Raw genomic sequence first — 72,089 nt, forward strand, 5'->3', positions numbered from 1 at the left:
ATATTACAAAATACAGAATCAGATTTACAAAAAAATATATATATATATATATATATATATATATATATATATATATATATATCTCAAATGTGTTTTTTTTTATGTTTGGTTGTGTATGTATATATGCATTTGTAGAAATCACTAATATTATATTTATATCTAGATCTATCTAGATAGATACATGTGTGTGTGTGTGTGTGTGAGTGTTTCATATATGGTTTGGATATATCATTATATAATTTGTATGTGTGTGTGTGTGTCTGTATAGCAACATAAATAGAAAAATATGTTTGTGTGTTTTTTTATGTATAATTTAGATATATCATAATACAATGTATGTGTGTGTGTCTATATAGCAACATAAAAAAAAAAAAAAAACATGTGTGTCTTTGTTTTATGTATAGTTTGGATATAATGTATAAATAAATACACACACACACCTACACACACATCATTTTCCAGCATTGCCTATTTTTTTCTCATTTTACTGTCTCCCCAGCAATAAAAAAGCCAACCAACCATCTATCTTCCCTGCCTGGTTCACACTGTATTTTAACAGGTGCCAAACAGCTGAATTATTTAGCACAAAATGTGACATAGGATTTTTCTTTCCCTTTAGATTCTTTTGCTAGCAGCAAGCCTTCATTTGCAATTCAAAGAACATATACAATGTAATGATTTCCAGATGACAGAGCAGTTTTGAAGGCATCAGAAAATGTAACTTTTGTAAACCGAGGATGTAAAAATGGACGTTCAAGTTGGAGGGTCAGAAAAAGATCAACTTGTATTATTTTACCAGGTCAGAAAAGAAAACTTCAGTGATGGCTGGGGCTTTTAAAAAAAAAAAAAAAATTGGGCTGAAAGGAAAAATGATGGATAGGCACTGCCATGGGTTTATGAAGGGCTTTAAAGATGGCAGTTGATGTTGTTTTAGGATGAGTAGATGGAGGCATTCCAGAAAAAGGAGAAGGGGGCTAGGGTTACACTAGACCGGAATGGGTGAGATGGACTGGGAAGGAATCTCTGCCTAGTTTAGGATGACGGGAACCAATGAGATGTCCCCAGTAGCTCCTCCAGCCTGACCACCAAGATTGACGTGGAGGACACGTCAAAGAGATCTGAGCAAACTGCAGTCAGATATCTGCGCTAATTCCCCCTAATCTGGGGAAGATCACCTTTTGCTTTTGTTCCCCACACTTGTGAAGTTGCTGTGCAAACAGTGAAGAGTTTGCAGCTTGGGAAGGAAGTTCCTCTCTGCTAGCAGAACCCTCCTCCTCCTCCTCCAGCCCATTGGAGAAGACTGGGCTCTCTCTCCCTTCCATGTATCTCTGGGTTACATCTGTTTGAGCTTCCTGATCTCTCTGCAAGTTTTCCTTCGTTCTCTCCTGGAGGGATGGGTAAGCAACCTTTGATATCCCCTATGTGTTATAGCAGCACCCTATACTGTAGAGCCTGCACATTACAGACCTCGCAGAGCTATAGAATCTGTGATAGACTGGATTCAGCAGCAATGGCTGTATGTTCTATGGCTATGCTATTGCACAACTACACACTATGTATACAGCTTACTGAATTATACGTATATCGTTCCAAGAGAGACTGCTTGCATGCAGCAAAATGATCATTTATTACTTTTTTTTAGTAATAACATCCTTCATTAGGACATCTCCTTCATCAAATTGCTAGTGCACAGCTATACTTTACTTTTTTTTTACATTGAGGGCTCCAGGGGCAATTGTTTGCATGCTCCAGAGGAAACACTGAACATATAATTTATTGTTTACATTAATTAATACATATTCTTCGTCAGATTAATATTCCATAAATAAACTTTTACAGTTACATAAAATGTTTTTACATTGAAGGCTCAAGGAGCGATTGCTTGCATGCTCCAAAGGAAGCAGTAAAAGGATCATTTATTGACTGTATTATTAAATACACCATATTCATCAAATAATTATTGGACAACTATACTTTAGAATTACTAATGATTTTTTAATGTGAGTTTTTCAGGAGCGTGCAATCAGAAAAAGTCATTTTGTCCTTCAACAAATTACTATTTCACAAATTACATTGTGGATTCCAGCAGAGGCTGTACATGGTCTAGAGGAAGCAGTAAAGTGATTATTTTATTGCTTACAAATTACAATTTATAAATACATTTCCATTCATCAGATTACTATTGCACAAGTATATTAAATATCTTGTACACATTGTCGTTATGGTGATTTTACAGCAAACATATTACAAAGTAATTATTTCAAGATACAACCATAGAGTATTGCTCACATTTGTTTTAATTACTTAGAATTGTGATTTCATATATTATATTCACTGGACATTATCACTATAAAGGAACATTATGATATGGTGGTTGGCATAAAAGTGTTAGAAGCCCTTTAGGTGATATATTATCATTTACTTACTTTTAAATTCTCATTGAATTTTACAGAGAATAATGAGAAAAGAATCTATTCTGTATAATTTTGTGTGCATTTACAGAAATATTAGTGGCAGGGATTTTCACCGATTTTGTATACAATACTTGTCATTATAGTACACATTGGAGTTCATTTACTAAAGGAATATAGAATGTTTTGCTGCATAAAAGTAAAATTGTCTTCACTTCCATCATCAAATGATGTGCCAGTATTCTAATTTCCCCTTAAAACCTGGCATTTTATCCCCCCCCCCCCCCCCCAACACTATACTATTATTATTGTTGTTGTTATTGTTATTATTATTATTATTATTATTCAGTTTGCTCTGCGCTTTGCATAATGGGAGTCAGTACATTTGCAATACAATTCAATACAGAGGGTCAGGAAGGCCCTGTTCCTGCGATCTTACAATCTAACACAACCTGGAGAGTGCAAAATCTGGTACAGTTCTTCATAATAACCAACCAGCTTCCATTTTTGTATTTTGTCAAAGCTTAACTGAACAAGATGAAGTTAGAAGATGATTGGCTACCATGCACAGCTGCACCAGATTTTGCACTTTGCAGTTTTAGTAAATTAACCCCATTATCGGTTATATAACACAGCTTTGTCTTATTCACTGCACTTTTTGGACATACACTTTCCAATGGGAATGTTCCCATTGCTAAAGTCATCAGTTTCTAAGGTTGTAGAGAGTTTTGTTGTGCCAGTTGTCTCCATGGTAGGTGCAGGATTGTGTGAAGCAATAGGATTATAATCTCCTTCTATAGACTCACATGCTGTCTGTCTGTCTGTCTGTGCCATGCAGAGCAAGCCTATGGAGAAGTGAACCAGCTGGGCGGCGTGTTTGTGAACGGGAGACCTCTGCCCAATGCCATCCGGCTGAGGATAGTGGAGTTGGCCCAGCTGGGCATCAGACCTTGTGACATCAGCCGGCAGCTGCGAGTGTCCCATGGATGTGTCAGTAAGATTCTGGCCAGATACAACGAGACGGGCTCCATCCTCCCCGGGGCCATCGGGGGCAGCAAGCCCAGAGTGACCACCCCCAACGTGGTGAAGCATATCAGGGAATACAAACAAGGGGACCCGGGCATCTTCGCCTGGGAGATCAGAGACAGGCTGCTGGCTGACAATGTGTGTGACAAATACAATGTGCCCTCTGTCAGCTCTATTAGCCGGATTCTGAGGAATAAAATCGGAAACTTGTCTCAGCCCAGCCAGTATGACAATGCCAAACAGCAATCATCACAGCCAACTATACCATACAATCACCTATACCAATACCCCTACCCCAACCCCATATCTCCGGGCTCCACCAAGATGAGCAGCCATCACCCAGGAGTGCATATGCCAACCGGACATGTCAGCATAGCCAGGTCCTGGCCATCAGCTCACTCTGTCAACAACATCCTGGGGATCCGCACCTTTATGGAACAAACAGGTGAGAGTGGAAAATACCAACCGACTGGCTGATAACAGGCTCTATGTCAGGCGTGACTCCTACATGACTCGGCAAAAACCAAACCCTCCATGTGTCTGAGTATACGTGTGTACAGCTATCCATTTATTCTATCTATCTATCTATCTATCTATCTATCTATCTATCTATCTATCTATCTATCTATCTCTCTATCTATCTATATATCTTCCCATTTATGGTCTATTTATGTATGTATCTATCTACGTATTATCGAATCATTTATTTATTATCTATCTATGTATCTATCCACTATCTATCAATTATCTATCTATCTATCTATCTATCTATCTATCTATCTATCTATCTATCTATCTATCTATCTATCTATCTATCTATCTATCTATCTATCTATCTATCTATCTATCTATCTATCTATCTATAATTCTAACTATTTATCTATCTATCTATCTATCTATCTATCTATCTATCTATCTATCTATCTATCTATCTATCTGTCTATCTCCATTCTATCTATCTATCTATTTCTATATCTATCATCTATTTTTCTATCTGTCTATTTAGCTATCTATCTATCTATCTATCTATCTATCTATCTATCTATCTATCTATCTTCATATCATCTATCTATCTATCTATCTATCTATCTATCTATCTATCTATCTATCTATCTATCTATCATTTATCTATCAATCTTTATATCTATCTACTATCTATATATCTACCATCTATATTTCTATCTGTCTATTTAGCTACCAATCTATCTTCATATTATCTATCTATCTATCTATCTATCTATCTATCTATCTATCTATCTATCATTTATCTATAAATCTTTCTATCTATCCATCTATCTACTATCTATATATCTAGCATCTATATTTCTATCTGTCTATTTAGCTATCTATCTTCATATCATCTATCTATCTATCTATCTATCTATCTATCTATCTATCTATCTATCTATCTTTCCATTTATTATCTATTTATGTATGTATGTATTATCTATCTATGTATCTATGTATCTATGTATGCATCTATCTATCTATCTATCTATCTATCTATCTATCTATCTATCTATCTATCTATCTATCTATCTATCTATCTATCTATCTATCTTGTCTATCTTTCAATTTATGATCTATATGTGTATGTGTGTAAGTATATATCTATCTATGTATCCATCATTAATTTATCGATCTTTCTGTCTATCCTATAAACACACATCGATGAGTTGAATTACTATAAAAATAGACTGCCAGCTTTACAGAATAAATTGACTTAGGTTAGAGAATAAGGTGAAGTTGCATTTATTTCAATTTTCCATTGGCATGCAAATATTTTTTATTTTATTGAACATAGCTTTATGTTTTAAGTGAAAATTCACTTTGCTACGTGAACAGCCTCTACCACCTAATAAATCAACCCCAGTGAGAGAGTATGTTTTCCTTCCTACACAAAAAAGTATATACTATAGGTTTAATTTAATAAAGGAGTAGAACATGATCTGTTGGCATGGTAAAAAGATGAAGTTTCTGTTTACTACAGTTATTCAATTATGTGCAAGTTACAATTCTGTTTTGTTACATTTCCTAATCCCTACTAAAAGGATAAGGCATTGCTAGTAACCCCAGCCTCACTTTTTTTATTCCTTAAGGAAATATTTTATACTTCTTTACTAAGTTAACCCTATAGTGTATTATTTCCTGCAAACACACACACACACACACACACACACACACACACACACACACACACACACACACACACACACACACACACACACACACACACACATATGTATTAAAAAATAATGACAATTTAAAAAAAGAAAAAAAAATGCTTAAAACGGATTTCATATATATATATATACATATATATATTGCAGCACTGTATATAAAGTAATGAATGGGGTTCTTTGTGAAATATTTATATTTTCCCTTTTTATTCCAAGCATGTTGGCATTTTAGGTATTATAGGGAAGGTGGAACACAACAGTTCCTTGTCAAATATTTGCATAAGGATGAGAGACAAGATACCATAGTGTCGCTCTTTTAGTGGCATCTAGATGTTTTTTGTCCTAGCTGAGAACAAATACTTTAAGCTGTTGGGTACTTAAAGAAGACGTTCAATAAAATAGCTATGAAATTACGACCGTTGCAAGAAAGTAACAACATTATTAGTAAAAAAAAAAAAAGTCCTCGTTAAGGGGAAGTTTGGGATATGGAAATTACTCATCAAAGCAAATTGAATGTTTTTATTCATATACAAAAATGTGAAAAAAGTTCCAATCTCTTTATATAATACCAACACAATTTAAAGTTGGAATTAGTGATAGTATAACACTTTTGGAAAAATGTTGCTTTTTTTTTCTCCAGTATTACATTGTAGTAAACATTTAAATGACTTGCATATCAAGTATTTAATATGATATAATAAAATGGTGCCCATGTCATTTAAGTCATAATATATATCTATATAGAAAAAGATCTATATCTATATAGATATAAAGATATATAGGTATATATATATATATATTTGTATATATATATATATATATATATATATATATATATAGAGAGAGAGAGAGAGAGAGAGAGAGAGAGAGAGAGAGAGAGACAGAGAGACAGAGAGACAGAGAGAGAGGGTATATCTCTCTCTCTCTAGATATCTATCTATCTATCTATCTATCTATCTATCTATCTATCTATATATATGTGTGTGTGTGTGTGTGTGTGTGTGTGTGTGTGTGTATTTTTAAATATATTTTTATTTAACCCTCTTTCAATCGTAATCATAAGATGTTAATTTAAAATGTTACATGCATGAATCACTCATAATTACATTATGGATTTATAATTGGGCTCCCCGATGGGTATTTACAATATTCTCCGCAGTTATGCAAATGGAAGTTGCCAACTATGACCTCTTGCAAAGGAATATTAGTAACTGAGTGTGTATTGATTCAGGTGCTATAGCTGGAGCAGATGGGTCTGTCTATTCCCCCAAGATGGAAGAGTGGGCGAGCGTTAACAGAACAGCCTTTCCCAGTAGCCAGAACCTGAATGGAATAGAGAAGAGTGTTGTAGATTCTGACATCAAGTACCCTCAGGTAAGCAACTACAGATTTTAATTTACTGCCATGTACTGCAATCCAAACCATATTATAAATGGCTCTATAATATACTGTAATACATTGCACTGAACTTTACTACACCTCCTCTTTACGATATTTTAGTACTATAGCCTATTAAAATACATGTTTATACTTATACTGCTATACTGCATTATTCACTGTGTATATGTACCTATACCATGCTATACTGTATAATGTACTACACAGTACCAAACTGCACTATTTTAAATGTTGGTATAATATACGTATAATATAATAAATATAATAATAATAATTATATATATATATATATATATATATATATATATATATATATATATATATATATATATATATATATATTATTTAATATGAACGGCAGTGATTTATTCGCATTCACAAATTGTATCATGGACTATCGCACTGCACGACATTGGGATGTTAACTAGATACATATTGTATTTGAAGATGCAGTGAATTTAATATTTTGCATTGTATTACACTCATCAACAAAGTAGTATACAATGCTATAAACTATACAATACAATTGTCACTTTGTTCAATTCATGTATTATATTATACTAGTCACTGTGTACTACATATCATATATTATACTAGTGGGGTTGATTTACTAAAACTGGAGAGTGCAAAATCTGGTGTAGCTTTCCTAACTTCAGCTTGTTCAATTAAGATTTAACAAAACAAAACAAAAAGCTGGAAGCTGGTTGGTTTCTATGCAGACCTACACCAGATTTTGCACTCTTCCATTTTAGTAAATCCAACCAATCCCTCAGTGTACTACAATTCGTATATTATACTATACTGCACTAGTCACAGTCATTACAATGTATTACAATTCGTATAGTATATTATACTATACAATGTGATAAAACGCTGTACTTTGCCTTGTTGTACTACAATGCATATATTATACAACTATACTATATTATACCTTAAAATTCTATGTCAATATGTACCAAACTGCATAGATTATATTTAGCTGTCTCATTATTTATCACACTTCATATCGTATAGTATACTATAATCGTTTAACTATGTCATAATGTACTATGCGCATACTATACTATATTAGATTATACTATATTCTACTCTACTACATTTTACTATACAGGCATACCCTACGTTTAAGTACACAATGAGGTTTATTTACTAAAACTGAATCAGGCTCACTTCTGCATAGGAACCAATGAGCTTCCAGGTTTTATTACCAAAGCTTAATTGAACAAGCTGGGGTTAGAAGCTCATTGGTTTCTATGCAGAAGTGAGTCTAATTTTGCACTTTCCAGCAGTAAATAAACCCCATTGTGTACTTAAAAGTGGGGTATGCCTGTAATCTACTATACTATACCATACTATACTATATTATATTATTTTTATTGTACTATACTATACACCATACTATATTATACTATATTATTCTATACTATACATACTATACTATAGTGTAATACACTACCTTGTACTACTATGCCATGATATATCGCACACTTGTATTATACTATCCAATAATGTATTGCTTGTTGCTATACTCTTACTCACTATTAATACACTATACTATTTCGATACTATGTCATTTTATATACTATATGTCATTATGTATTACATTTTGCTATATTTCTGCATAGTAAATTTTAATAAGCTATGTCATTATGTATCACGCTGCATATATTTCTTCTATTTTAGTATGACTACACGACCTTTTTATGCTACCATGTACTATACTCTATTCTCCATACTATAGAGTGTGTTCTATAGAATGTGCAAGTCTTGTTCTATGTGATCTACCTGGATGTCAGGTGAGATTTATGGCAGGAGCACTATAGGAGTACTAATGTCCTTTACATATTGTGTCTATGCACAGGCCGCCTCCAGCCTCTCCACCGTGGGCAGCTTCGTCCAAGCCTGCGCCTACCCCTCCAGCCAGCAGTACGGGGTGTACGGGGGCCCCGGGGCCGGCTATGTCACCCCGGGACACCACTGGCAAGCACAAGGCAGCCCCCTGGCTCATCACGGCGCAGGCGTGACAGTCCATGGAGGAGACCTCGCAGCCCCTATGACATTCAAGCACCCAGTCAGGGAAGGTATGCAAACAGCATGACAAATGAAAGCTGTGTGTCAGCTCCGGGGGGAGATCGGCGGAATGGGGGGCTGGGGGGGGGGGGGGGTGCAGAGAGAGGAAATAAATAGAACGACGACTTTCTACATGGGGAGCGACACCGAGATCTGCTCCCTGGATGGCCCTCTTTATGACCTGAGACATTTATTTTTTGATGTATGCGGGTCTTCCTTTCAGAGCAAAGATTTCTAGATTACACTTTTCACTGACATTACCAAAACAAATTCCCGGTTTTATGTTCTCCTGGCCGAGCTTTCCTTCTTGGAAATTCCACGTAATGTGTACAACACATCATAGGCGAGAGCTGGAGCACAGCTACAACCCTGAGCAGAGAGTGCTGAGAGAGGGGGGTGAGAGGAGAGAGTGGAGAGGGGGAGAGAGAGGGGGAGAGGGAGAGGTGAGAGAGAGGGGGGGAGAGAGAGGGCAGAGGGGGGAGAGAGAGAGGGGTGAGGGGGGAGAGAGAGAGAGGGGTGAGGGGGGAGAGAGAGAGGGGATGGGGCTGAGAGGGGGGAGAGAGGAGAGAGAAGGGAAAGGATGAGAGAGAGGGGGGAAAAGAGGGGGAGAGAGAGGGGAAAGGGGGAGAGAGAGAGGGTGGAGCAAGAGAGGAGGAGAGGGAAGAGAGGGGGTGAAAGGGAGCGAGAGAGGGAGGGAGAGGGGGAGAGGGAGGGGGAGAGAGGGGGAGAGAGAGGGGGAGAGAGGGCGAAAGAGTGAAAAAAGGGGTGAGAGAGGGGAAGGGAGAGAGGGGGAGAGAGAGAGGGAGAGAGGGGAGAGAGAGGGGGGGGAGGGGTGAGATAGGGGGAGAGAGGGAAGAGAGGGGCAAGTGAGGGGGAAAGAGAGGGGCAAGGGGAGAGAGAGAGATGGGGGAGCAGAGAGGGGAGAGAAAGAGAGGGGAGAGAGAAGGGAGCGAGAGGGGTTGAGAGAGCTAGAGGGGGCAGCGAGAGGGGAAAGAAAGGGGGAGAGAGGGAGGGGGAGAGGTAGAAGGGGGAGATGAGAAGGGAACCTGGAAACTAGGGGGGGGGGTGGATGAACCGAGAGAGAGGGGATGATGAGAAGGGGACCTGGAAACTGGGGGGGGGGGGGAGAGAGAGTGATGAAAAGGGGACTTGGAGATTGGGGTTTGGGGGAGAGAGACTAGAAGAAGGGAGAGACTAAAGAGGGAGGGAGAGAGGCTAAAGAGGGAACTAAAGAGAGAGGAGAAAGAGACTAAAGAAAAAGAGGGAGAAAGAGAGGGAGGACAGAACAAAGTGAAGGGGGAGTTACAAAAAAAAAGAAACAAAGAAAAATCAGATAGAGAGAGAGAGAGATGAGGGAAAGTTAGACAGGCTGAAGAAAAAGATTTGAGAGCTAGGGAAAGAGAGTGTGTGAGAGGGAAAGAGAGAAATAAAGAAATAATGGAGGAAGGAAAGAAAGAAAGAAGACAATTATGTATTATATCATTCATATATTGTTTACCCTTTCCCAAACTGAATATTGAAGGCAATATATAATATTTGCTTTAAATTCCTAGAATGAGGAACTGTAGAGAAAATAAGTCTCTGAGAAACAACCAGCTCCAATAATAACTTTATAATAGGGCCATAAATACTGCAGCAATGACATGGCCTAATAACATTTCCATTCTGTATTAAGGTCGCAATAAAAATAATAAACATTATAAATATTTCCTAAAAAGTTGCCTTAAGAGATTAATTACACACGTTCTTTAAAAATATAACAATAGAGTTTCCGATCAGATGTATTTTGGATGGCATTTTGATGGAAATGATCTTGTGTTAATGGCACGAAAATTAAACTTCTGATCAGAGCTTACTGGCAGAAAAAAATGTAAAACTCTTCTAAACTTGTCTAGACTTTGTACCTATAGGAGCGTTTTTTACGCCCAAGAGAACAGACTTTTTGAAGCCCAGTGGGCATGGAGCCCAAAAACATTTTGTATAGAGATTAGGCAAGTTTAGAAGATATTTTTTTTCTGCCAGAAAGCTTATCAAAAACGCAAATGCCTCTAAACGCTGAGCTTAAAATCTAACTGTAATCGTTCCAATGTGCATGGAACACATAATATTGTGCATGAAAACATAATAATGTGCATGGAACACATAATAATGTGCATGGAACACATAATAATGTGCATGGAAACATAATAATGTGCATGGACACATAATAAGATTACATTGCGCTGCTTGGTGTGCATGGAGGGTGTTTTGAGATACAAGGGCGTTTATTCAGAATCATCCCCTTTCTGTAGTTTTGGATGAATTCATTTGTGTTCAAGGTTTATCTATTGGCTGCTCCCATAATAAAGCAGAATTTAATTACATGTGAGCATTGCTAGGATTTTTCAAAAACACAGTTAAGAGAAATGTGGTGAACAGACAAAACAAACATGGATTATAAATATATTTATTGGCTGGCGGTCTGTCCCCGGGGTGCTATTCTGCACGGAGAGCCGGACAGCCCAGCCTCCTCCCTGCATGCAATGACAGGGCCTCTTCCCCACAATACAAACTCTATATTCTGTCTATGCACCAAATAGTACTATTAGAAGAAGTATCTACTAAAGCTACTTTTAAGCTACGTCCTTTTAGAATAGCACAGGGTTCATTTTGACTGATGGAATTAATTCGATAGGATTTCCCAACATTTCTTTCCAAGCAATTTTTTTTTTATTATTTCATTTATTTACCGGATTTTTCGATTGAAATGAGCAGAAATATTATGTTTTTGTTTACAAAAATATTGTATAAGATGCTTGAGGAACTTGCAATTTGTGTTGCCGCATTAGTTTAATATATGTTATTGTTTTCTCATTAAAATATTAGGAAATACTGGGGGGAGGGGGGGGGGGGATAAAGAAAGAAAGAATCAATAATATTACCTAATTGTCCTAAGTTGAATATTGAGAACAAGATAATATTTGGAAGAGAGAGAGAGATGTCTAAGGACATACTAATGGAGGGGAGAGAGAAAGAAATAAAGAAAAAAGAAAGAAAGAAAGAAAGAAAGAAAGAAAGAAAGAAAGAAAGAAAGAAAGAAAGAAAGAAAGAAAGAAACCATAATATTAACTAATTGTCCTAAATTGAATATTGAGAGAGATATAACAAGTAAGAGAGAGCAATAACTAAGAAGAGACAGCTTTAACAAGCAAGAGAGAGAAATGTCTAAAGAAATATTAATGGATGTCCATTTATGAAGCAGTGAAATCTATTCACTGCTTCATTCTCTGGCATTCACAAAAGAGATCTTTCTTCTCTGTGTGCCTGTTTATGAAGCAGAGTAGATCGCTTTACCTTTGGAGGAGTGAAGTGATCTACAAACACTTCCAACACTGGAGAACGGCCCCTAATACTGGAATCTCATGAGACCTTATGAGATTACAGTACTAGAAAATCACAGAAACACAGAGATGTCAGTTTATTAAGCAGTGATAAATTATCACTGCTCAATACACTGACAGACGTTGTGGTTAATGCTAGTAAAATAAAGAGTCCCTCTACATTATATATATATGTATACACACACAGTATACACATATGTATATACACACACTATATATATATATATATATATATATATATATACACACATTATATATATATATATATATATATATATATATATATATATATATATATACACATTATATATATATATATATCTATATACACATAAATATGATAGGGGGATATGGTTACAGTGTTGTGGGGTCTGAACCAGGTATAAGGAAATTAATAATCTTCCTCTTTCCTCTTAAGATGCCCCCAGATTCTCTCTTCACTGCCCGATTCACCACCTCTGAGTTGGTGAATCAGGGAGTGTGAATTCTGACACAGATCGCCAGTGAAGCACTCAGATCGCAGCTTCATAAACTGGCCTACTGTGTCAGTCTATGAGAATTCTCCATATGCAGAGATAATCGGCAGGAGAACATGTTCAAACACTTCTCCCCATTATCTCTGGTTCATAAACTGTTTATGGGCTATGAGAGGATCACCGCTGATCATTGCTTCATAAACGGACAAGAGAGGGAGAGAAAGAAAGAAAGAAAGAAAGAAAGAAAGAAAGAAAGAAAGAAAGAAAGAAAGAAAGAAAGAAAGAAAGAAAGAAAGAAAGAAAGAAAGAAAGAAAGAAAGAAAGAAAGAAAGAAAGAAAGAAACCATCCATAATATTACCTAATTTTCCTAAGTTGAATATTGAGAGAGATATGACAATGAAGAGAGAGAGAGAGAGAGACCTCTAAGGAAATAATAATGGAGGGCATAAAGAGAGAGAGAGAGAGAGAGAGAGAGAGAGAACAAGGAAGAGAGAGAAAGATACCAAAGAAGAGAGAGAGAGATGTCTAAGGAAATATTAATGGTGGCGATAAAGACAGAGAGAAAGAAAGAAAGAAAGAAAGAAAGCATCAATAATATTACCTAATTGTCCTACGTTGAATATTAAGAGAGGGATAACTAGGAAGAGAGAGAGAGAGGGAGAGATGTCTAAGGAAATACTACTAATGGAGGGGAGAGAGCGGACGAGAGAGAGAAAGGAAGAGAGAGGGCGAGAAGACAGAAAGAGAGAGAGAGAAAGAAAGAAACCATAATATTACCTAATTGTCCTAAGTTGAATATTGAGAGAGAGATAACAAGTAAGAGAGAGAGAGATGTCTAAGGGAATAATAATGTAGGGCATAAAGACAGAGAGAGAGAGAGAGAGAGAGAGAGAGAGAGAGAAAGAAAAAGAAAGAAAGCAAGCATCCATAATATTACCTAATTGTCCTAAGTTGAATATTGAGAGTGAGATAACAAGGACAAGAGAGAGAAAAAGAAAGAAAGAAAGAAATAGGTGTTATAGCATCCATTATATTATTTACCATGTCCAAAGCTGAATATTACAATTGCTTTAATTCCAAGAATGGGATGTAAAAATAATAAGTAGCACATGACAATGAATTAGGTATTATAACATTCATATATTACTTACCTTGTACCAAGTTGAATATTTAAAAAAAAAATATATATAATACTTGCTTCCATATGGTGAATGAGGCATTGTAGAGTAAATAAATCTTACACGAAATATGCTGAGACAATAAAGAAACAGGGTTCAAGAGAAGAAAGAAAGAAAGAAAAAAAGAAATAAATAAAGAAAGAAAACAATTAGGTATTAAATCATCCATATATTATTGACCTTGCCCCAAACTGAATATTAAAGGAAATATATAATATATGAAAAATAAATGAATATATATTTGCGTTAAACTTTATATTTTAAAGATCATATATTATTCATTCAGATTGTGATGGAATAAGATGAATTAAACGTTGTTTATTTGAACGATTTCCCCCTAATTACCATATTTCCATTTGCGGAAAGTCTATGAGAGGAGCTCTCTAATAAACAAATACAAAGTCAATAGTAAAGTGTTACAGAACTGTAAAGTCTAGAAATAAACTTCAGACAAGCCCAACTGGCTAATACGTAAACAACTCAGGACATACACACGCAGTGCTGTGTATTGGATGCTGTATGTATAGTATATGTGATTGGCATGCTGGGATGTGTAGTTCCTCCGCTGACGGCACGCTGCAGCAGAGCAGAGACAATACACGCCAAGTACAGAGCGGACTGTTCCTTTAATTGTAAACTGCTCATCTCAGGAAGCAGGATTTACTGAGCTCATTAGTGGATTTTTATGGACGACAATGCTAATATACAATAGGGACGGTGAACGATCTGGTCTATAAAAGTGTTGTGAAAGACCCGATTGTACCAGATACGTGAAATAAATGTCTTCTCCCTTTTTTACGATTTTCAGACATTTTATAAGAATCAGATGCTTTGATTCAAACCAGAATGTCTTTGGTTTGGACGGTGTTATCGGTTTACAAGAGCTGAGTCTACAATCTGGGAATGGAGACTGTAGAATAGGGATCGGGGAGGATCGCGCTGGCGAGGCGTCACTACACCTAGGAAATGTCCCGTGTGTAGGAGCAGCGCTGAGATGCCAGGTGGAGGAGGGGCAGGCTGCTGGCTGGGGTTGGCAGCATGTCCTGTATAGATTGGACTTTTTTTGGTTGTATTTACATTTTTGTTTTGTTTTATGCAGAATAAAATGAAACTACACAATTTTAGTCATGGCAAATATATATAGAACTTTAAGAAAAGGTGCTGTGTTTCAGGGGCTATAGGTTTGATGCCATTAAAGGGTTTGAAAACCCTCTTGTTTTTTCACCTTAATGTATCCTATGCATTAAGGTGAAAAAACTTCTGTCACTGAGCAACCCCCCAGCCCCCGTTTTACTCACCTGAGCCCGTTTGTTCCCCCGCCAGAGATGTGCTCTACCTCTCTGACCGGGGTTCTCAGCTTCCGATTGGATAGATTGATAGCAGTGCAGCCATTGGCTCCCGCTGCTGTCAATCAAATCCAATGACGAGGGCGCCGGGGGGCGGGGCCAAGTCCGGCATTCGTGTCTGTGGACGCAAATGCTGGAGTTGGGAGCATGCCCGTACAGTAACCCTCAGGGAGGACGCTTCTCCTAGGAGGTTTACCGGTACCGGAGAAAGCCGCTAGCACCATTGAGGGACCCCAGAAGACGATGATCAGGGCCACTCTGTGCAAAACGTACTGCATAGCGGAGGTAAGTATGATATGTTTGTTATTTAAAAAAAAAAAAAAATGAGGGTTTACAACTCCTTTAAATATTTCCCCACAGAATAAAGCTATAAGATCCAATAGATGAAATGATCACACCTCTGAATGAACTTGAGCCCCAGTGTAAGACTGGCACTTAATCTGGTGCAGCTGTGTATAGTAACCAATCAGCATCCAGGTTTTATTGTTCAGTTGTACTAAACCCAGGATCATGCATTCACTATATCTGTTCTCCCACAGAACATGGAAATTTAATTATTTTAGTAAATATAAACTGCTAAATATCTTTTCTCATCAGCAGTCTTGTGATTTCTATAAGTGTCTGGTTAAAGCTTCTAGGAGGAGTTTTCATTCTGCACTGACTTCCCTATCAGGATGCAGGGCCCCTGACCCTCTATCTGGACAGTGTTGATTGGTCCTGTGCTGATCACATGCACCCTCCCAAAAAACAAACAAAAAAACAACAACTCTAGCAATACATGTCAAACCGAGCATGTGCAGCTTGTCCCTAGCTCTGTAAATATCAGGATTTTTTTTGGGGGGGGGGGGGGGGGGTGGGCAGTAGAAGAAGGGGAGGATCAGAGAAGACAGGATCAAACAGTTTTTTTTACACAATGCAGATAATTAACTCTTTAGGTTCCACAGTGAATATCATAAGCATGCTTTGTTGTATATACAGACTGATTTTACTGATGCAGCTTTAGTAACACGTTAATTGAAATAGCTGACGTTAGAAGCTGATTGGTTACTATGCACAGCCACACCATATTCTGCGTGCACCAGTTTTAGTGAATGTCCCCCATTGATTTTTTGTTCAGCCTGCAAAAAATCTAACAGACTCCTCCAGGTATACTACACAGCTCACATGAACAAATCTGCTGCATCTATTTTTTTGCATCTGATTGGATGAATTCACTGTTCAGCCTTCAGCTTTCTACCTGGTTCCTTCATGTTTTCAGTTATAGGGGGGCCAACAGGGTTCACCCATAAAGCAAATTTTGCCAGGTTTCTCAGAAGCCGACCGAATGACGATCAGTGAATGGCCAGCTTTGCTGTAGAGGACCACTACAGTGGAAAATATTGTATTCTGGTCAATCTATGGGATTAATACCTGGAATGACAGCATTTAGTATATGTTTTTTTTTACTTTATTACATGCCTTTATATTTTTCTCCACATTTACATACAGACCAAACTGCCAGCAAAAAAGATGCATTATTTAACATTGCATGAAGTTACCTACAATGGTCAGCCATATTCATATGGTTTAAACCTTTTTTTCCTATGAAAAACTGTTAATGTAACTGATTAAGGCTTCATGTACTGTATACTTAAATTATGGGGCCGTCGGTCAAAACGTTCCTATCCCGAACGTGATTCTTTCGCGTTCAGGAGAGGGTGGCTGATGGAGGCTGAACCTCACCTAACCGCAGCAGCTTCTAAATGATTCTAAAAGCTTATGTGTACATGGACAGGCTTTTATGGAGTTGTTTTTTGGAGCTTTGGTGAAAAAACTCCAAAAGCTCCTGAAGTCAAGTTTAGGAGCTGTAGTGTACATGAAGCCTTAACCTCCCTGTCGGTTTTCCCGAGTGTGGCTCGGGGGTTAAATTTCAGTGCCATTAGCGGTAACCCCGAGCCACACTCGGGATTGCATTGAAGGATCCTGGTGCTGTATATTGTCCCCGGGATCCTGCAATTTCCCCCCCCCCCCGCTGTGTCTGCGGGTTCCGTGCTCAGCTCGATGCCTCTGTGTGCCAGGATCCGTTTTCTGCGAGCGGCGTGACGCAGGGGGGAAAAAAATTCAAAAAATTCAAAATTCAAAAAATTTGTAAAATACATAACACATACAGTACACTGTAATCTTACAGATTACATTACTGTATGGAATCATTTCACAACCCTTTTGTCCCTAGTGCTTTGTCCCAATGCCCTGCATGTAGTTTTATATTATATATACTGTTCTTTCTGCCTGGAAACTTGAGATTGTCCATAGCAACCAAAAAGTGTCCCTTTACGTCAAAAGTGGTTTGAGATCAGCTAGAAAACAGCGATAGTAAATGAAAACATTTGCAGAATTGAGCGATAGTGAATCGTGGGGAAATTAATTTTATTATTATTATATTATCATTTTTTATAATTATGTATAGCTATTTATTATATTATAATTTATAATTTCATGTTTCAAACTTTATCATACCCGAAATGTCTACTAGACTTTTGTTTGGACAGATTTAAGTGTGTTATTGCTAAGAATTACACGCCTACAATATAAAACTCCAGATTTCTATGTAAAACAATTGTACTGCTTTTAGACACACAAATCAGACATAATCATTTCGAGATCCATGCTGAACTGGATGAATTTTGATCTATGTATGAGCACCATGGTTGTACAGAAGTCAATCTACTGATCAGCGATTTCCCCTGCTGTGCTATTGTGTTCTGACAGGGGAATCCCCACCAGAACACTCGCGCTGATCGAGAGCCAGTTGTTTAACCTTTTTCGGTCATGCCCCTTCATCAGAAGCTGGCCGAACAGCCGCCTTCTGTTGGACCGGTGTTCTGACATATAGCGTCTGGCCATCGGGTACTGTCCGCCCTGTACTGCGCAGGTGCAGCGCTTGCGCAGTACGGAGCAGAAGGAGCTTCGGAAAATCTCTGAAGATGAACGGCGTCTGAGCTGTGAGTTGAGGTGGTAGCCCCACCATCCAAGTGGACATAGGGCTGCCGATATTAGAGGGCCCCTCGTGGGCTTGCTTCGCTCGCCACTCTTCGGGCATGGCCTCGCTGCGCTTGGCTCTTTTTATTTTAACTCTATGTCCACTTGGATGGTGGGGCTAGAACCTGGACTCACGGCGCAGGCGCCGTTCATCTTTGGCTATTTTCGGAATCTGTATGTGCTGTTTACTGCTCATGCGCAGTACACAGCGGACTCTATCGATGGGGGACACAATATGATAGGACACCGGCAGTAGTACACACGGGCCAAATGTCAGCTGGTTTCTATTGAACTGGTCGATGTTGCCCTACATTCGGCCTGCATGTACTAGGCCTTAGACAGCCTTTCTCAACCAGAGTTTCAAGGCTCCCAGAGCTTCTCCAGAAGTTGCTAGTTCCTTGAGGAGAGAGCAGCGGCACATTGATCAGTTGCCTACACTGACCACTAATCAGTGCATGTTTTTTTCTGGAAGTGTTTGTTTCATTTCATATTATCACCGAGGATAATTTAGGGTTTGCATACACCCCATTCTTTATTTAAAACTCTATAAAACCTACTGATCACCATAAGCTATAGATATCGTTTTTAGTGGGGGTTCCTGGAGACCTGTGTGGTAAAAATGTGTAGAAAGTCTGATCTAGGACTACCCTGTCCATGGGTTGGCAATGCTGCTGCATGATTTAAGTGCAGGATGAACAATGTTGTCTACTGGCATTATTATTAGATAATACAACTATGTTATGGGGGCACTCTGTAACAAAAGCTGATGTGTTAGAACTAGTGATAGACTGCATCATATATGAGATTTTGCCCATAGCTCCACCCTAAATTAACCCAAGTCACCATCCTTAAGATCATCTTTACTCTCAAATCTAACCCTTAGGCAGGCAATACATTAAGTCATTTTCTTTCTCTCAACCAGGAGTTGTAAATTAACCCAAGTCCTTGATCAACACAGTTGGTGTTGATCGGGGAATCCCTCCAGCAGCGCTATTGTGTTCTGCCAGCAGGAAGCTCAGGGAGCTTTCCCCATTGGCAGAATACAATGATCGCTGCCAGCAGTGCTCGTATGAAAAAATCAAACAGGCTGGTTGTACTGAATTTGATCAATGGATTGACTTCAGTACACCCAGCCTGCCCCTTCTTCTCCTTTTAATAAATCAACCCCATTAACGTCGTGTCAAGCAGTCTGTCTGAAACTTCTATGTAGGGTTATAAATAAATGAGTATTTATTCAAAGTATTTCTGTGATAAGAGGAGGATCGGCGAGCTACAGTCTATCTACACTTGATATGTTATGGGGGAGGGGTTATTATGGATGATTTATTAAAGTAGTAAAAATATTTCACTTAGCTTAATAAAGATGATCGAGCTGTGCTCCCCATATCTATTCATGTGTAAGGGAAGTGAAAAAATATGTAGTTGTTTCTTCTATAAGAATAAATTGTTATTGATAACACAGCTTTACCTCATTTACTAAGCTAAGTGAACACTGATTTTGTTAAATGGACAGTCCCCACACTAGTGAACAGGCTATACCCACGTTGTTTACGTTTGTTGTGGTTGCCAGTGGTGAAATGTTTTCTCTTCCTATTCCGAAATTGTCATATATAAATAAATAAATAAATATATATATATATATATATATATATATATATATATATATATATATATATTCCTTTTGTAAAAGCTTAAGGCAAATGTAAGTATTAAACAATTGCTGACTGCTGCACGCCGATATACATCGGCACAATGGCAGTGGTGGGCAAATGGGCGTACCTGTACATACCCTTTAAGAGACGGGGATAGCACGCACCCGCTGTATACAGCATGACTGTGCCTGAGTCCACCGGTCTCCTGGCGATCATGTCACGGAGCCGCAGAACGGGGAAGTGCCTATGTAAACAAGGCATTTCCCCGTTCTGGCTTGTGTCATGACAGAGATCACTGCTCCCTGTCATCAGGAGCAGTGATCGCTGTCATGGGACTTGAAGCCCATCCCCCACACAGTTAGAATCACTCCCTAGGACACACTTAACCCCTTCATCGCCCCCTAGTGGTTAACCCCTTCACTGTCAATGTCATTTACACAATAATCAGTGCTTTTTTGTAGCACTGATCACTGCATAAATGACAGTGGTTCTAAAATAGTGTCAAAAGTGTCTGATGTGTCTGCCATATGTCACAGCCCTGATAAAAATCGCCATACTAATAACAAAAAAAAATTTAAATAAAAATGCCATAAAACTATAACTTATTTTCTAGATGCTATAACTTTTGTGCAAACCAATCAATATATGCTCATTGTGATTTTTTTTACCAAAAATATGTAGAAGAATACGTATCGGCCCAAACTGAGGAAAATATATATTTTTTTATATATTTTTGGGGGATATTTATTATAGCAAAAAGTAAAAAAAAAATGTTTTTTTTTTTCAAAAAACACTCTTTTTTTGTTTATAGCGCAAAAAATAAAAACCGTAGAGGGGATCAAATACCACCAAAAGAAAGCTGTATTTGTGGGAAAAAAAGGACATCAATTTTGTTTGGGTGCAACGTCGCACGACCGCGCAATTGTCAGTTAAATTGACACAGTGCCCAATCGCAAAAAGTGCTCTGGTCAGGAAAGGGGTAAAATATTCCAGGCTTAAGCGGTTAAAGAAGTAAAAGTCACTGATTTTCCATTGCTAAATATTTGGCAAGGAAATCATAAGCAAAGCAAAAGTGAATAATGACGTTCCTCAGCTCACAGCCTGCTCTACAACACAGTAATTATCTTGTTTCTAAGGGCAGTAACACATACCTATCAATCAGTTCTCATCTTGTTACTAGTCTAAATTCAGACAAGTGAATTTGGATTTGCTGCTTTGAGTTAGTGCACTTTGAATCTCACTTTCATATGGAATAAGGTTGTCTGTCTCACATATGATAGAATCTCTTTAGAGCTATTTAATATTAAATCATTTTGCAATCATTTGGCTTGCCTGTATTTCTGGACAAGAAGATATTTTATTATTTTTTTACTTAACACATAAAAATGTGAGGGGCTGATTATATCAACTTAAAGGCAGTGTTCATCTTTTCCAGAAAATAGCCTATGCAGCCAAGATGCCTCAGTAGAAATAAAAAAAAAGCCGTGCAGCTTTGGAAAGTATCCATTAACCACTTACCCACTGGGCATTTAAACCCCCTCCCTAACCAGACCAATTTTCAGCTTTCGGTGCTCTCACACTTTGAATGACAATTACTCAGTCATGCAACACTGTACCCATATAAAATTTGTCCTTTTGTTTCACACAAATAGAGCTTTCTTTTGATGGTATTTGATCCCCTCTACGGTTTTTATTTTTTGCGCTATAAACAAAAAAAGAGCGACAATTTTGAAAAAAACTCATTTTTTTTAACTTTTTGATATAATAATAATATAGTATTTAATCGCCACAGTTTTTTTTATTTTTTGCGCTATAAATCAAAAAAGACGTAAAATTCGGTAAAAAACCCCCCAAAAATTATTTGTTTCTGTTAAAATTTATTGCAGATTATTGGTATAGTATTAGCAGAGTATTGGCGAGTATTGCAGAGTATTGGCAGAGCATTGCAGAGTATTGGCGAGTATTGCAGAGTATTGGCAGAAAATTGCATAGTATTGGCACGTATTGCAGAGTATTGGCAGAGTATTGGCATAGCATTGCAAATTATTGCTGATTATTGCAGATTATTGCAGAGTCTGGGCAGAGTACTGCAGAGTATTGGCACTGAGCAGCCCTGTGGGCACTACAGATCCAGCCCACAGCACTGCTACAAACAATCTCTCCCCCTCTCTCCTCGCACTGTACAGATTGGTACAGAGAGGGGAGGGAGGAACCAGCGTCATAACATGACGCTGGTTTGTGTACAAATGATCATTCCGTCATTTGACAGAGCGATCACATGGTAAACGGCCACTACCAGCGGCCATTTAACATGAACTGTGATGTCATGGATATTTCTGGGAGAACGCCCCAGGGTGCACGCGAGAGCCACATTCTGGGAGGATGTCCATGGACGCCCTCCCAGAATAAGCTGACACGCTGTAGCCATATTTCGGCTATGGACTGGTCGGCAATCGGTTAATTGTACTGCCCTACCGGTAGGCCATTTGGGTTCCCCTGCAAAAGCCTGTTCAAAAAAACTTCCAATTAGCAACTCCCATATCCCGCCTTGTTGCCAGGACATGAAAGTCATGGGGTGGTCACTCCTAGCATTAGAAGTGAAAACCAATGGGTTAGCAACCTGAGAAACAAGGCAGAATGTAGGGTTGCTACTTTGAACTGGCTTCTTTGCGTGTTGGGGGGGGGGGGGGGGGCGTTGGCCTACAGATAAGATAATAAAATTAATGAACTTTTTACAAAGCTGTACAGTTCTTTGATACCTATTAGAGCCCTTTGATTGCATAGGTTATTTTATGGAAATGGTGAACTTAGCCTTTAAGAAAACACTCATACAGTTTGTGGCTCTCCAGAGTACATTGTGAATTCTGTTTTGTGTGTTGTTTGACTCTACAAAATGGTGATTTAAAGTGAAAATGTCAGATACTGTATATTACATGATCACATTGATTTAGAGCTGAATGAAACACTGCAGAAATCATTTTTAATGTTTCAATAGTAAATAAATCTTAGACAATTTCATGGAAACATTGTAAACTTTCAACCTTGCTTGGTAAACTGCTGCACATACAAGTGTTTTTTTTCCTGGTGTTGGACTTCCTTTATGACTTACAAAATATTTGGTATCAGCTCGGAGAATTTTTTTTCTTATGGCTGATCAGAATAAAGAAAGCAAAAGTATGTTTCTCTACTTTCTTGCGTAGGCAGTATATTAATTATAGTGGTCGGATTTGTCTTAACAATCTGTCTTTAGCATTGTTGCTGATAAATAGGGTTGATTAAATCAGGAAAAATCAAAGACATATTACTTTTTCACTCTCTTAAATATCCACCTCTGAATTAACAGTGTGTTGTCTAAAATATTCCAATCAAGTCAATACAGTAGACTTTTTCCTTGCAAACTGTCTGTAAAGGATATATGTTAATGTCATCAACAGCCACAACTGACGTGATGGTTATTCTATTTCTGAGCATGTTCAGCATTGTGGGTAGTTTGCTAAAGGAATGTCTGCCTCTGAATGTTTCAAACATTTATTTAGGTAGAACAAAAATTCCCTTTGAATCTGATGGGATGGTTAGGGTACAGTTTCTGGTCCTGTGTCCTATGCTCAATATAGATAGGTTAAGTTTGTCCTATTGGTTTCTTCTGCAAAGGAAAATCTGTAGAGCAGTGATTCTCATCCAGGGTTCCGTGGAACCCTAGGGTTCCTCCAGAGGTTGCTAGGGGTTCCTTCAGCATTGGGCCATTTCTACCTCTCAGATAATTTCCCACCGACACCATTGATCTTTTTAGCTCTCTGTAAGGAGATAATTCTTCCCAATGACCACAATTGTAAGGACCATTCTTCCCACTGACCATCAGACTAATGTATCATGAGTTGTAGATTTCTGATGGTTATGAAAGGCTGCTGTAGAGGTTTGACATCACATATAGCCAAAATTAGAATGATTGGGTGACAACCGCTGTAATTATGGCATGTTAATATAATTATTTTAGTAATATAATAAATGAACACCAACCATGTAATCAATCACGTGAATGGACTCTACTGATTCATCAGACTTTGTGTTATTATTATTATACAGGATTTATATAGCGCCAACAGATTGCGCAACACTTTACAATGTTAGGGCAGTTGAGTTACAATACAATTCAATACAGGAGGGATCATGATGTAAGGAGTCTGTTTGAGCCAAACAACACCAAATGGTATTTAGATAAATATTTATGAAGATCGATTTTATGGCATTACTGCAGTTTTCATGAACTAGTAAGAAAAAAAAAAAAAACAATCCTGCATCACATTTGCATATTTTGGCATGTACATTTAATGTTCATAAGATAACTGCACAATAAATTCAAAGTGACCTATTTGTCAAAACATTTCATGGGGATGTGGATGGAGAGGTTGTTGTTTATTCATTTTTTTAAATCCTTTTTAAATTTTTGCTTGTAGTGTTGTATTTTTAATGGTGATTTTTTTTTTTTTTGTGGTTGTAGTCCCTCTATGTGACTAGGCAGTAACAAATTATTTATTTGTAGAAAGATAATTAATTAAGTAATTAAACTGTAAGGAAAGCATTGCAAGCTCTTCCGCTCTATAGGAAATTTAAAACCAAGAGAGAAACATTAATAAGATTCCTCCTGCAATCACAAATCAGAAACATTGGGGGTTATTTACAAAAGGCAAATCCACTTTGCACTACAAGTGCAAGCTACAAGTGCAAAGTGCACTTGAAATTGCACTGAAAGTGCACTTGGAAGTGCAGTCGCTGTAGATGCGAGGGGGACATGCAAGGAAAAAAAAAAAAACAACAGCATTTTAGCTTGCCCATGATTGGATGATAAAATCAGCAGAGCTTCCCCTCATTTCAGATCTTCCCCTCAGATTTACAGCGACTGCACTTCCAAGTGCACTTACAGTGCAATTTCAAGTGCACTTTGTACTTGTAGTTTGCACTTGTAGTGCAAAGTGGATTTGCTTTTCGTAAATAATCCCCTAAGTGTGTGATTAACTAGAGTAGAGTATGTTCAATCACCTAAGTGAAAATATTTAAACGAAGGGGGTTATTTACGAAAAGGCAAATCCAATTTGCACTACAAGTGCACTGCTGTAAATCTGAGGGGTAGATCTGAAATGAGGGGAAGCTCTGTTGATTTTATCATCCAATCATGTGCAAGCTAAAATGCAGTTTTTTTATTTTCCTTGCATGTCCCCCTCAGATCTATAGTGAGTGTACTTTCATTTGCAGTGCACTTGTAGTGCAAAGTGGATTTGCCTTTCATAAATAACCCCCATTATTTCATTTAAATACTCAGTTATATGTAGGGAGATTTATTAAAACTCGAAGTTAACCTTCACTGCTCCTTTAACGAATCAACCCAATTTTCAGTATGCAAAAGCGGTAGTAAACTGCAACCAGCCCCCCCCCCCCCAAAAAAAAATCTTCTCCCTGAAAATGAATGTCATAATATGCTAGTACGCATGCATCGCATATTAGCACATTATGTGAAACTTACCTTAGAATGAAGCCCTTCAGCAGCGTGCTGTCACAGCTAAAGACGCTTCCATCTTCACCCGGTCTTCCGGATGCCCACAGGAGTTGTTGTTTACGGCATGGTATGCCGTTCCTTCAGAATGCATGTGCCGGTGACATCACCGGCTGCATGTAAAGTAATATCTCCTGAACGGTGTACGTTTAGGAGATAATTACTGTACCCATAGGTAAGCCTTATTATAGGCTTACCTATAGGTAAAAGTCATACATGGGAGTTCACAGCCCCTTTAAGCACATGACATACATAATTTAACTTTTGGGCAGTATGGAAGTCTACCACTGATAACCGGAGGCGCCAGCTTCTGCAACTACTGAACTCACTGCAGCTGCACAAGTACTCTCTAAGGATAGGTTCACACTATTTGATCAAATGTTCAGTGCAATTATGTAGTGCGATTTAGTTGTGTTTTTGGCGTGTTTGTTTATGTGATATTACATGCATCTGTGTATTTAGTTTTAGTCAATGATAAGAATATCTGATTTGACCGCAGAAAAAAACACTGAAATCACATCAAAATGCATTAAATTACATGCATTTTAGTGTGTTTCCATTGAAGTCTATAGGAGTCAAAATCACGGTGCAATCACACCAAAGTGGTAAAGGACTGTTTTCCAAAATCACACCATACTGTGTTGCATTGATGTGAATGGGCATCAATGTCATTTCCATTGTCTTGCGATTCTGTGTGACTATTTAAGTTGCATCTGAAACCAGGCCTTAAAATGGTCCTGTAGTTGTAAGGAACTTCTGTATTGTTATTTTAAGGTGAAAGCTGAATTCAAGTAATTATTATTATTTTTTTTTTTTAATGTTACATTGGTTCAGCTTGGTTACATGTAATTCTTCATATCTCACATATGGGATTGCAAAAATTCAGTGTAGTAGCCGGTGCTAAATACAATAATCGCTGGTCTTTTCCAGGTGCTGATCAAGTGACTTGCCATCTGTATTGGCTTGGGGCTCATTGGCTTGGCACCGCCACTGTTTAGAAAATGTATTTTTTTTCAATATGATCAAGATGTTTTCTGACTGGATTAGGTGAAGTTCATGACATCGTCTGCCCCTCCTCTCCATCTCATCCAATCAGAGAACACGTTGGGGGTTATTTACTAAAACTACATGATGCAAAACCTGGTGCAGCTCTGCATAGTAACCAATCAGCTTTCAGATTTTATTGTCTAAGTTTAATTGAACAAACTGAATTTAGAAGCTGATTGGCTATCATGCACAGCTGCACCAGATTCGAAGTGCACCAGTCTTAGTAAATCTCCTCCACTGTATTTATGAACCAAAAAATACAAGAGGTTCTCTGAATGGCAGAGGTGCCAAGCCCTGTGTTCAGTGTACAGATGGCTAGCACCTGGGGAAGACTAGCACTGAAAGAATAAAGCACAGACTACTACATTAAATTTCTGCACCCCCCCCCCCCAAATGTGAGCTATGAAAAATTAAACCCAACCAAGCCTGACTAATGTAAATTTAATGTAAAATGATTCCTAGCTTCTAGCTTTAAGAAAAAGGCAGTTTTAAGGTCTTTAGTTACACCCAACACACAAATGCATAGTGTACCAACCTTCCCATAATGATGACAAAGGTAGATATTTCTCAGAATAGGAATCAGGAAATTTGACTGTATTTCACTTTAGTTTCCTCGTCTCCTTTCCTGCTTTGCAAACAAATTTCAACACAAGGGTTGGTCATTTACGTTTGCAGATATTATGCTGGAAAAGATGCAAGGCAAACTATCTATTATACATTGGGGAAATTTACTAAAATTGTAAAGTACAAAATCTGGAGGGTTATTTACTAAAGGAAAATCCACTTTGCACTGCAAGTAAACTTGGAAGTAAAGTCGCTGTAGATCCGAAGTGGACATGCAAGGAAAATAAAAAACAGCATTTTAGCTTGCACATGATTGGATGATAAAATCAGCAGAGCTTCCACTCATTTCAAATCTACCCCTTAGATTTAGAGCGACTGCACTTCCAAGTGCACTTTTAGTGCAAAGTGGATTTGCCTTTTGTAAATAACCCCCTAGTGCAGCTTTGTAAAGAAACCAATCAGCTTCTAGGTTTTATTGCTTTTGCTGTTTACCAACAGCTTTTCCATAGCTATGCAGATTTTTTTTTACGTGAAAATAATTAGAAATTGATTAGGGAAAAGTATTTCTGATTGTCGTCACTTTAGAGAAAAATAATAAAATGCCTAAACATGCTTTTTTCCCTTGAGAGAATTTCACTTTAAATTTATTGCCCCATTGTTGCGTATCTCTCAATTTTCTTAGATGTAATAGATGGACACTTCTTAGCACAAGATACACAGGCAGATGACAAACCCTTGCCTTGCGCTCAGTTACACAGACTACGAAGAATAATGAGCAAAAAAGATTGGTTGAACCCACAAGTGCGTTTTTGACCACTACTTTAGTAGGTAAATTGTATATTTTTTTATAGAGATCTATACATCAGGATCAAAAAGTGAACTGAGGATGAATAACTGATATAAGGATCGGGTTCCAAAAGAGCAACAGTCCCTACTATTGATATACAGCTGGGAGCTATGATGTTGCCAGTTGTATATATCTTTGTGTATTAGTACTCTAATTATACCTGTTCCTATATTACTTTAAAGAAGTTATAAGTCAGAAGGTTTTTTTTATCTTAATGCATTCTATGCATTAACATATAAAAGCCTTCTGTGTGCAGCAGCCGCCCCAGCACCCCCTAGTACTTACCCGAGCCCCATCTCTCTACAGCGATGTCCACAAGTGTCTCAGCCACCCGAGACTCTTCCTCCTGATTGGCTGTGACTCGACTCGGTTGCCCCTACAGCAAGTTACTTGCTGTGAGGGCACTTGACAGAAGGGAGGAGCCAGGAGCAACGAAGATGGATCCAAGAAGAGGTGGATCGGGGCTGCTCTGTGCAAATCCACTACAACAGAGCTAGAGCTAGAGCTAGAGTTAGAACTGGCCTAACATAACCCATCCTCCCCCTTCACCGATGCATACTTACCTTGATCAGAAGGCCACAGTTCCACTGTTTATTTACATCCAGCACTAGAAGTCTTCAATGTCCAGGCCACACTTATGCATTACAGCACCACAGACTTTTATAAGGATGTGTCCCAAGGCCAGAGATGATCAGAAACTGTCCCAAAGTCCATGGGGCTGTAATGTACAGGCATGACTTGAACAGTGAAGAACTGTGTGACTATGAAGTGCCACAAAGGGGTTGATTTACTAAAACTCAAGAGTACAAAATGTGGCGCAGCTCTGCATAGAAACCAATCAGCTTTAATTTTTATTTTTTTTGTCAAAGCTTAACCACTTCTGCCCTGGAAGGATTTACCCCCTTCCCGACCAGAGCGCTTTTTGCGATTCGGCACTGCATCATTTTAACTGACAATTGCGCGGTCTTGAGACATGGCTCCCAAACAATTGACATCCTTTTTTTCCCCACAAATAGAGCTTTCTTTTGGTGGTATTTGGTCACCCCTGCGGTTTTTATTTTTTGCGCTATAAACAAAAAAAGAGCAACAATTTTGCAAAAAAAAAACTATTTTTTTTTACTTTATGCTATAATAAATATCCCCCAAAAATTTATAAAAAAACATTTTTTTTCCTTAGCTTAGGCCGATACGTATTCTTCTACATATTTTTGGTTAAAAAAATAATCGCAATAAGCGTTTATTGATTGGTTTGCGCAAAAGTTATAGCGTCTACAAAATAGGGGATAGTTTTATGGCATTTTTAGTAATATTTTTTTTTTACTAGTAATGGCCACGATCAGCTATTTTTATCATGACTGCGATATTATTGCGGACACATCGGACAATTTTGATAGATTTTTGGGACTATTGGCATTAATACAGCGAACAATGCTATAAAATTGCATTGATTACTGTAAAAAAAATTCACTAGCAGTGAAGGGGTTAACCACTAGGGGGCGGGGAGGGGTTAAGTGTGTCCTGGACAGTGATTCTAACTGTCTGGGGGATGGGCTAGCAGCGACACGACACTGATGGCTGCTTCCGATGACAGGCAGCAAACGATCAGTGTCCTGTCAGTAGGCAGAACGGGGAGATGCTGTTTACATCGGCATCTCCCCATTCTTCCTCTCCGTGACACGATTGCAGGGAATCCCAGCCACGATCCAGTCCACGGGTCCCCGCGGGCACGGTCACGAAACTCGTGTCAGGTACGTTACTTTGCCCAGCCGCGCCATTCTGCTGACGTATATGTGCTGACAGCGGTCGGCAAGTGGTTAATTGAACAAGCTGATGCTGATTGGCTACCATTCACAGCTGCACTCTCCAGTTTTAGTAAATCAACCCCACTGTTTATATATTAAGTAGAAATTTGTTCTTCACTGATGAAGGACAATAATATATCAAGACTTCATATAATATATATATGCAGTCTATATATATATATATATATATATATATATATATATATATATATATATATATATATATATATATATATATATATATACAAAAATAATGAATATTGTAAAAAAAAAAAAAACACAGCTGAAGCCGGATTTCCACCGAAAAGTGGAACCTCCGCTTATTTGCTCCCCCACCCTTCGGTGTCACATTTGGCAACTTTTAGGGGGGACGGGGGAGCGGGGACCTGTTTTTGACAGATCCCCACTGGATAAAGAAGGAGTAGGGGTATGCTTTGCCACCCTAGGCTATGTGGCTTTATGTTTCTATTTATGAACACAGTGTAGAGGCACAGTTCTAGTCCCTGCATGCAAGGATGGCTCCATAGGGTGCTGCAAGAGATAGGAGCCACTCTGAAATAGGAAACCTGGGGCAGTGATCATGGCATCAGCTTATACAGGAACACAGGCAAGGAATAAGAGTTAGGCCCCTTTCACACTGAGGCGGTGCGGGCGTCGGCGGTAAAGCACCACAATTATTAGCGGTGCTTTACCGTCGTTTTAGCGGCGGTCTGCAGCCACTAGCAGGGTGGTTTTAACCCCCGCTAGCGACCAAAAAAGGGTTAAAACTGCTCGCAATGCGCCGCTGCAGTGGCGCTTTGCCGGCGGTATAGCCGCGCTGTCCCATTGATTTCAATGGGTAGGAGCAGTTTAGGAGCGGTGAATACACCGCTCCTTTCACCGCTCCAAAGATGCGGCTAGCAGGACTTTTTTCATTGTCCTACTAGCGCACCGCTCCAGTGTGAAAGCCCCTCGGGCTTTCACATTGGAGTGAAAGGGGCTGCTTTTTTCAGGCGCTACACAGGCGCTATTTTTAGCGCTGTAGCGCCTGAAAACCGCCCCAGTGTGAAAGGGGCCTTAAAGCTCCTGTATACTCAGTAAATGATTAAATCAGCTGGCAAAAAAAACTGAGGGTTTAATATCACTTTTACTATATTCATAAGCTCAGTAAACATACACTCTGCACACTGAATATAAACTTTATTGGACAATGAAAAGTCTGTATTTACTCCCTTTGTCATATACACACGCACACATGCGTACACACACATACACTGGTATGTTAATCAGTGGCGTAACTAGAACCTTCAGGGCCCCGATGCAAGAAACCATGAAGGGCCCCCCTGAACCCCAGCCAGGGCCCTTCCCTCTGAGTCCGGCGTTAGAACTCCAGGTACCCCTAGCTGCTTATGCTGCTGCCGGCCATATGTAGAGGGGGCTGCATGGGCCCCCTGCAGCACAGGGCCCAGTTGCGGTCGCGACTGCTGCACCCCCTATAGTTACGCCCCTGATGGTAATATAATTTAGGCATCTCTGAAAACACCAGATCCTAGTCATTCTGAATAATAAATTCTATACCTGTTTTATTACATTTTTTTTAAGTATTTATACCCGTAAAACAACTTGACTTAATATTTATATTTTTAAACAATTAACATATATTTAATTAATTGCTATCGAATTACAAGAGCTGTAAAATGTCACATCACATTACATGTCATACCAGTATGTGTATTATAAACTTTATCTGCCCTTTTAACAAATTATACCAAAAGACATGTTAGCATTTATACATGCCATTTTTTAGTTACTAACCGCAAGTGTTATTTAATTGCCTAAAAATTCTGTATTTCATTGCAGTGGTAAACCGAAAACCAACTAGTCCTATCATTAAACATCAGGATGCCTTGAGCAGTGTACATTGACTTACCATTCCTGCTTCATCATCTTAACAAACTGTTGACAAGTAATTGGAAACATTGTTAATATCTTCATGGACACAGAAAAACGGATTCATTCCTATACTTTCAAGCTAAATTTGGTTCCTGCGGTGGCAAAAAGGTTGAATGTGGGACAAGTCTACACAGTCACAGGCGTAGGCTTCATCACAGAGGACTCACAAAAGTGAGACAAGGTGAAGAACGATCTGAACGTTGGATGAGAAATGAGGCTAATGATGAAAGGTCTTCTTCTCTCTTTCCCAGTTATTTACTGTCGTTTATTCCCTTCCTCTGCATTTTTATTTTATTCCCATCTTGTTAATACCATTTCCTCACAATTACAGTTTACAGTTTGCATTAACAAGAGGATCATTTTTGACTGGTTTAGACACTAATTTAATTTTTACTGTGGGGGATATTTCAAACTTTTTCCAAATGGTTGGACATTGTATGATGTGAAAATAAAGCCTTTGTGAGTGTATTGTATATCATAGATTGTAAATGTAATAAATAACAACAATTTATTTTATATTTTTATAAACTTAAATATCTTAAATAAATGGAGGAAGACATGAACGCCTGATTTATCACATGCCATTTTGCTTTGTCGTTGTGTAAGACAGCAAAAAAAAAAGAAACCTATCACCATGAAAAGTACTCTTTCAGGTTTAAGGTAATATGATTTGGTGGGGTCTTGCTATGACCATATTAATGTTACAGTGTAGTCACTTAAGAGAAAGGCCATCTTGAATAATTATCTTCAGTTTCCAGACTTAGAGCAGTGTCAGTAACTCCTGACTTGTACGACTTTTTGCTATAGATTTATTTGAGTTGATTTACTCAGTGAGTAGCGGTAGTTCCCTTAGCAAAATACATTTTATTTAATTACAATTTTTTTTAGATTAAAAGCATACTGTACAGTCATATAATATCATTCAAGTCACATGTTATTCAACATGTTTCGCCTATTCAGTCTTCTTCAGGAAAATGGGCGGTGATACTACTGGCAAAATAAGCAGAAATAAATCAAAACAATATCATAAAACATTGTTATATACACATAATTTGTTTACTATACAAAAAGAGAATCCCTACCTCCAAATGATGAAGAGGCAAGAAGTCATTGTAACGAATGTAAATATGACATGTGTCTGTCCAGGAGTGGCAACGTGTATCCATCGGCTGTTGGGATTTTGCCACTACCTGGTAGATACATTTTGGCACTCCTGGACAGACACATCTCATATTTACGTTCGTTACAGTAACTCCTTGCCTCTTCATCATTTGGAGGTAGGCATTCTCTTTTGGGAGACAATTTTTCTATAGGTGGAGTAGCCTTTATTGCTGCACATGTATAGTAAACAGATTATGTGGCTATAACAATGTTTGTGTGATATTGTTCTGATTTATTTCAGTTTTTTTGCCAGTGGACTCACCACACATTTTCCTGAAGAAGCCTGAATAGGCAAAACATGTTGAATAACATGCGTGAGGAATGACATTATATGACTGTACAGTATGCTTTTAATCAAATTTTTTTGTAATTAAATAAAATTTTGTAACAAATAATTGTTATACAAAATATTTCTCTGTGTATTTATGTGTCCATGCACCTGAAAAGTCCCATATTTCCCCCATTTGCCTCTAGTTATTTATTAAGGGATGTTGGTGCCTCTGATTTTGTGTAAACTGGTTTTGTCCATGCAATTTCCATAGTTAGCAAAATAAATGCCAACTTTGTATGTATGTATGTATGTATGTTCATTTAGCTCAGTGCGGTAAACCTGTATTCACCTAGAATACCTAATCATGAGCAAGGGAAATTAAAAAACAGGATTTTTTTTTCGTTTTTTTGCCCAGGATTGGATAATTGAAGATAACACAGCTTTACCATATTTGTAAAGCTTTATGTCACGTGAACATTCACTTTGCAAAGAAAACACACTGTACAATGAACCCTACTTGGAGGTTAATTAAAGGAGTATTAATCAAAGTGAAAGCTTACTTTGCAAATATCAGAAGTGAAGACTATTTCCCTTTAAATGTGAAATAGTTTTCAGAGGAAAAAAGGGATTTTTTCTTGGACATGGATGGATTGGATAATTCATACACATTTGAACACAATTGCACATTATTTAAAGTGTTACTAAACCCACAACAGTAAAATCAGTGTGTATATGCAGTACAGCATGTTATACTCACTGTGGAACCTAAGGGGTTAATCCTGCGCATTGTGTAAAAAGGCTGTTTGATCCTATTTTTTCTGATCCTCCCCTTTTTCCACAGTCCCCGATCCATCTCCTGATAGTACAGAGCCTTGTGGGCACTTTGCACATGCTCAGTTTGGCGTGTATTGCTAGAGAGTTTTTTTTTTCTTGGGAGTGCATGTGATCGGTACAGGGACAATTATCACTGTCCAAACAGAGGGTCAAAGGTTCTGCAGCCTCATAGGACAATCAGGGAAGAATGAAAACTCCTCCTACAAGCCTCAACCAGTGCTTGGTCGGACACTGAAAGAAATCACAAGCCTGCTATATACTTTTGATGAGAAAAGGTATTTATCAGTTTATATTTACAAAAAAAAAATGTTTTATGTTCTTTGTACTGTGGGAGACCAGGTATAGTAAATGCAGGGTCCTGGGTTAGTAACACTTTCATTTACTAAGTGAAAACTCTCTACCTTAGTAAATCAATCCAAGAGATTTGCAAAAATGGAACCACTGGTTTTCCACATCTAAGAGGCTATTCAGATCTGCACTGTGTAGAAATGTGTTGTACAATGCCTCATATTACCAGAATGCACAATAGTTTCTTTGCTGTCTGTTCCTGCTGTTATAAAAATTATAACATTTTGTATTTCCCATTACTTTCTGTCTTGGAAACAACAGCCAGTAGGGCAAACAAAGGGGTGAATGTCCCTAGCGAGGACACAGATGGCAACATAACCTGGACAGAAGTTCTAATTCTTCTTCATTCAATACAAAAGGTTTTCTGGCTATTCATAAACCTAACAGAAAGCAGAACATCCCCTTATTATTATAATTATTATAGAGGATTTATAAAGTGTCAACAGTTTACACAGTGCTATACAACATAACGGGCAGACAGTACAATTACAATACAATTTGATTCAGTAGGAATCAGAGGGCCCTGCTCATTAGAGCTTACGATTTAAAAGGGCCAAACGGTCAAGAGATACAAAAAGGTAATAACTGTGGAGGAGCTGATGGAGAAATTAATAGTTCAGTTGTTAGGTGGAGACAGGGTAGGCCTTTCTGAAAAGAAGGATTTTCAGGGATTGTCTAAAAAGGGACAGAGTAAGAGATGGTTGGACAGATTGGGGTAGGGTCAGCGTTTGAAGATGTTTAGACACCGGAAGTTAGTAATCCCACTTTCCTTCAGAAATAGAGTCTGTAGCATGGGTTCACAGATGTATGGCCCTAAATGAAATAAAAATCCAACATAGTGTGTATCCGCTTAACAGGAACATTTTTAAAAATAGTAAATAGAAACACTTACATTTGAGTAGAACAACAAGCACTTGTATAACTGGACTGGTAACGCAATGGGAACATTAGATTTGACCCGACGCATTTCATCTAAGAAGACATCATCTGGGGTCATAGACTAGATGTTCAAGGAGTTTGGAGGAAAAGAAGAGCAAGGAGAAAAGGGCATAGGTCGTTAAAGTGATTGTAAAGTCTCTTTATTTTTCTTTAACCACTTTCAGACCGGACCAATTTGCTGGTCAAAGACCAGACCACTTTTTGCGATTCGGCACTGCGTCGCTTTAACTGACAATTGCGCGGTCGTGCGACGTGGCTCCCAAACAAATTAACGTCCTTTTTTTCCCACAAATAGAGCTTTCTTTTGGTGGTATTTGATCACCCCTGCGGTTTTTATTTTTTGCGCTATAAACAAAAATAGAGCGATAATTTTGAAAAAAACGCATTATTTTTTACTTTTTGTAATAATAAATATCCCCCAAAAATATATAAAAAAACATTTTTTTCCCTCAGTTTAGGCCGATACGTATTCTTCTACATATTTTTGGTAAAAAAAATCGCAATAAGCGATTATTGATTATTTTGCGCAAAAGTTATAGCGTTTACAAAATAGGGATAGTTTTATAGCATTTTTATTAATAATTTTTTATTATTTTTTTTTTACTAGTAATGGCGGCGATCTGCGATTTTTATTGTGACTGCGACATTGTGGGGGACCCATCGGACATTTTTGACACATTTTTGGGACCATTGTCATTTATACAGTAATCACTGCTATATAAATGCAGTGATTCCTGTGTAAATGACACTGGCAGTGAAAGGGTTAACCAGTGGGTAGCAGTGTAGGGGGTTAAGTGTTCCTAGGGGTGTGTTACTAACTGTGGGGGGGTTGGGCTTTCATTTAGTGTACACTGATCTCTGCTCCAATCACATGGAGCAGAGATCAGCGTCACTAGTTGCTAGGCAGAATGGAAAAATGTTGTTTATACAGCATTTCCTCCATTCGGCCGCTCCGTGAGACGATCGCGGGGATGCCTGCGGCGATCGAGTCCGCGGGTCCCGCGACCGGACTCACGGGGGTCCCGACCAGCGCGGGAGCGCGCCGCCGGCGGCGCGCTCCCGATGGCACGGCGGCAACGAATATTGGACGTACATGTACGCCAATATGCCTGCCCGTGCCATTCTGTCGACGTACATCGTCGTGCGCTGGTCGGGAAGTGGTTAAATAACAAACATGTCATACTTACCTGCGCTATGCAGTTAGTTTTGCACAGGGCAGCCTCGATCTTCCTCTTCCCGGGTCCCTCTTCGGTTCTCCTGGCCCCTCCCTCTCATCGAGTGACCCACAGCAAGCAGCTTGCTATGGGGACACCCGAGCTGCAGTTTTCTGTGTCCATTCAGACACGGTGCCCCAGCTAGGCCCCGCCGGCTCACTTCCCTCCCCCCAGACTGACAATGCTGCTGCAGGGGTCAAGTCCTGGGGGAAAAAGTGTGGGAACTCCCACCCCAGGTCCACTCCCCCACCCAAAAAAAATTAAAAATGAGAGCTCATATGCACAAACGATTAAGTGGTTTTAGTGTTGCGCAAATGGGGGAATACAAGAAAGGAGGGGAGAGGGAGGGGGGCGGGGAAAGGGGGGAGAAAGAGAGGGAAGGAGAAAAGAAAAAGGGGAAGGGGAAGAAAGGGCAGGGAGGGGGAAGGGGAACAGATGACTATGCAGGTAAAGGATAAAAGGGTAAAGGTCAAAAAGTGTTAGTGTAAAATTATATGTGTCTGGGTGTGCACAAATCCTTGTTCGGTACGTGCTAAACTAAAAAAAATGTTAGAGAGTGGCAATCAAATATAGATTCTGATAGAGTGCCATACAAATAAAAACTCACAGTAATAGATGAATGCCTGAAACAATAGACATACAAATCGTGGGTGCTGTGCAAAACTGCAATAAAATATGCTGACAATAAATTAATATATAACTTAAGGTGATAGTCCAAAATATATGGCTAAAAGTGTACAGTGAGAATAATCACATAAGCACAATCCCATGTGACATGCCAAGTGGAAAAAACACAGATATCAATCAATCCAATATAACAAAATGCATGTTCCATGCGGTGTTTATAAAGTGCCAAGTGAAAAAAAAAAAAAAAATACAGATAACAATCAATCCAATATAACAAAATGCATGTTCCATGCGGTGTTTATAAAGTGCAAATAGTGCTAGCAGCAAAAAAACGTTACAACACAGGTGAAATGATAAACACATAAAAATAAGGTGCTGGTAATCAGTCTGGGATATTCAGTCCTGTGGACGTGCTGTGTTCTAAGGGGAAGCACTAGCTTTGAACTTCAGTGATCCATGCAGGCATACATGTGCAGTGACTTAATCCTCCTATTTATCCAATACGTGGATGGATGTGCCCTTACCTCACGGCTGTGAGGTTACAGCCTTAATAGTATAGGTGGGTAACTGGCTCCTGTTCCTGGGATAGGTATGCCTCACGGCTGTGAGGTTACAGCCTTAATAGTATAGGTGGGTAACTGGCTCCTGTTCCTGGGATAGGTATGCCTCACAAGATAAAGAGATAATGTCCCATAGTGTAGTAGTTTCAACCAATTGAATTTTATTTAAGTATAGTGACAGGGTACTCACATTCTGAGTGAATAAAAACTGCAGTAATAGAGCAACAAGCAGAGTAACGAACGGGGCGTTCCAATGTCCTTCCTAGTGTCTCTCTCACTTCCTTCCTTGCACATTCGTCACCGTCACGTGACTTCTTCAGGGAAATGAATAGAGAGAAAGGAGTTGTGTTTTTATGCTGATCGTTCGTACTTACGGTGGCCATTTTCTTGTAGACCGGAACAGGAAGTTCCATGGTGGCCATTTTTGGTAAGGTATGTCGCCGGAAATATACCAGCATTCATTGAATTGGAGGTATATCAAGCTAAACTACACCAAGCTCAGGTTAGAGGGAGAGTGACATAGTCCCCTGGTGTCACTCTCCCTTAAATAAAATTCAATTGGTTGAAACTACTACACTATGGGACATTATCTCTTTATCTTGTGAGGCATACCTATCCCAGGAACAGGAGCCAGTTACCCACCTATACTATTAAGGCTGTAACCTCACAGCTGTGAGGCATACCTATCCCAGGAACAGGAGCTAGTTACCCACCTATACTATTAAGGCTGTAACCTCACAGCCGTGAGGTAAGGGCACATCCATCCACGTATTGGATAAATAGGAGGATTAAGTCACTGCACATGTATGCCTGCATGGATCACTGAAGTTCAAAGCTAGTGCTTCCCCTTAGAACACAGCATGTCCACAGGACTGAATATCCCAGACTGATTACCAGCACCTTATTTTTATGTGTTTATCATTTCACCTGTGTTGTAACGTTTTTTTGCTGCTAGCACTATTTGCACTTTATAAACACCGCATGGAACATGCATTTTGTTATATTGGATTGATTGTTATCTGTATTTTTTTTTTTTTTTTCACTTGGCACTTTATAAACACCGCATGGAACATGCATTTTGTTATATTGGATTGATTGATATCTGTGTTTTTTCCACTTGGCATGTCACATGGGATTGTGCTTATGTGATTATTCTCACTGTACACTTTTAGCCATATATTTTGGACTATCACCTTAAGTTATATATTCATTTATTGTCAGCATATTTTATTGCAGTTTTGCACAGCACCCACGATTTGTATGTCTATTGTTTCAGGCATTCATCCATTACTGTGAGTTTTTATTTGTATGGCACTCTATCAGAATCTATATTTGATTGCCACTCTCTAACATTTATTTTAGTTTAGCACGTACCGAACAAGGATTTGTGCACACCCAGACACATATAATTTTACACTAACACTTTTCGACCTTTACCCTTTTATCCTTTACCTGCATACTCATCTGTTCCCCTTCCCCCTCCCTGCCCTTTCTTTCCCTTTCCCCTTTTTCTTTTCTCCTTCCCTCTCTTTCTCCCCCTTCCCCCCCCTCCCTCTCCCCTCCTTTCTTGTATTCCCCCATTTGCGCAACACTAAAACCACTTAATCGATATTGCTCAGGGAGTAGGTGAAGCTCCCTTCAGTGTTTGCAGCATCCCTCTATTCCCCTTGTCAAGGTGGTTGGCGCAGAGGTACTTTATACACTAATCATATGCACAAACGATTCAAAAGAGATATTTTTCATCCAATTTTTGTATTGTGTGTATGAAGCTTAACTGTTAGTACATAAAAAAAAACAATCCTCAATAAACATAAACACGGTAAATTCTCTGAATAATCCACATTCATTCAATTGTGCTTCCATGCAAATGTGAACATTGTGTCCTGATCTTTATTGGTGAATTTTATTTTGTATATAGAGTGTTTATGTGGTGAGTTTACAGTTTTCATTGAACAGAGTTTGGATAACACAGGGTTAAACAGAAAGGTCATAACTTAACTGCACATTATCTGGACAGAATGCTTGGGGAGATAGTGATGTGTTCCTGCTTAGGAGATGTATGTTACGCAGGGGGGCTGCAAACTCTGCATGGCTCCAACACACACTCGCTGCTATTCCAACCCTTCACATATTTCCACATAAACTTCCCCCCTGGCATTAAACTGGCCAGGTATTGTGCTCAGCCTACCACCCCAAACAGATGTTCCTCCCTCAGCTCACCTCTCTCCCTGCATGTCCTGTGAGCAGAATAGCTGTGCTCCTACTCTGGGTTCTCTCATCATATGGCACTGAAAATAGAGGAAGGGGGGATTCAGCGGGACACACAGAGCAAGTATGCAGGGGACTGGGGGGGAGATGAGGAGACAGAAAATCAGGAGGGGCCGGCGGGGAGGAGCGCATCATGAGAGGTCTGACTAAATACAATCAGAGACCTGATCTACCCGTCAGCTAGCTGTGATTGAATGGTCAGTCCACCCCTGGTGTGCGGCACTGACTATTGTGAGCTGTGTCGGCGGCTGCTGGTGTAGCACCTGCCACACATACTTCAAAGTCTTGCAGGACGTGGCTGCTAACGGGAACTGAGTTCCTGTTGTGGAAAAAGTACAGGAACTCCGTTCCCACGCGTTCGCGCAGGACTTGAGCCCTGTGCTGCGGTCCAAAGGTGACTCTTGCACTCATTCATTCAGAGTTGAGGTACTAATACAGGAGGTGTTTTACTGGCTAGATCTCAAAGTGAAAATGGAGGGAAAAAAAGCCTAAAAAAGACAGCTCATGCAACCACCCCCTCTAAAGATTTGTAAGCTGCAATATGTTAATTTTAATTGAATATGTTGGTTTTTAATACCACTTTAATTGGGCCTAAGCAGTACCCCTGACATATCTACCTTGTGTCTTAAATTCCTCCTGAAAAATAACAGTGTACTTCCAGGTATGTGAGGGTGCTTAGGCACTCCTGTCCTGTAGCCTCATAGCTGTATAGCTGCAATGTGGGCAGGCACTGCTGCCTATGACAACTAGTGTCATGGGATTTGTGGTAAAATTTGGTCTTGTGACTACTGTGCTGCTCTATGTTCTTCTTGCTGGCGCTTACATATTGATACAAAGCCCCCTTTACCCTCTCTACCAAAATGGTAAAATCTCCACACAGACAGTGCATAAGAAGGCATGGTAAGCCAGTAATGGGCGTATGATCAGCTTTAGGGAGAGCACAGACATTACTGGTGACTAATCCTTTGCCCCGGACTTTGAGAATTTAAGTTGCAGACTTTGTTTTTTCAATATGCTTGAAATTACCGTATGTGCCTGATTCATTGGGAACAATAACAGCTGGAAAATGAATTCTGTAAAATATATTAACTATAATACATGTGGCAGTTAATGAGATAGTAGATTGTTTGTTGCATGTCACTAAGGACCTGCACATCTTTGACTGGCAAAAGTGGCAGAGTGCGATAGACAGTGCTTTGTTAGATGATTTGGCGGTGTTTGTTGCAGCATAGTGGGTGCAGCACAGTGTACCTGGATTTTTTGTGCAGTTTACCCATGGTTTCTCATAGATTTCTATCGGATTGCTCGGATTCGCCTAGAGGCGATTCAGTTCGGATTGTGTGCTATACAAGTATTTCATTCATTCATTTATTGGTGCATTTATTGAAAGTGTGCCAAAGATCCAGTATGCAGACTTTTGGTGTGCTTTCAGAAAATGCACCAAAAACATGCGATCTAATAGAAGTACATGGGAAACTGTGGGTAACCCACATGAAAACCTTGCGTATACTGCACTGCACCTGCTCTGTGGCCAAACTGCAGCTCAACAGTGTGAAGCTGCCCTAAGGGATAATTTAATCTGCTTGAGTTTGATTCATGGAAGACACATCGAATCCTGCTTAATGCTATCAGAGTCCCTGGCTCTGTGTACACCGCTCCTAGCCATTCCATTGCTCCAGGCTGACCCTGCAGGACAGGGAAACGGAGACTTCTGTTTATGTCTGATGAGCTTGTCTTTTCCTCAATTTCTGTATGTTTTTATTACCATTGTTTTAAAAGTTTTTTCTTTACTCCTTGAACTTAGATAGGCTTCCTTTTTCTCTCCTGATTGAATCCTGCTTTCAATATGCAAAACCTGAACTTAACTGTGAGCTCCATTGAAAGCTTTGGGGACTGAATGTTGGTATTAAATTCTGCCAATTTTCTAGCCATATTGGTTAATAGGCAAGATATTATCAAAAAATGTCGTGGGGAGCTGAGCACTGCCATGGGGAACGTTTAACAAAGCAAAATTGAAAAAAATACCATACGGTAGTTTGTTGCAACTTTGTGAGTGACATGGACAAAGACACCAATCCTTTCAATTACATGTTTAAGAAATGCATTTAAGCTGTTTATAGTGTGACGGTACAATTTTCAAGGACATCGCTATTGACCCCATATTCGTAAATCACATAATGTGGATATGTAATTCATTTTGTAACTTTTGCATTTAGTTTGGTTTAAATACAACTAAAGTGGCCCAATCTAATTAATTTAAACTTGAAAAAAATGTAGTTTTGACTGAATTTTCAGATTTTTTTTTTAATAGGCCTGAATTGTGGAGCTGAAGTATCATCCACAACAAATGTAAAAATGATCGAAAAATTTACTAACTTAAAAAAATATATCAAGCCCTCAACGTTGTACAAATTGTCCAATGACAAAATAGTTTCATAGTAGAGTTTGTGAGCTTATTTTTTTTTTTGCAATATCACACTGCATTGTCTTAAAAAGTTTTAAAAATGTCAAAAGAAAGTGCACGTCAGGTTTCTGTGATGTAAAAAAAAAAAATAGACAAATATGAATAATTTCAGAACTTTTTCCACCATTAATGTGACCTATAAACTGTAGAATGCTATAAAAAAAAATCTTTGGGGGGGGGGGGGGGGTTTGGGGGGGAATTAAAAAAAAAAATGAAAATAATGCGGTTGCATAAGTGCACATTTCACCCTCTTATAACTGGGCATGTAGCTGTGTTCAGAATTAAGCATTCACATTCAAACTCATGTTAAGTAGGAGTCAATACACACCTGCCATCATTTAATGTGCCTCAGATTAACCCCAAATAGAGTGCAGCTATTATAGTAGGACTTTCCTGACATTTTCTTTGTCGCATCCTACAGCAAAAGCCATGGTCCACAAAGAGCTTCTAAAGCATCAGAGGGATCTCATTGTTAAAAGGTATCAGTCAGAGGAAGGGTACAACATAATTTCCAAGGCATTAGATATACCATGGAACACAGTGAAGACAGTCATCATTAAGTGTAGAAAATATGGCACTACAGTTACATTACCAAGAACTGGACGTCCTTCCAAAATGAATGAAAAGACAGGAAGAAAACTGGTCAGAGAGGTTGCCAAGAGGCCTACAGTAACATTGAAGGAGCTGCTGAAATATCTGTCAAGTACTGGCTGTGTGGTACATGTGACAACAATCTCCCGTATTCTTCATATGTCTGGGCTATGGGGTAGAGTGACAAGACGGGAGACTTTTCTTACGAAGGAAAACATCCAAGCCCGGTTTAAGTTTAAAAAAAAACACATCTAAATTCTCCCAAAATCATGTGGGAAAATGTGTTATGGTCCCATGACACCAAAGTTAAACTTTTTGGTCATAATTTCAAAAGATATGTTACCCACTCAATATTGACAAAAAACCTTCAGGTTTCTGCTAGAAAGCTGAACATGAAGAGGAACTTCATCTTTCAGCATGGCAACGACCCAAAGCATACATACTAAAATCAAAAGGTGCTTCAACAAAGTATTAGTTTAAGGGTGTGTACACTTACGCAACAATATTATTAAATTTTTTTAATTTATACTTCCCTCCATCTGAAAGATTTCAGTGCATTGTTCAACTGAGTTGTACAGTTTATAGGTCACATTAAAGGTGAAAAAAGTTCTGAAATGATTTATCTTTGTTTCATTTTTTTACATCACAGAAACCTAACATTTTAACAGGGGTGTGTAGACTTTTTATATCCACTGTACACACACCTGAGTAGACAGCACAAAAGACAGGGAAAAGCCAGGTTTTATCTTGTAATAAAAATTAGAGAGCATTGTCTGAGAGATAATAACCACGCATATTTTTTGGTGGTAGACAATATGTAAACAGTTTGATTAGGCTGCAATGGAAGGGGGAGAGAAAAGACATATCTTAACTTGAAACAGAAATTTGTGTGCATTATTTGAGAGATAATAGCCAAACATATTGTACAGTGGCTGGATAGAGCAGCTCCAGATGGCAGCAGGCATCAGTTATCCTCTAAAGCTGCTAAACAGAAGCTATCCTATAACCACCCCTGAGTCCAGTGGTCCAGCTCCCTTTTGTCAAAGTGGTGAATCTAAAGCCAGCTCTAGGACAACAATATAAGCACTAGTAGTCTAAGAGTAAGCATCCCTGAGGCAGGTTAACTGAACAGTTAAACCTTTATACACAAGGAGCCACCACCACATGTTTCATTGCAACCATACACTATTTACAGCATCTGCTGCTGTAATTCTGACCTTTAAAGAAACAGTTAAACCTTTACACACACAGAGCCACCACCACATGTTTTAATGGACACACACACCACCCATAGCATTTGCTGCTGAAATTTTGACCTTTAAAGAAAATGTCAGTATCAATCTAGCCAAAGCTAGACAGGAATGTTTACATTTTGGTAGAGGCAAAGTTATTCAGAGATTCAGTTTACGAATAGTCTGTTACCATTTTAATGAAAAAAAAAATTGTGCAAGAAAATATTTACAGAAAGATATATATAAAAAATTTAAATAAACAACAGTAAAACAATAGGCAACAATACTTAAAGTAAAGTGACCAGATTTTTTAAATGAAATCTGGGGAAATTTATTTAGATTTTTTTATTAAACTATTTTATTAGCTTATTTTCCTCAAATTATATATGCAGTGTATGTGGTATGTGTTTATGGACTGATTGTATGATTTATACGTTATTTCTTGAAATAATTTCATACCAGCTCCATAGCATTATTTTACCAGCACAACAGCATAACGTCATTATTTTCTTGTTCATAAAAGGAAAAACCATGCATTTTAAAGCACATTTGAAGAGTGTATTATACTTGCCAGTGCAGCCTCACCGGTGCCCATCAGCTCAGCCTCACCAATGACCATCAATACAGCCTCATTAGTGTCCATCAATGCTGCCTAATCAGTGCCCACAGGGCTCAAGTCCTGTGGGAATGCATGGGAACGGAGTTCCTGTACTTTTTCCACAACAGGAACTCAGTTCCCGTTAGCAGCCATGTCCTGCAAGACTTTGAAGTATGTGAGCTGTGTGGCAGGTGCTACACCAGCAGCTGCCGACACAGCTCGCAATAGTAAGTGCCACACACCTGACCATTCAAGCATTGCCAGTAGGGGGCCCCATGACAGCTTCCGCTTCGATCTACCTGTCAATCACAGCTAGCTGATGGGTAGATCAGGTCCCTGCTGCTAAGAGATTGTATTTAGTCAGACCTCTCATGATGCGCTCCTCCCCGCCGGCCCCTCCTGATTTTCTGTCTCCTCATCCCCCCCGTCTCCTGCATACTTGCTCTGTGTGTCCCGCTGAATCCCCCCCTCCTCTATCTTTAGTGCCATATGATGAGAGAACCCAGAGGAGGAGCACAGCTATTCTGCTCACAGGACATGCAGGGAGAGAGGTGAGCTGAGGGAGGAACATCAGTTTGGGGTGGTACGCTGAGCACAATACCTGGCAAAGTTTAATGCCAGGAGGGAAGTTTATGTGGAAATATGTGAAGGGTTGGAATAGCAGTGAGTGTGTGTTGGAACCCTGCAGAGTTTGCAGCCCCCCAAGCTTACAAACATCTCCTAAGCAGGAACACATCACTAGCTCCCCAAGCATTCTGTCTAGATAATGTGTAGTTCATTTATGACCTTTCCGTTTAACCCTGTGTTATCCAAACTCTGTTCAATGAAAAGTGTAAGCTCATCACATAAACACTCTATATACAAAATAAAATTCCCCAATAAAGATCAGAACATGATGCACAATTGAATGAATGTGGATTATTCAGAGAAGAACCGTATTAATGTTTATTGAGGATTGTTTTCTTTATGTACTAAGAGTTAAGCATCATATACACAATACGAAAATTGGATGAAAAATACCACTTTTGAAGCGTTCGTGCATATGAGCGTATCATTTTTTTTTGGTGGGCGAGTGGATATTGGTTGGGAGTTCCCACACTTTTTTCCCCAGGACCTGACCCCTGAGTGCCTATCAATGCAGCCTTACCAGTGCCCATAAATGCAGCATGTTCAGTTCCCATCAGCTCAGCCTGTTCAGTGCCCATCAGCTCAGCCTGTTCAGTGCCTATCAATTCAGCCTCACCAGTACCCATCCTGTCTGCTGTCGCAGAGAATCTAGATGACTTGAAGATCCAGTAAAGTTTATTTGCATTGGAGAATGTGCCACTTCGTTATGTTTTATATATATATATATATATATATATATATATATATAGATATATATATATCTATATATACAGTAATTACCTGTACTGTAGTACTTTGTAGAGTAGCGGAGAGCTGTTACAGTGTTGTGGCATCACCACCACCCAAGGCCCAATTTTTCTGCCCCTGTTTAACAGGGGCATGTAATTACAATTTTTTATATAATATTTAAAAGGCAGGGCCCATTCCTGTGCCCAACGAGAGTATCTGTGAGGGGTTACAGTGTTGTGGTACCACCACCACCACCACTACCCAAGGCCCAATTTTTCTGCCCCTGTTTAACAGGGGCAAGTAATTATAATTTTTGATATAATATTTCACAGCAGGGCCTGTTCCTGTGCCCAAAAAGCGTAACTGTGAGGGCTTACAGTGTTGTGGCACCACCACCACCAAAGGCCCAATTTTATTGCCCCCGTTTAACAGGGGCAGGTAATTCCAAATCTTGATATAATATTTCACAGCAGGGCCCATTGCTGCGCCCAACAAGATTAACTGTGAGAGCTTGTAGTATTCTGGCACCACCACCACCACTAAAGGCCCAATTTTTCTGCCCCTGTTTAGCAGGGGCATGTAATTCCAATTTTTGATATAATATTTCAACGCAGGGCCTGTTCCTGCGCCCAACAAGAGTATCTGTGATGGGTTAGTGTTGTGGCACCACCACCACCGAAGGCCCAATTTTTCTGCCTCTGTTTAACAGGAGCATAGAACTACAATTCTTGATATAATATTTCATAGCAGGGCCCATTCCTGTGCCCAACAAGCATAACTGTGATGGCTTACAGTGTTGTGGCACCATCACCACCACCACCAAAGGGACAATTTTTCTGCCCCTGTTTAACAGGGGCATGTAATTCCAAATCTTGATATAATATTTCACAGCAGGGCTATTCCTGCACCCAACAAGATTAACTGTGAGGGCTTACAGTGTTCTGGTACCACCACCAAAGGCCCAATTTTTCTGCCCCTGTTTAACAGGGGCGTGTAAATACAATTTTTGATTTAGTATTTCACAGCAGGGCCCATTCCTGCGCTCACCAAGAGTAACTGTGAGGGCTTGTATTGTTCTGGTACCACCAACACCTAAGGCCCAATTTTTCTGCAGAGTAAAATGGGCAGGCCTTATAGTATATATACTGCTGTTCAGAGCATATAGTGCCTGGGAGACCCCCCACACCATTTAATAAAAAAATTGGGTGCGGGGTTCCCCTTAATATCCATATCAGACCCAAAGGGTCTGGTAATGGACTGGGGGTGGGGCCCATGCCGTTTTTTTCAATGATTTTCATCTACATTGCCCAGACCCGACAATACAAGCAGTTTTAAATTACTTTTTTTCCTTTAGAAATGTCATTTTGCTGTGATATTGTTCTAAACACGGGAAAACTGCGCCACTTTACAGGCATGCTATAGACACACCCCAGGCACGATATTTAAAGGAATAATTAATTTTTATTGTTTCACGTTAAACATTATTAAAATCACTGCTCCTGAAAAAACTGCCTTTTTTAAAACTTTTCTTTGCATTGATACATGTCTGTCCCCTGTGGCAGGACCAGGGTCTCCAGACACTTTTTATGGCAATAACTTGTATATAAGCCTTTAAAATTAGCACTTTTGATTTTTCACATTCGTGTCTCATATACTTTAAAGGTGTTCGAGGGTTCAAACTAATTTTTAGCCTGTTTGCATGTTCTACTGCGAACCGAAACAGGGGTGTTCTGCTCATCTCTAGTAGAGATGTCTTTGATGTATGGGCTGTTTCATATACTTTATTTTATACGAGTCAAGATGGTGGTGAATCACAAGGGAATAACTTAAAGTGGTTCTACAGGCTGAAGGATTTTTAACTTCATTAATTCAATGCATGAAGGCAGGGGTGGCCCATCCATTAGGGGTGCCACCCCCCCATCCACAGCCACCCCATCTATCCATTCATTCGGCCCCTTTCAGGATGCCAGATGCATGAATTATAATAATGGGGGTTTTGAAGCACCTGATTAGAGCCAGAGGCTTCAAAATAGGATGGGCTCGGGGCGCAGAGCTTTGCACTATGAGCCCACCCAGGTATGTTACAATAGTGAATTAATATTCGCTATTGAAACACTGATCCTCCTCCTGGCCAATCAGGAAGCGGGCATGAGACCCGTTTCCTGATCGGCCGAAAAGAGAAGCATCCTGATTGGCCGCTGAGGATGGAGGAAAGCCACGGAGAACAGGCAAAGGAGAAGCCACTGCCGTGATGCCCGCGGAGAGCAGTGGAAGCTGCCGGTGAAGCCCAGGAGAAGCTGCTCACCAATAGATGGGGTAAGTGCTCCGGACACGACTGTCCGGGGTGATGGTGGTAACACTGTTTGCCAGCCTCCCCAAAATAATTACCACCGACTGCCACTGCATGAAGGCAAAAAACTTTCAGTATGTAGCTTGTCCCATACCCCCCCAATACTTACCCAAGCCCGATTGTGATCCATGTGCATGAGAGAGGCTGCTCTCCTGGTTTTCTGCCTTCTCATTGACTAAGAGACAGCAATTGGAGCCATTGACTACTGATGCTGTCAATTACAGCCAATGAGGAGTGGGCAGGGCATGGTCAAGCCCAGTCCTGTGTTCCTGTGTTCTTATGGATACACAGAGCATGGATCGGGAGCGAGCATGCACGAGTGCCTCCAATACAAATGGATTGTCTATGGGGGCACTTGGATAAGAGTAGGAGCCAGGAGTGCCAGGAGGGGACCTGAGAAGCAGGGATCAGGGCTGCTCTGTGCAAAAACCATTGCACAGATCAAGTACATATGACATTTTTTTTTTTTTTTTAATGCTACCTTTAATATCACTTTAGGACTGTGGACAGACGGAAGGAGAGAATTTCTTCACTGAGTTTACATTGGTGAGGTGTTGAACTGGATATTTATAATTGGCAGGAGTTTCTGTAAATCTTTGGCAAGGGAAAAGGTTGTGTGAAATAGACAGTAGGTCATGTAACAAGTTGAAAGTTCACCTTAAAACCTTCATTTATAGTCTTTTACAATTCAAATTTATAATACATCATAAAATAATAAGAATAGAAGGTTATAATTCCTTGTAATGCAGTCCACACTTTCTGTGGGTTGAGTTTCATATTAACATATGGTCCCTTGTCAGTTCTCACTAACATGTTGCACCACATAACAAGGATCTCAAGGAAACTTGTCAACCACCAAAAGAGAATGACTTTTTTGCACTGGCCTTGTTTTGATGAATACAATACAAAACATTTTTAACCAATTTTTTTGTTGCTGTATAAAACTGCATGCTTAGCATTTTTTTTTGCCATTTCAGTGATAACTTGGAAAAAAGCTAAAAATATTTGAACTCTGCAGCAAAAAACAAAAGAAATCCTACATGTGTGGCCAGTCAACAGTGTTAATATCCAAAAATATATATATTAAAAAGTTTGGTCTAGTTGATTATACATTCTTACGGCTTAAAATGTTATTAATTAAACAATTGTAGAAAAAATAAAGTTAGCAGTGGACCTCCTTTACTTCCTCGCTTTCTGTCCCTATTTTAGGTGCAGGATGTCATATCTGCAAATACAGCTATTCCAATTTCTATTTCTACAATTTACACCTATAGGTTGGCTACAATGCCTTATGAGGTCCCCTGAAGCCACAGCATAGCCAATCTTAGTGGTGGGGGGACTACACCCTGATACACACAGACGACTCCAAAGCCCTACATTTCAAATCCACTCCCCTGCTCCTCCTTCAGTGGCTTTGATTGCATGAAAGGAACTCTAGATGGATGTGACTTAGTACTAGGGTAACCACATTTCCAAACTGTCATTCAGGGCACCCTCCTCCCCTTCCCCAAAAAAAGATGATTTTTGAAACCTTTTCTTGAGACACCATAGATTTCACAGGTTCATGCTGGGACCTGTAGTTCTTCACTAGTTGGGGAAGGTGTCACATCTTCAGCTATGAGGGGTACATGCCGGGACCTGTAGTCCTTCACTTTTGTGAAGAAACTGATGTAGTTTAGTAGATAAGAGACATTACCAAAATGTGCTTGTGCACTAACAGAAAAGTCAGGATGTACTCTTACCCCAGAGCGTGGACCCTCTGATTATGGAAGGTCACATAGGCATTTGGATAATCCCAACTGATATGTATCCACAGAAAATACAGTGTGGATGGTGTGCGTTCCACCAACCATTTCTCCTGCACTGAGCTCAGATCATCCGGATAACACAACAGTACCAAAATAAAGAACAATGGGCTCCAATAGTGTAAAAACCTTCTTATAGGAGTTTATTTAATAGATATTGCACTTATACATATCCAAAAAATGTGCAGGTAAAAGTTAAAAACAATAGCAATCGGTACGGATAAGAATACATGCAATAACAGGTCTGTATCCTTGCCCGACCGATGTCATTGCAAATGAACATGAGGAATATGAGGAATAACTTCAGGGGCATGAGGAATACTTCCTGTCGGGGGCGTAACTATAGGGGGTGCAGCAGTCGCGACCGCAACTGGGCCCTGTGCTGCAGGGGGCCCATGCAGCCCCCTCTACATATGGCCAACAGCAGCATAGGCAGCTAGGGGTACCAGTGCACCATGCACACGGGTGGCTGGAGGTGGAAGGTGACTAGCAGAGCTCCATGCTTGACTATTGCACTGGCTGCTCTTTAGTTGTGCATTCCCTGCATGACCTGTGTCCTCGGCCGGCTCATCAGAGTACCCCTCTCCTGCTCCATGCATTGCCGCTCAGTCCGATGTCTGTTCTCCCCAGCCAGAGTGAAAAAAAAAAAAACTACTGATGCCAGTGGTGGAACTACAGGGCTCACAAAGGTCATACCTGTGACCATGCCCTGGAGTTTCACCGCCGGACTTGGAGGGAAGGGAACGGGCTGGGGTTCAGGGGGGCCCTTCATGGTTTCTTACATCGGGGCCCTGAAGATTCTAGTTACGCCGCTGCTTCCTGTCATCGCAATACATTTTCAATGTAATCAGCCAAGCCTCATTTTCACTGATATAACTTGTGGTTCAAAGACTCATGGCCAAGCCTCACTCTGAGTACAGCAAAGCAACTCCAACCAGAAAAAAGCAATGTGCAATACTAATCTCAACGGACATGATGTCTTTGTGACTCAGGTGTCCCCATGAGCAAAATGGACTGAGTGAGCAGGATAGCCAAATGAAAACAAATATAAAAATAATAATGAAATTAAAAATTAAAATTAAAATTAAAAATGGTGGAGCAACACCAACTTAATAAATAAGAAATCAACTATTCTTAAAAGGGACATTTAAAAAAAAAAAAGTGTAAATGTAGGGATAGTTCAGTGATTATGAGTGTAGAGCAACCACCAATCATCTTTACATTAGTGTCAATGTAGGTGTAGTTCAGTGAGTATAAAGCGACCATTCATCTTTACATTAGTGTGAATGTAGGGATATTTCCGTCATTGTGAGTGTAGTGCAACCACCATTCATCTTTACACTAGGGTGAATGTAGGTATAGCTCAGTCAGTGTGAGTGTGAGTTTTCTGAAAACAAGTACAATAATAAAATAAACGACAGTGCTACATAGCATAAATCAAATGTACTGACATAATAAAATAAAGTGCATAAGTGACATCAATAAAATCAAACGAATTAAACCAATAGTTGATAGAACAATATGTAAATACATAAAGTGCATGAGTGAAAAAACACTGATTAGCAAGCTAAATAAAAAGTGCATATATATCAGTGCCAATAATGAATATACAGAGTCCGTGAATGCACACAGTGCCAAAACAAAAGCAAGTCCATGAATGGTTCAAGCTGAGTGACTCAGAAAGGTGACAGGGTGGTCTTGTATCTTCAAAATGCCCGCAAAACACCAGGTGCAGTGGCTCCTTACCTTACTACTGTAAGGCAAACAGCATCAATACTTATATCCACAGCGCTGTATCTTGTAACTGGTGTGACTGGGTCTGTAACCTTACACTGCTGCAAATGTGGTTGCCACTAAATCATCAAGCAATATCTCACATATACCATGTAAGGAAGAAGAACAAGGGACCCCAATAGTGACGTATGCCAAATTCTCAGATTTAATAAATAAATAGGCATCAGGGGTACTCACATATAACAAGATAAAACCAGGTAAAACAAAACAAGCGCCATGCTCGTGCTAAAGACGTCACTTCCGGTGTCTGAATAATCCTATGTCTTGAGCACGAGCGTGGCGCTCGTTTTGTTTTACCTGTTTTTATCTTGTTATATGTACCTCTCAGCAGCCTCCACTGACAGGGACGATGGTATAGTGCAGGGTGTCCGAGGTCCTTGCAGCACATCTGCCAAAAGCACGCCACCAGCTGTAGACTAAAGCTGGCAAATTTCTCTGCCCCATCTGTTGCAGCGGAAAAAAAATTACAGTCCCTGCCACCCACATGCCCAGTGTCTAAATGCATGCTTGTCAAAAGCTGCTGGCTTTACAACTTCTGCCTTTCCACCTGGTGGATTCTGCCCCCTCCCCTGACTTTGCAGAATGTGCTGTACCGCAATGGCAGGTTCCCAATTGCTATCTCTTTTCATGTAAGGCCATTCTGTCTCTCTACCATCACATGGAAGGCAATGTTGTGGCATCGTTGGGCAAGGCAGTCAGCCGCAAAGTCCACGTTACTGCTGACACATGGTCCAGTAAGCATGAGCAGGGATGAAATATTTCATTCACAGCACACACTGGGTACCTCTGCTTGCAACTCGGAAGGATGCAGGACAGGGCTTAATGCTGCAGCTTGTTGTGCTCCCACGTCTCCATACAGCTGGTGATGATACCAGATTTGTCAGCTCTACCCCCTCCTCCTCCATGCCCTCCTGCTGAATTCTCTTATGAACCTCAAGCGCCCCTAAGCATTGAAAGGGCTTTTCAATGAGTCAGGCTAAAAGGTCCCATGCAGTGCTTCAGCTGGTGTGTCTAGGGGACAGGAACCACACCAGAGCAGAGATTCTTGCAGCTTTTCAGGGACAGGCCCAGAGGTGTTTTACTCCACATCAGCTGGAGCCAGGAATGGTGGTGTGTGATAATGGCACAAACCTTCTGTCCACCCTTAGACAGGAAAAGTTGACACATGTATCATGCCTGGCTCATGTCCTCAATTTGGTGATGCAGCTTTTCCAAAATAGGTACCCAGGGTTGGAAGATCTACTAAAGCAGGCCAGAAGAGTTTGTAGCCATTTTAGGTGTTCATATACAGCCAGTGCTCGGTTGTCTGAAATTCAGCAGGAATTCCACCTGCCCATAAACCACCTAATTTGTGACATACCTACCAGGTGGATCTCAACTTTGGCAATGCTTCAGTGGCTGCACATACAGCAGAGGGCCATCAATGAGTACCTGTGTGAGTATGGCACAATGACAGGCTCAGACCAGCTCTCCTTTTTTCCCCCTAGCCAATGGCTGCTCATAAAGGATGCATGTACTGTACTGTCACCATTTGAGGAGGCCACAAGGATGATGAGCCATGAAAATGCATGCATCAGTGACACAATCCCTGTTGTGTTCCTACTGCAGCAGACTTTGCATGGCATTATTGACAGGGCACTCAAGGCAGAGCAGGGAGAGGAAGAGGAGGACTTACTTTCCTCTCAAGGCCTACTTTATGCAGATACCATTGTTCCTATGCCACAGAACATGCAAGAAGAGAGAGAGGAGATGGAGGGAGAGGAGAAGGAGGAGGAGGATTCTGGCAGTTTCTGAGCATTGAAGCAGAGGAGGACATACATAAAACAGTAAGAGATGGTTTTCCATCTGCAGAACCCTTGGGAGTAGTACCTGGCTGGGAGGAGGCAGTTCTAGATTCTCCAATCCTCATTGACCCCGTGGAGTCTGCTTTCAATTTTTGCGGTGTATGGGCTCCCTCATGCCTCAAATCCTGTGAAAGGATCCAAGAATACATGCCGTAAAGGAGAAGGACCACTATTGGTTGGCAACCCTCCTTGACCATCATTATAAGGAAAAAGTCTCAGAACTCATCCCATCCCCACAGAGAGTGCAGAAGATAAAATCTCTTGAGAACACCTTAAAGAGAAGTTTATCGAAATGCTTCTCCCTGCTCTGGTAGGTTACAGTATTGTGGAAAATGTCTTTTTGAGGCTTCTGTTGGTCAAAAAAGGAGCAGTGGAGAAGGCGGCCACCTAAGTGATGTATTTCTCAATTTTTTTAGTCCTTGCCGCCCAGTGCTGTCACATCCCATCGGCAGCGTCTGCATCACATGGTGGACAATTATCTAGGGGCAAAAACAGAGATGGAGAGCTAGTTGATGACCCACTGGCTTACTGGGTTATGAGACTAGACCACTGGCCAGAACTTGTACAGTATGCTATTGAGCTGCTGGGCTTCCCTTCAACCAGTGTGCTTTCAGAGCGGGCATTCAGTGCTGCTGGTCTGACTTTTATCGATAAGAGTCAGTCCTGGATTACCAGCAGCTATGAAGCCCCTGATGCCGATGTTGCAGAATAAGTGTTTTTGGAATGTGGAATCTCTGCAGGACTTCTTGGCTGCCTAGTGTTGTGGGTGTTGATTCCACCTGGAAGAATGTTTTTGGTGTAGGTTTCATGGGCACAATTAACACCCAAAGACCACTTTTTCTGCATCTGTTTGATAGGTGCATATCCTTACAATTCTAGACAGCAAGGCCAATTCTTGCTTTCATCAAGAGTATCTCTATAGGGTTACGGTGTTAAGATGCCACCAACAACCAAAGAACAATTTTTCCACATCTGTTTGACAGGTGCATATTACAATTTTTGACAGCAAGGCCAACTCTTGCTTTCATCAAGAGTACCTCTATAAGGTTACTGTGTCAAGGTGCCACCGACACCCAAAGAACAATTTTTCCACACCCGTTTGACAGGTGCATATCATTACAATTTTTAACAGCAAGTCCCAATTCTTGCTTCCATCAAGAGTATCTCTATAGGTTTATGGTGTGAAGGGGACACCAACACCCAAAGAACAATCTTTCAGCACCTGTTGGACAGGTGAATATTATTAAAATTTTTGACAGCAAAGCCATTTCTTGCTTTCATCAAAAGTAACTCTATAGGGTTAAAGTTTGAAGGCACCACCGACACCCAAAGAACAATTTTTCGGTACTTGTTTAACAGGTGCATGTCATTAAATTTTTTGACAGCAAGGCCAATTCTTGCTTTTATCAAGAGTTCTCTATAGGGTTACGGTGTGAAGGCACCACTGACACCCAAAGAACAATGTTTCCAAACTTGTTTGATAGGTGCATATCATTAACCGATTCCTGTACTTATATGTCGGCAGAATGGCGCGGCTGGGCAAAGTAACGTATTTTGAATTTCCCACCATGCACGCGTGCCTGCTGCGAGCTCCGTGACCATGCCCGCGGGACCCGTGGTCTCGATTTCCGCCGGGTGCCCACAATCGTGTCATGGAGCTGAAGAATGGAGATATGTTGATGTAAACATAGCATCTCCCCTTTTTGCCTAGTGACAGGACACTGATTGTCTGCTCCCTGTCATCGGGAGCAGTGATCAGTGTCATGTCACTGCTAGCCCATCCCCCCACAGTTAGAATCATTTCCCAGGACACACTTAACCCCTCCCCTGCTGCCTAGTGGTTAACCCCTTCACCGCCAGTGACATTTTTACAGTAATCAATGCAATTTTATAGCATTGATCGCTGTATTAATGTCAATGGTAGCAAAAATGTGTCAAAATTGTCCGATGTGTCCACCATAATGTTGCAGTCGTGATACAAATCGCTGATCACCGCCATTACTAGTAAAAAAAAAATGTATAAAAATGCCATAAAACTATCCCCTATTTTGTAGACGCTATAACTTTTGCGCAAACCAATCAATAAACGCTTATTGCGATTTTTTTAATCAAAATTTGTCAAAGAATACGTATCGGCCTAAACTGAGGAAAAACAATGTTTTTTTAATATTTTTTTTAGGGATATTTATCATAGCAAAAAGTAAAAAATAATGCATTTTTTTCAAAATTGACGCAAAAAATAAATACCGCAAAGGTGATCAAATACCATGAAAAGAAAGCTCTATTTGTGGGAAAAACAGACATCAATTTTGTTTGGGATCCACACCGCACAACCGCGCAATTGTCAGTTAAAGCAACGCAGTCCCGAATCGCAAAAAGTGCTCTAGTTTTTGGCCAGCAAAATGGTCCAGGGCTTAAATGGTTAAAATTTTTGACAGCACACAATACAATCATGGCAGCAGCATCTGCAAGTAGGTTTTTTAACCGTTTCACCCATTTCATCCTCTCATCATCCTCTCATGATCTCCACATTGTCTCTCAATGTCACCTACTTATTAACCCTTTACCTCCCTAATCTTTGCAAATCTGCTCATTAACCCCTTTATCTCCATCCTCCTATTTGTAGCCTGTACAATAACCCTTTCACCACCATCTACCTTTGCTTATGAACTGTATGCACTGTATCTACCAGCATGTTTCTTCATTTCCTAAAAAAACAATTGCGCCAAAAAAAGAGATCACTTTTGGTTACTTTCTAAAAGGCGGTCATTTAGTAGTATTTGCACTGTCCTTGCCTTTTCATTTCCAAATAAAGTAAGGGTAACTGTTATCCTTTTTAATGTTTGATATTTTTTTTATGCCTTAAAAAGTCTTATAAACACCACTAAAAGAAAGCCCCATCTATCTACAAAAATGTGCAAAGTTGCATGACAGAGTAATTTTCAGTTAAAGTATCACAGCACTGGAAAAAAAAAAATTACCTAGTAATGAAGGCTTGTACTCAGGTGGTTAAAGTGGAAGTTCTCAATAAACATTGAAAAGCAATATAACACATGCACTATGATAATGCATAGCACCTTGTTTGACTTCTGTCCACTCTCAGGTTGTCCAGCAATCAGCATTAGACACTGCTGGCAATTCACCAGTAGTACCATGCAACTCATGGTGGTGATTAGGGATGAGCTTGGTGTTCGAGTTGAACGTATGTTCAACTCAAACATCAGCTGTTCGCACGTTCGGCGAATACTGAATGTTATAGGGCGTTCGTGCCAAATTTGTGTGGTGCTCACGGCCCACAATGCACTGCACCATCGCAGTGCATTGCTGGCTCATGATTGGCCAAGCATGCACTGTGACCCCGCATGCTTGGCCAATCACAGCGCCGGCAGCGAGGAGAGCCATGAGGATGCCTGTGGCCAATTATAGCGCAGGCTGTGTAGTACACGCCCCACACTATATAAGGCCGCCAACGCGGCGGCCTTGTGCAGTGTTCCGGCATCTGCAGGAGTTAGTGGGTGTTGTCTGTGTGCCTTCAGCGCAGTATACACCTGTATCTACATATATTGCTCTTCTCTAATTGAGCCATCAGCCATCTGCAAGAGTTAGTGGGTGTTGTCTGTGTGCCTTCAGCGCAGTATACACCTGTATCTACCCTTTATTGCTGTTGTCTAATTGAGCCACCTGCCATCTGCGGGAGTTAGTGGCTGTTGTCTGTGCGCCTTCAGCGCAGTATACACCTGTATCTACCTATATTGCTCTTCTCTAATTGAGCCATCTGCCATCTGCAGGAGTTAGTGGGTGTTGTCTGTGTGCCTTCAGCGCAGTATACACCTGTATCTACCTATATTGCTCTTCTCTAATTGAGCCACCTGCCATCTGCAGGAGTTAGTTGGTGTTGTGTGCCTCCAGCGCAGTATACACCTGTATCTACCTATATTGCTCTTCTCTAATTGAGCCATCTGCCATCTGCAGGAGTTAGTTGGTGTTGTGTGCCTCCAGCACAGTATACACCTGTATCTACCTATATTGCTCTTCTCTAATTGAGCTATCTGCCATCTGCAGGAGTTAGTGGGTGTTGTCTGTGTGCCTTCAGCACAGTATACACCTGTATCTACCTATATTGCTCTTCTCTAATTGAGCCATCTACCATCTGCAGGAGTTAGTTGGTGTTGTGTGCTTCCAACGCAGTATACACCTGTATCTACCTATATTGCTCTTCTCTAATTGAGCCATCTGCCATCTGCAGGAGTTAGTTGGTTTTGTGTGCCTCCAGCACAGTATACACCTATATCTACCTATATTGCTCTTCTCTAATTGAGCCATCTGCCATCTGCAGGAGTTAGTGGGTGTTGTCTGTGTGCCTTCAGGGCAGTATACACCTGTATCTACCTATATTGCTCTTCTCTAATTGAGCCATCTGCCATCTGCCATCTGCAGGAGTTAGTTGGTGTTGTGTGCCTCCAGCGCAGTATACACCTGTAGCTACCTATATTGCTATTCTCTAATTGAGCCATCTGCCATCTACAGGAGTTAGTGGGTGTTGTCTGTGTGTCTTCAGAACAGTATACACCTGTATCTACCTTTATTGCTCTTCTCTAATTGATCCATCTGCCATCTGCAGGAGTTAGTTGGTGTTGTGTGCCTCCAGCGCAGTATACACCTGTATCTACCTATATTGCTCTTCTCTAATTGAGCCATCTGCCATCTGCAGGAGTTAGTGGGTGTTGTGTGCCTCCAGCACAGCACAATATACACCTGTATCTACCCTTTAATTGCTGGTGTTCTATAATAAAGGCATCTGCAGGTGTTAGTGGGTGTTGTGTGCCTCCAGCACAGCACAATATACACCTGTATCTACCCTTTATTGCTGGTGTTCTATAATAAAGGCATCTGCAGGAGTTAGTGGGTGTTGTGTGCCTCCAGCACAGCACAATATACACATGTATCTGCCCTTTATTGCTGGTGTGCCTACAGCACAATATACACTACCAAATTGCTGGTTTTCCCATCTCCCTGCAGGCCATTACCATGTCTGGAAGGCCAACAAGGAGAGGCAGACAGGCACGAGCCAATAGAAGAGGCAAAGCAGGCTCTGTGTCTAGAGACAACAGTGCTGGTCGTGGACACGGTGCATCGTCATCAGCATGTGGCCATGGGACACGCTTGTCCTTATTTTCGGCAGCTGGACACGTTGAGCCGCATCATGCCGAAGACTTGGTAGAGTGGATGACCAAGCCCTCTTCATCCTCCTCATCCTCTCTCACCCAGGCTCAGGGTACTAGCAAAGCAGCTGCAAACGCATCCTCTTCCCTCGTCTCAATGTCATCATCAGTGACTCCTTCCCTAGACCCACCACGTCCTCCTGAGGAGTCCCCCGAAAATTTTGAGCACAGTGTTGGGTACATGCTCCAGGAGGATGCCCAGTATTTTGTAGGCTCTGATGATGATACTCAGCTAGAGGAAGGCAGTAGTGTGAGCGCAGAGAGAGGGGATGCTCAAGAAGGACAGCAATCTAGCAGTCATGTTCCACAAGCTGCAGCATACTGCCAGGTTTGCTCCAGTGATGAAGAGGTAGGGGATGTTGAGGGCACTGACTCCACGTGGGTGCCTGATAGGAGAGAGGAGGCACATCTCTAAAGAGGCAGGATGCCCTCCGGGGGCCAGCTTAGGGGCAGCACACCGATTGAATAACACCACAGAGCTCCGCTTGTGCAGGGCGCTGCCTCTGCACGTTATTCTAAAAGTTCTTTGGTGTGGGCCTTTTTTGACACGAGTGCATCAGATCGCACTACTGCTATTTGCAACATATGTCTCAAGCGTATCTCGCGTGGCCAAAACATCAGCCACTTGGGTGCCACATGCTTGACCAGACATATGTTGACCTGCCATGCAGCTCGTTGGCAAGCTTACCTCAAAGACCCACACCAAAGAACAAAGCGGACCTCTCCTTGCTCCTCATCAGCTGGGATCTCCAACCCCACTAGACCTTCAGTCCTCTCTGAAACCTGCACTGAGAGGAATGAAGGTGTAGAATTAGGTGTGTCACAGCCAAGTGCTTGCGGGCACTCTGCTAGCAGTACACCCACGTCCGACTGTAGCAGGCAAATTTCCCTGCCCCAGCTGCTGGACCGTAGAAAGAAGTTCACTTCCAGCCATCCACATGCCCAGCAGTTGAATGCTAGCTTGTCTAAATTGCTAGCACTTCAACTGCTAACTTTTCAGTTGGTAGACTCGGCCCCCTTCCGTGAGTTTGTGCAATGTGCGGTTCCTCAGTGGCAGGTCCCCAAACGCCACTATTTCTCACGGAAGGTGATTCCGACTCTCTACCGGCATGTGGAAGGCAATGTCCTTGCCTCACTGGACAGGGTCAGAGGTAAGGTGCATATTACCGTTGACTCATGGTCCAGCAGGCATGGACAGGGACGTTACCTGTCTTTCACGGCCCATTGGGCCACTCTTCTGGCAGCTGGGAAGGATGCAGGACAAGGTGCAGTAGTGTTGGAGGTTGTTCCGCCACCACGCCTCCAAATTGCTACTACTGGTTGTGACACACCTCTCTCCTCCACCCCCTCCTCTTCTTCTTCCTCTATGGCCTCTTCCAGTGCTCTGTCCTCGGAACCAGCAGTGCTCCGTAGGCGTTCAAGGGGCTACACATGTACGCAGGCAAATCGATGCTATGCCGTGCTTGCGCTGGTTTGTTTGGGGGACAGAAGCCACACTGGGGCAGATATTTTGTCAGCTCTGCAGAGGCAGACTGAGAGGTGGTTGACGCCACGCCAGCTTAAGCCAGGATTGGTGGTTTGCGACAATGGCACAAACCTCCTCTCTACCCTCTGACAGGGACAACTGACCCATGTGCCCTGTGTGGCTCACGTCCTTAACCTGGTGGTGCAGCGGTTCTTGGGCAGGTACCCGGGCTTACAGGATGTCCTGAAGCAGGCCAGGAAAGTCTGTGTGCATTTCCGCAGATCATTTAATGCCTGTGCTCAGCTGGCTGAGTTCCAAAAGGAGTTGAACCTGCCCAAGAACTGCCTTATATGTGATATGCCCACCAGGTGGAACTCAATGTTGGCCATGCTGCAGCGGCTGCACACGCAGCAGAGGGCCATCAATGAGTACCTGTGCGACTACGGCACCAGGACAGGGTCAGGGGAGCTCGGTTTTTTCTCACCACGCCAGTGGGGCATGATCAGGGATGCATGCACTGTCCTGTCACCATTTGAGGAGGCCACAAGGATGGTGAGCAGTGACAGTACATGCATCAGTGACACTGTACCTCTTGTCCACCTGTTGGAGCATACGCTGCGTGGAATAATGGACAGGGCACTTGAGACAGAACAGAGGCAGGAAGAGGAGGCTCCCTTTATCCAGACAGTGTTCCTGCTGTCCCACCCATCACACAGGAAGAGGAGGAGGAGGAGGATGATTGTGTTAGCATGGAGGTGGAGCCTGGCACTCAGCATCAGCAGCAGTCTTGTAGGGATGATTTACAGTCCCAAGAAACCCATGGACTTGTACGTGGCTGGGAGGAGGTAGCTGCGGATCATATTGTCCTTAGTGACCCAGAGGACTCTGGACCGAATGCCCCCAAATGACCTACGGTGCATGGCCTCCCTGATCCTGCAAAGCCTGCGGAAGGACCCTCGTATTCTTCAGATCAAGGAGAGGGACCATTACTGGCTGGCCACTCTCCTTGATCCACGGTACAAGGGTAAGTTTGCGGACCTTATCTTGCCATCGCAGAGGGATCAGAGGATTAAACATCTCCGGGAGGCCTTGCAGAAAGGTCTGTGCAACGCATTCCCAGAGACTGGGAGGTTACAAACTCCTGGTCCGGTGGAGAAGGTGGCTGTGTGACCGATGCGTTCAGACAATTTTTTAGTCCGCAGCCCCAAGGTATGATCGGTTCCAGCAACCATCGCCAGCATTTGATTTACATGGTGCAGGAATACCTAAGGGCAAAGTAAGACTTGGACACCTTTCCCACCGAAAATCCTCTGGCTTACTGGGTTTTGAGGATGGATCACTGGCCAGAGCTAGCACAGTATGCAATTGAGCTACTGGCCTGTCCTGCATCCAGCGTTCTCTCGGAACACACCTTCAGTGCTGCTGGTGGCTTTGTAACTGAACACAGGGTGCGCCTGTCCACCGACTCGGTTGATCGACTGACCTTCATAAAGATGAATCAGTCTTGGATCGCCACCAGCTACCAAGCACCTGAAGCTGATGTAACCGAATAATTTTTTTTGAAATATCACATCCCTTCAAGACTGCCTATGCTAATGCTGAGTGACTGTCCTGTTATGTTGACTGTCTATCCTCTTCCTCCTCCGTTGATATTTTGGAAGAACATTTTTGGTTCTGGGTGATGCCACCAGCCCAATTTTTCAGCCCCTGTTTAACAGGGGCGTGTAATTACAATTTTTGATGCAATGCTTTGCAGCAGGGCTCATTCCTGCACTCCAACTAGAGTATCTGGGAGAGGTTGCAGTGTTGTGGCACCAGCAAGCAGTGCCTAAGGCCCAATTTTTCAGCCCCTGTTTAACAGGGGCATGTAATTACAATTCTTGCGCCCACCGAGAGTAACTGTGAGGACTTACAGTGTTGTGGCACCAGCACCACTACCACCACCACAACCACCAAAGGCCCTTTTTTTCTACCACTGTTCAACAATGGCATGTAATTACAATTCTTGATATAATTGTTCACAGCAGGGCTCTCCAGTGCCTACCAAGAATCACTTTGAGGGCTTACAGTGTTGTGGCAACACCAACACGTTAGGCACAAATTTCTACAGAGCATATAGGGCAGGCCCCTACTTTCAAACATCCAACTTACAAACGTCTCCTACTTGCAAATGGAAGGAGACAACAGGAAGATGAGATGAAAAAATACGGACGGCCAACAAAAATTATACAGGGGTGATAACCCTTCCCTATGTTTTCCAAAAAGCTTAAAAATAGATTTTTTGACTGGAGCTACACTTTAAAAATGTACCAGTTCAAAATTACAAACAGATTCTACTTAACACAACAAACCTACACAGTCCCTGTCTTGTTTGCACCGCCTGTGAACTGCTGTTCTGAGTATATAGAGCCTGGGGGCCCTACGCCTTTCCTTTTTAATATGGGTATGGGGTTTCCCTTAATATTCGTACAAGACCCAAAGGGGCTGGTAATGGGCAGGGGGGGCTACCTATGCCATTTTTTTCAATGATTTTCATCCATATTGCCGGAACCAGATATTACATTAAAACTGCAAGCAGTTTTAAATTACTTTTTTTCCGTTAAATGTCATTTTGTGCAGGGACTGTTCTAAACACGGTAAACACGTGGCACTTCACAGGCATACTATAGACACCACCCAGGCATGATATTTAAAGGAATATTTCACTTTATTTTTTCACTTTAATCGTCATTAAAATCAGTGCTCCTGAAAAAACTTCCGTTTTTAAAAACATTTTAGGCATAGATCCATGTCTTCTGGGGCAGGAGCCGGGTCCCCAAACCCTTTTTAGAACAATATCTTGCATATTAGCCATTAAAATTAGCACTTTTTATTTTGAACGTTCGAGTCCCATATACTTCAATGGGGTTCTAAAGTTTGCACGAATTTTAGGTCCGTTCGAAAGTTCTGGTGCGAACCGAACCGGGGGGTGTTCGGCTCATCCCTAGTGGTGATCAGTCCCCCTCATGATATCTATGTCCTCTGATGGCAAAGCCTGAGTGGAAACTGCTTGAATGTACTTCCTTTGTGTCCTGATGCTGTCAAAAATGCAGATAGTATAAGTGGGGCTGAGCAACGCCATAAATTTGCATGGTGTCATTGGTAACTAGCCAGTAGTTTCCAATTCCATGCTGTGAACATTCAAATCAGGGTTCAGGGGTGGGTGATGTACAGATTGCAGAAGCCAAAAGTAAGTAATGCAGACAGTACACGGGCCAGGTATAAGAAACACATAGCGTGCCGAGGTCAACAACAATATATAACACACAGAGTGCAGGGGTCAGCAGTATGTATTTGCACATATTGCAGGGTTATGGATTAAGTAATGCAAGGGTCAGGAGTAATAATTGCACAGATTACAGATATGAAATGTAAGTAATGCAGAGAGTGCAGAGGTCAAGTGTACACAACACAAAGACTTGACCTTGGGAGGCTAAGGAGTGAGCAAGGCCAAATCAGCAAGCTTAGCTGATATGAAATTATACTTACCTATACTATGCTTGTGCAGATGATGACTGAAGGCTCACATACAACATTAATCCAATAGTTACTCAGGGACATTCAATGCCATAGAGCAAAATGATGCATGGTGCAGGATTATACTGATCACTGTGGTTGAATCCCCCTCAGTGTTCTAATACCAGAGATAGTTGGTATTGGAACAATACTTAACTTCTGTCTTTGAAGTTTATCTCCAGCACAGACTATGCAGTGATATACCTTGGTGATCAGTTCTGATCCCTGCACTGCAATATAGCCCTACCAACACCAGAACAATGCTTCACCTGGAACAGACTGATGCTGTAATTCTGGCAATACCTCTTCAGGTTGTCCAATACAAGAGTGGAGAGTCATCAGCTTTCTTTAGCTGGGTGCATCATGGGTAGCAGAAGGACAGCATCATTGGGTGGAGAGCAGGCAGCATCCTCTGATAAAGGCTGTCTGAAAGGGAAAGCTGGCCTGCCAAATGGCACTTGTGCAAATAAATCAAATTGATGGGGAAAATTACTGGGACGGTTGTTTGTCGGGGACAGAGCCCTCAAAACAGGGACTGTTTCTGGCAAACAGGGGCAAATGGCAACCAAACAATAAAGTAAGGGTATAATGCTCATTTAGTCTAGGGGAAAACAGTAAGAGGGAAAATGCACCTCATTGCTCATTCGCCCAACAACTGACACTCCTCTCTGTTGTGAAAGGACCCTCTTCATCTTAAGGTACAGTGTAAGAACGCCATACTATCATACTATCCTGACAGTTCTAGTACATTGCATGTTACGTTTATTAGATAAGATCAGTGGTCTCCAAACTGCGGCCCTGGGGTTGGATGCAGCCCTTTGATTTCCTTTATCCGGCTCTTGAGGCATTATTCCTGCCACTGACACAAGCAATGGGGCAATATTCCCTCCACTGACACCAACAATGGGGCACTATTCTTTCCATTGACACCAACTATGGGGGAGAAATTCCCTCTACTGACAACAAAAATAGGGCACTATTCATCCCAACGACACCAACTATTTCTCCCCCTAATACTGAAGATCGGGCATTGTTTACTAACACTGGTCACAGTCTGGCCCCCCTGAAGTCTGAAGGACAGTAAACTGGCCCTTTCTTTAAAAAAATTGGAGATCCCTGGATAAGATGTTGATAGTAGTCAAGGCTGAATATAATACAGGCCAGGTTTATGCAAGTTGTAGTATGTTTTACGGTAACAGGGTTTTTTCCTGAAAATAAGGGACATAGAACTATGAAAAAGGTGTTGATAAGGTGGTTTACAGAATTTTGAATTACTCACTTTTTTTCTGCATTCTCTTTTAATTGAAAAGTGTTTTATATTTTATATTACAAATATATACAGTATAGGGTGAGCACTATGATATCAACTAGAAGAAAAAGAAAGCTGCAGGGATAGGTGATCATATAAATTGATTAAACTGGTATTGCATAGCAAATTATTTATCAGGACCTATACTAAAAATAAAGTAAAAAATATGTGCACATTAAACTCACTACAGTTAAATCAGTCTTTATATGCAGTAAAGCATGCTTATTATACTCACTGTGGAACCTAAGGGGTTAATCCTCTGCATTATGTAAAAAGGCTATTTGATCCTGTCTTCTCTGATTCTCCCCTCCTTCCAATGTCTCCTAATAATTTCCTGATAACACAGAGCCTATGAAGTTAGGCTGTAAATACTCAGTTTGGTGTGTATTGTTAGAGATTTTTTTTTTTCTTGGGAGAGTGCATGTGATCAACACAGGGCCAATCAGCCCTGTCCAGACAGAAGGTCAGGGGTCTTGTAGTCTCATATGACAGTCAGAAAACTCCTCCAACAAGCCTATCGCTTCACGCCGATATACGTTGGCAGAAGGGCTCGTACAGGCAGAATCACGTACCTGTACGTGCCCTTTAAGAGGCGGCCAGCGGGCGCCCGTGGCAAGCTCCGTGAGTCGGGTCGCGGGTTCCGCAGTCTCGATCGTTGCGGGGATTCCTGCGATCGCCTCACGGGCAGGAAGAATGGGGAGATGCTAATGTAAACAAGCATCTCCCCGTTCTGCCTAGTGACAGTGTCACTGATATCTGCTCCCTGTGATCAGGAGCAGAGATCAGTGACGTGTCACACACAGCCACGCCACTCACAGTTTGAAACACTCTCCAGGGCACATTTAACCCATACAATGCCCCCTAGTGGTTAACCCCTTCACTGCCAGTGTCATTTAAACAGGAATTAGTGCATTTGTATAGCACTGATTGCTGTATAATTGACAATGGTCCCACAAATGTGTCAAAAATGTCCCTGTCCGTCATAATGTCACAGTCACGATAAAAATCGCTGGTCCCCGCCATGACTAGTAAAAAAAAAATTAATTAATAAAATGAATAAAAGTACCATAAAAATATCCACTATTTTGTAAACACTGTAACTTTTGCGCAAACCAATCAATAAACGCATATGTAGACGAATACATATCGGCCTAAACTGAGGAAAAAAATGTTTTTTTATATATTTTTGGGGGATATTTATTATAGCAAAATGTAAAAAATAATGTGTTTTTTTTCAAAATTTACGCTTATTTTTTGTTTGCCCACAAAATAAAATGCGGCTCAAATACCACCAAAAGAAAGCGCTATTTGTGGTAAAAAAAGGACATCAATTTTGTTTGGGAGCCATGTCACATGACTGCGCAATTGTCAGTTAACCACTTCAGCCCCGGACCATTTTGCTGGCTTAAGACCGGACCACTTTTTGTGATTCGGCACTGCATCGCTTTAACTGACAATTGCGCGGTCGTGCGATGTGGCTCCCAAACAAAATTGACGTCCTTTTTTTCCCACAAATAGAGCTTTCTTTTGGTGGTATTTGATCACCCCTGCGTTTTTTTTCCCGCTATAAACAAAAATAGAGCGACAATTTTGAAAAAAATGCATTTTTTACTTTTTGTTATAATAAATATCCCCCAAAAATATATAAAAAATTTTTTTTTCCCTCAGTTTAGGCCGATACGTATTCTTCTACATATTTTTGGTAAAAAAAACGCAATAAGCGATTATTGATTGGTTTGCGCAAAAGTTATAGCGTTTACAAAATAGGGGATAGTTTTATGCCATTTTTATTAATAATTTTTTTTTACTAGTAATGGTGGCGATCAGCGATTTTTATTGTGACTGCGACATTATAGCGGACACATCGGACATTTTTGACACATTTTTGGGACCATTGTCATTTATACAGCAATCACTGCTGTACAAATGCAGTGATTCCTGTGTAAATGACACTGGCAGTGAAGGGGTTAACCAGTGGGGGGGGGCAGTGTAGGGGTTAAGTGTTCCTAGGGGTGTGTTACTAACTGTTGGGGGCTGGGCTTTCTTTTAGTAAACACTGATCTCTGCTCCATTCGCATTGGAGCAGAGATCAGCGTCACTTGTTGCTAGGCAGAACTGGGAGATGCTGTTTACAACGGCATCTCCTAGTTCATCCGCCCCGTGAGACGATTGCAGGTATGCCCGTGGCGATCGTGTCAGCGGGATCCGCGACTGGACTCACGGGGTTTTCCGACCGGCACGCGATGGCAGGGCGGCAAATTTAAAGGGACATACAGGTACATCGGCGTGCGCCGGTCGGGAGGTGGTTAAAGTGACGCAGCGACGAATCGCAAAAAGTGCTCTGGTCAGGAAGGGGGTAAATTCTTCCGGGGGTGAAGTGGTTAACCAGTGCTCAGCTAGACACTTTCACAAGACTGCTATATAATGCTGATGAGAAAAATTATTTAGCATTTTATGTTTACTAAAATAATTGCATTTCTATGTACTGTGTACGGTGGGAGACCAGATATAGTGAATGCAGGGTCCTGGATTTAGTAACACTTTAAGTTCTTCTCTGTAAGGCACTGGGATTTATTCAAGAAGCACACTGCATATGTTCTAAGACCCCCTAGCAGGCAGTACCTCCCTATGTGGGACTTTCTTTAGATTTGAACTTGGAATGTCTCCGCTTCTGCAGTTCTTGGAATAATGTGAGGCACCTCATCACTGGCAAAAGTGACAGGTGAAATGGGAATATGTCCTAGTTTTATTTTAGGCAGTGGTAGCCTTTTCGTCGCAATCTATTCCATACATAAAGATTTTAGAACCCCTTCTTTTTTTTTTAACTATTTCTACAACACCTGAAGACCAGATTTTCTCATTCCTATCCCAAGAAAAACTTTCTTTTAACTTCTAGAGAAAAGTTCCCTCTGAGAAAAGAAATCTAAGTAGTAACATATAAGTGAAAAATATTGATTGACACAAAATTCATTTGCTATTATTGTTTTTCATTTCATGTTCATACCTCATTTCCAACGCCAATAGAGATAACTGAAAAAACTCCTTAGCTACTGTGATGAGAATGCGATCCACATGCAAAACCAATGGTGTGCTCACTTTGTAGTCTCTAATCAGTTACATATTGCAGATTCAGCAATACATCTGAATCTGATTAACACTTTACAGTCAAGCTGATGAATTCAGAAAACAGAATACATATTGACTAATGTTTAACAGGAGTGTCGGGAACTAACTCTACAGAGAAGCTTAAATGTACAGATGAGAGTTTTCTTTTAGCTACACATAGGTAAGAATAAATATACTTTTGTGTTATTTATTCATTAAAGCTGTACTCTACTCTGGCCAGTGACCCTCCCCACAAACACCCCCCCCCCCCCAATCTCTCCTCTAACTTAAAAAAAAAAAAGAAAATAAATACACCAGGCAAAAACTACCTGGAAGATTTTCACTAGTTCAATCATGCTACTAAAGCCACTAGAGATTAATCACTAGAGATAGGGACTGATAATTTACCAATGAAATGGAACACATCACCCAATACTATAGGAGTGATTACATTCAATTGCTTGCAGAGTGCTTAAATGATGTGCGATTGATTGCTACTACTTGATACTTGTGTAGCTTACACCATATACAGCTACTGTATTTATCGGAGTATAACATGCGCCGGCGTATAACACGCACCCCAAGTTTATGAGGGAAATTTAAGGCAAAAAACGTACATTTAAATGCCCATCAATGCAGCCTTATCAGTGTCCATCTGCAGCCTTGTCCATCATTGCACCCTTGTCAGTGTCCATCTGCAGCCTTGTCAGTGTCATTTGCAGGCTTTTCCAAGAGAATTTATTTAATCAACCAGCGAACACAATAACAAGGAATCTCATACAGAACATAGATAGAATACATTACTTCACATCATATATATATTGGGCCAGAAGACTGTTAATGACCCTTGGCGTTAGTGCTGAGTTCAATTTACTGCTTCCAGTTTCCAAGGCGTTAAAACTGGAATAGTCCTGTGGTATAGAGGTATCCTTCTTGCTTCTTCTTGTCTCCTGGTCCTTGTGTCCTCATGACCAAAGGTCCTCTCATTTGATAGGAAGTCTAGCTCTGCCAGGAGGAATGGTATCTGACTGTCTAAATCAGAGCTATCAATGACTTTCTGAAGCTGCAGGCTTTTCATTGCAGCCTTGTCAGTGTCATTTGCAGCCTTGCCAGTGTCATTTGCAGACTTGTCAGTGTAGCCTTGTCATTTACTTGTCAGTGTAGCTGAGATACAGAGCCAGATGTCCTGTGTATCTCGGCGGCGCTTGGTAGCTCTCTGCCTTTCTTGGTAGTTCTCAGCCATTCTCGCCGGCTTTCGGCTCTCAGCCACTCTCACAGCTTTCAGTGGCTCACACGAGACTGCGAGAGCGGCCCAGAGCGCCCGAAAGCTGACAAGAACGGACAAGAGGCTCACAATCGGCAGGGGATCAGCGAATAACACGCACCCAAGATCTTCCCCTGATTTTAGGGGAAAAAAGTGCGTGTTATACGCTGATAAATATGGTATTTGCTTCATCTGGTTAGCAATTATAAGCAGCTTTAAAGCTGCACATAGATGAGTCTTTTTTTTTTGCTCAATCAAAAAAAAAAGGCTTGATTTCCTCAATCTCACACTCAATGTGGATGGGGGAATCCTCCCCACTGATCTATTGTATTCCAAAATACAATAGATCAGGTGTCCGAATACCTTGATCAGAGCGGTCAGCTATATTTTGATCGAGTGGGGAAATTCCAACAGGCTGGTTGTACCAAAGTCATTTGGTAGATTGACTTCTGTACAATCAGTTTGCCCAGACATGGATCAAAATTCGGCTGTTCTTGCTGAACCGGCCAAATTTTGATTCATGTATGGCTGGCTTGAACCTTTAATCTTTAACAATTTCAGCAGTGTTAAGGTGGGTACACAGGGATCAAAATTTGACCGGTTCGGCAGAATTTTGATCTGTGTGTGGCTTTCCCTGTTTGACAGAAGTTAATTGGTAGAATCTCAATTTTGTCTGAACCCAATTATGAACTCAGTCCTGCCTGAGCCCATGGGAAATTGTCACATGAGCAGGCTGCTTGACCAATCAGCCATGGTCAAGGAATTTCCCACCCCACAGCTGCATGTAAGGGGCAAGGATGCTGGTGACATTATTGACCTAATATGGACACATAGTCATGTTTGGACTATGTCATTGATCAAATATGGTCATGTGGCCATATTAGCATATTAATATCACAAAGGATCCCTGCCTCCTTCTTACATGTGGCTGCGGGATGGGGAATTCCACAGCAGCAGCTGATTGCTCCAGCAACCTGCTATCATGTGACAATTGATGGGCCTAACTCAGAGAAGACATCCGCGGAGAGAGGAAAAGACCTGAAGAGGGGAGAAGATCCGGCAGAGGCAGAACACATCAGCAGAGGAGGCAGAAGAGCCAGAGAAGATATGCCGGAGCTGCTTTAATAAATTACTTGTGTACTGTGTTTTATTTTTGACACTTTTTTTTAGGTGAATGGGTAGGGGTACAATGTACCCGATACTCATTCACATAGGGTGGGGGACTGGGATCTGGGGGCCCCTTGTTAAAGGGAGCTTCCAGATTCCAATAAGCCCCCCTGCCCACAGACCCCGACAACCGACGGCCAGGGTTGTTGGGAAGAGGCCATTGTACTTATCAACGAGGGGACAAGGTGCTTTGTGGCAGGGGGTAAAGGGCCTCTCCACACCCATGTTGTGGGCATGTGGCCTGGTACGATTCAGGAGGGGGGGCGCTCACTCATTTCCACACCTTTTTCTGACCTGCCGGGCTGCGTGCTTGGATAAGGGTCTGGGGTGGATTTTAGGGGGGACCCCATGTTGTTTTCTCGGCATGGGGAATTCTACATAAAATCCATGACAGACCAAAGGGCCTGTTTTGGTCTTGGAGGGGGGATCTCATGCCATTTTTTTGTTAACTGGCGTGGGCCCTTCAAGATCATCAAAGCACAAGTCACATGCCAAAGTTGGATCAAATAAGACTGTGATCTGACTTTGATCCGACTTCAGTGATATGCAATAGGCTGAAGTAGGATCAAAGTTGGACCAAAGTAGTGCAGAGAGCATTTTCAAAGTCGGACCAACTTGTGTCATACCAGTAAAGATGGCTGTCATAGGGAAACATGAGTTTTATACATCATGCGACATGAGTTCCCATTGTTGGAGCGTTTTTCGTACCAGTGTGAACCAGACCTAAAGGCAAAACTTTTTCTTTTTAGTTTTGGATAGATTGGAGAAGGATTAGAACCTCTGTCTGTTTTGCACAAAATTTGACTGGTATCTTAGTGCAGACTTCTGGGAATATCAGTCCATCACTATGTACAGAACACGTCCTAGAAA

At 40.9% G+C, this 72,089-nt stretch overlaps 1 protein-coding gene across 3 annotated transcripts; it reads left to right on the plus strand.

The window, feature by feature from the left end:
- The first annotated feature begins 1,102 nt into the window (after positions 1–1,102).
- Positions 1,103–33,609, plus strand: PAX1 (paired box 1). Of its 3 annotated transcripts, none has more exons than XM_077486031.1 (6): positions 1,103–1,397; positions 3,250–3,882; positions 6,849–6,991; positions 8,877–9,096; positions 27,978–28,119; positions 31,784–33,609. In XM_077486031.1, the coding sequence occupies exons 1-5, from the start codon at positions 1,394–1,396 to the stop codon at positions 28,106–28,108; spliced, it is 1,131 nt and encodes a 376-aa protein (XP_077342157.1). In that variant the 5' UTR covers positions 1,103–1,393; the 3' UTR covers positions 28,109–28,119; positions 31,784–33,609. The 3 variants fall into 3 exon arrangements, with proteins under 3 accessions (XP_077342157.1, XP_077342156.1, XP_077342158.1); XM_077486030.1 differs by having other exon boundaries at positions 1,104–1,397; positions 27,978–28,123; XM_077486032.1 differs by lacking the exon at positions 27,978–28,119 and having other exon boundaries at positions 1,107–1,397.
- The last annotated feature ends 38,480 nt before the right edge of the window (positions 33,610–72,089 follow it).

The sequence above is a fragment of the Lithobates pipiens genome, unplaced genomic scaffold (genome assembly GCF_037356315.1).
Source record: "Lithobates pipiens isolate NorthernLeopardFrog02 unplaced genomic scaffold, aLitPip1_a1.2 Scaffold_18, whole genome shotgun sequence".
NCBI classification, from domain to species: domain Eukaryota; kingdom Metazoa; phylum Chordata; class Amphibia; order Anura; family Ranidae; genus Lithobates; species Lithobates pipiens.

Coding starts and splice junctions, on each gene's coding strand:
- PAX1 (XM_077486031.1), top strand. Junction 6,992..8,876: donor CTGACATCAAGTACCCTCAG/GTAAGCAACTAC, acceptor GTCTATGCACAG/GCCGCCTCCAGCCTCTCCAC. Junction 9,097..27,977: donor CAAGCACCCAGTCAGGGAAG/GTATGCAAACAG, acceptor CAATTTTCTTAG/ATGTAATAGATGGACACTTC.